We start from the raw sequence: 71,898 nt of genomic DNA, 5'->3' as shown, positions 1-71,898 counted from the left end.
AGAGATAGTGAAATACAGGTGGTATGAATATATATAAGCAGTAGCAACGGCACCAGAAAAGTGCTTTGCCCAGGACAGTAAACAAGCAGTAGTAACGCAACAGTAGTAACGCAGTAAAACAGTAAACAAGCTGCGATAGCAGTATTTAGGAACAAGGCCTAGGGATTACACTTTCACTAGTGGACACTCTCAACATTGATCACATAACAGAATAGATAAATGCATACTCTACACTCTCTTCTTGGATGATGAACACATTGCGTAGGATTACACGAACCCTCAATGCCGGAGTTAACAAGCTCCACAATTCAATGTTCATATTTAAATAACCTTAGAGTGTAAGATAGATCAATAAGACTAAACCAAGTACTAACGTGGCATGCACACTGTCACCTTCATGCTAAGAAAGGAGGCATAGAACACATCGATACCATCATAGCAATAGTTAACTTCATAATCTACAAGAGATCATAATCATAGCCTACGCCAAGTACTAACACGGATGCACACACTGTCACCATTACACCGTGCAGGAGGAATAAAACTACTTTAATAACATCACTAGAGTAGCACATAGATGAATAGTGATACAAAACTCATATGAATCTCAATCATGTAAAGCAGCTCATGAGATTATTGTATTGAGGTACATGGGAGAGAGATGAACCACATAGCTACAGCGGAGCCCTCAGCCTCGGGGGTGGATTACTCCCTCCTCATCATGGAGGCAGCGATGGCGGTGAAGATGGCGGTGAAGACGGCGTTGGAGATGGCTCCGGGGGCAATTCCCCGTCCCGGCAGGGTGCCGGAACAGCGACTTCTGTCCCCCGAATTGGCCTTTCGCGATGGCGGTGGCTCTGGATGGTTTTCTCTGTTTCCGTCGAACTAGTCGATGTTTTTAGGTTAGGGACAAATATATAGGCGGAGAGGCGGCGCAAGGAGGCGGCTGGGGCCCCCACACCATAGGCTGGCGCGGCCAGGGGGCCACCCGCGCCGCCTTATGGTGTGGGCCCCCTGCTGCCGCCTCCGACTCTCCTTCGGTGTTCCGGAAGCTTCCGGGAATTCTAAGACTTTCGGTGTTGATTTCGTCCGATTCCGAAAATATTTCCTTACTAGGATTTCTGAAACCAAAAACAAATGAACAAAGAATCGGCCTTTCGGCATCTCGTCAATAGGTTAGTTCCAGAAAATGCACGAATATGACATAAAGTGTGCATAAAACATGTAGATAACATCAATAATGTGGCATGGAACACAAGAAATTATCGATACGTCGGAGACGTATCACGTGCCACCCTATGGTGTGGCCCCACCAGACCCCCTCTGACGCCGCCTTTCAGCCTACTTAAAGCCTCCGTCGCAAAAACCCTATGACGATCGACGAAACCCGCAAAAACCTTCCAGAGCCGCCGCCATCGCGAAGCCAAGATCTGGGGGACAGGAGTCTCTGTTCCGGCACGCTGCCGGGACGGGGAAGTGCCCCCGGAAGGCTTCTCCATCATCACCACCGCCATCTTCATCAACGCTGCTGTCTCCCATGAGGAGGGAGTAGTTCTCCATCGAGGCTCGGGGCTGTACCGGTAGCTATGTGGTTCATCTCTCTCTCTATGTACTTCAATACAATGATCTCATGAGCTGCCTTACATGATTGAGATCCATATGATGATGATTGTAATCTAGATGTCGTTATGCTAGTCAAGTGGATTTTACTTATGTGATCTCCGGAGACTCCTTGTCCCACGTGTGTAAAGGTGACAGTGTGTGCACCGTGTGGGTCTCTTAGGCTATATTTCACAGAATACTTATTCATTGTTATGAATGGCATAGTGAAGTGCTTATTTATATCCCTTTATGATTGCAATGTGTTTTGTATCACTATTCATCTATGTGCTACTCTAGTGAAGTTATTAAAGTACTCTATTCCTCCTTCATGATGTAATGGTGACAGTGTGTGCATCATGTAGTACTTGGCGTAGTTTATGATTATGATCTCTTGTAGATTATGAAGTTAACTATTACTATGATGGTATTAATGTGATCTATTCCTCCTCTCATAGTATGAAGGTGACAGTGTGCATGCTATGTTAGTACTTGGTATAGTTGTGTTGATCTATCATGCACTCTAAGGTTATTTAAACATGAATATCGAATATTGTGGAGCTTGTTAACTCCGGCATTGAGGTGCTCTTGTAGCCCTACGCAATTGGTGTTCATCATCCAACAATAGAGTGTAGAGTGGTTTTATTATGTGATCAATGTTGAGAGTGTCCACTAGTGAAAGTACGATCCCTAGGCCTTGTTCCCAAATACTGCAATCTCCGCTTGTTTACTGTTTTACTGCATGTTTACTTACTACACACCAGCAAGCACTTTTCTGGCACTGTTACTACTGCTCATATATATTCATACCACCTGTATTTCACTATCTCTTCGCCGAACTAGTGCACCTATTAGGTGTGATGGGGACACAAGAGACTTCTTGCTTTGTGGTTGCAGGGTTGCATGAGAGGAATATCTTTGACCTCTTCCTCCCTGAGTTTGATAAACCTTGGGTGATCCACTTAAGGGAAACTTGCTGCTGTTCTACAAACCTCTGCTCTTGGAGGCCCAACACTGTCTACAAGAATAGAAGCTCCCGTAGACATCAAGCACTTTTTCTCGGGCGCCGTTGCTGGGAGGAAAGGTAAAAGGCACTCATACTCCGGTTCTAGGTAACAGTACTTTTCTGGCGCCATTGTGTTTGTGCTCGAAGCTATTTCCTTTAGATCCTGCAATTGCATCTTTTTGTTTCTTGTTTACACTAGTTTGGCATAATGGACAACAATGAGCTTCTTATTCTATTTCCTGATTTAAAACATGGATGGTTTGATCCGAAAATTAAAAAACCCATGGAACATGTTAGCATGAATACTTTGAACACCATTGTTGCTAATGATATGGAAAATTCTAAGCTTGGGGAAGCTGGTTTTGATGAGCATGATCTTTTTAGTCCCCCAAGCATTGAGGAGAAAATTTACTTTGATGATACTTTGCCTCCTATTTATGATGATTATAATGATAGTGGTCTTTTGGTTCCACCTGTTATGGAGGATAAATTTGATTATGATTACAATATGCCTCCTATATTTGATGATGAGAATAATAATGATAGCTACTTTGTTGAATTTGCTCCCACTACAACTAATAAAATTAAATATGCTTATGTTGGGAGTAGCAATAATTTTATGCATGGGACTCATGATAAGAATGCTTTATGTGATAGTTATATTGTTGAGTTTGCTCATGATGCTACTGGACATTATTATGAGAGAGGAAAATATGGTTGTAGAAATTTTCATGTTACTAAAACACCTCTCTATATGCTGAAATTTTTGAAGTTACACTTGTTTTATCTTCCTATGCTTGTTACTTTGCTCTTCATGAACTTGTTTATTTACAAGATTCCTATGCATATGAAGCATGTTAGACTTAAATGTGCTTTGAATTTGCCCTCTGGATGCTCTCTTTTGCTTCAAATACTATTTCTTGCGAGTGCATCATTAAAACTTGAGCCCATCTTAATGGCTATAAAGAAAGAACTTCTTGGGAGATAACCCATGTGTTTATTTTGCTACAGTACTTTGTTTTATATTTGTGTCTTGGAAGTTGTTTACTACTGTAGCAACCTCTCCTTATCTTAGTTTTGTGTTTTGTTGTGCCAAGTAAAGTCGTTGATGGTAAGGTTCATACTAGATTTGGATTACTGCGCAAAAACAGATTTCTTTGCTGTCACGAATCTGGGCAAAATTCTCTGTAGGTAACTCAGAAAATTATGCCAATTTACGTGAGTGATCCTCAGATATGTACGCAACTTTCATTCAATTTGAGCATTTTCATTTGAGCAAGTCTGGTGCCTCAATAAAATTCATCTTTACGGACTGTTCTGTTTTGACAGATTCTGCCTTTTATTTCGCATTGCTTCTTTTGCTATGTTGGATGGATTTCTTTGTTCCATTAACTTTCAGTAGCTTTGTGCAATGTCCAGAAGTGTTAAGAATGATTGTGTCACCTCTGAACATGTGAGTTTTTGATTATGCACTAACCCTCTAATGAGTTGTTTCGAGTTTGGTGTGAAGGAAGTTTTCAAGGGTCAAGAGAGGAGGATGATATACTATGATCAAGAAGAGTGAAAAGTCTAAGCTTGGGGATGCCCCGGTGGTTCACCCCTGCACATATCAAGAAGACTCAAGCATCTAAGCTTGGGGATGCCCAAGGCATCCCCTTCTTTATCGACAAATTATCAGGTTCCTTCTCTTGAAACTATATTTTTATTCGGTCACATCTTATGTACTTTACTCGGAGCGTCTGTTTGTATGTTTCTTGTTTTTGTTTTTGTTTGAATAAATGCTTGTGTGGGGGAGAGACACGCTCCGCTGGTTCATAGGAACACATGTGTTCTTAGCCTTTAATTTTCATGGCGAAGGTTGAAACTGCTTCGTTAATTGTTATATGGTTGGAAACGGAAAATGCTACATGTAGTAATTGGTATGATGTATTGAATAACTTGATACTTGGCAATTGTTGTGCTCATGTTTAAGCTCTTGCATCATATACTTTGCACCTATTAATGAAGAAATACATAGAGCTTGCTAAAATTTGGTTTGCATAATTGGTCTCTCTAAGGTCTAGATAATTTCTAGTATTGAGTTTGAACAACAAGGAAGACGGTGTAGAGTCTTATAATGTTTACAATATGTCTTTTATGTGAGTTTTGCTGCACCGCTTCATCCTTGTGTTTGTTTCAAATAACCTTGCTAGCCTAAGCCTTGTATCGAGAGGGAATACTTCTCATGCATCCAAAATCCTTGAGCCAACCACTATGCCATTTGTGTCCACCATACCTACCTACTACATGGTATTTCTCCGCCATTCCAAAGTAAATTGCTTGAGTGCTACCTTTAAAATTTCCATTCTTCACCTTTACAATATATAGCTCATGGGACAAATAGCTTAAAAACTATTGTGGTATTGAATATGTACTTATGCACTTTATCTCTTATTAAGTTGCTTGTTGTGCGATAACCATGTTCCTGGGGACGCCATCAACTACTCTTTGTTGAATATCATGTGAGTTGCTATGCATGTTCGTCTTGTCTGAAGTAAGGGCGATTTACCACTCATTTAATGGTTAGAGCATGCATATTGTTAGAGAAGAACATTGGGCCGCTAACTATAGCCATGAATCATGGTGGAAGTTTCAGTTTTGGACATATATCCTCAATCTCATATGAGAAAAATTAATTGTTGCTACATGCTTATGCATAAAAGAGGAGTCCATTATCTGTTGTCTATGTTATCCCGGTATGGATGTCTAAGTTGAGAATAATCAATAGCGAGAAATCCGATGCGAGCTTTCTCCTTAGACCTTTGTACAGGCGGCATAGAGGTACCCCTTTGTGACACTTGGTTAAAACATGTGCATTGCGATGATAATCCAGGTAATCCGAGCTAATTAGGACAAGGTGCGGGCACTATTAGTATACTATGCATGAGGCTTGCAACTTGTAAGATATAATTTACATAACACATATGCTTTATTACTACCGTTGACAAAATTGTTTCTTGTTTTCAAAACCAAAGCTCTAGCACAAATATAGCAATCGATGCTTTCCTCTTTGAAGGACCTTTCTTTTACTTTTATGTTGAGTCAGTTCACCTATTTCTCTCCACCTCAAGAAGCAAACACTTGTGTGAACTGTGCATTGATTCCTACATACTTGCATATTGCACTTGTTATATTACTTTACATTGACAATATCCATGAGATATACATGTTACAAGTTGAAAGCAACCGCTGAAACTTTATCTTCCTTTGTGTTGCTTCAATACCTTTACTTTGAATTATTGCTTTATGAGTTAACTCTTATGCAAGACTTATTGATGCTTGCCTTTAAGTACTATTCATGAAAAGTCTTTGCTTTATGATTCAATTGTTTACTCATGTCATTTACCATTGTTTCAAATCGCTGCATTCATTACATGTGCTTACAATAGTATTGATCAAGATTATGTTGGTAGCATTGTCACTAAGAAATTATCTTTGTTATCGTTTACCTACTCGGGACGAGTAGGAACTAAGCTTGGGGATGCTTGATACGTCTCAAACGTATCTATAATTTCTTATGTTCCATGCTACTTTTATGATGATACTCACATGTTTTATACACATTATATGTCATTATTATGCATTTTCCGGCACTAACCTATTAACGAGATGCCGAAGAGCCAGTTGCTGTTTTCTGCTATTTTTGGTTTCAGAAATCCTAGTAAGGAAATATTCTCGGAATCGGACGAAATCAACGCCTAGAACCCTATTTTTCCCGGAAGCTTCCAGAGCACCGAAGGAGGGTCAGAGGGGGGCCAGGGGGGCCCCACCCCACAAGGCGGCGCGGCCAGGGGGGTGGGCGCGCCACCCTATGGTGTGGCCCCACCAGACCCCCTCTGACGCCGCCTTTCCGCCTACTTAAAGCCTCCGTCGTGAAAACCCTATGACGATCGACGAAACCCGCAAAAACCTTCCAGAGCCGCCGCCATCGCGAAGCCAAGATCTGGGGGACAGGAGTCTCTGTTCCGGCACGCTGCCGGGACGGGGAAGTGCCCCCGGAAGGCTTCTCCATCATCACCACCGCCATCTTCATCAACGTTGCTGTCTCCCATGAGGAGGGAGTAGTTCTCCATCGAGGCTCGGGGCTGTACCGGTAGCTATGTGGTTCATCTCTCTCTCTATGTACTTCAATACAATGATCTCATGAGCTGCCTTACATGATTGAGATCCATATGATGATGATTGTAATCTAGATGTCGTTATGCTAGTCAAGTGGATTTTACTTATGTGATCTCCGGAGACTCCTTGTCCCACGTGTGTAAAGGTGACAGTGTGTGCACCGTGTGGGTCTCTTAGGCTATATTTCACAGAATACTTATTCACTGTTATGAATGGCATAGTGAAGTGCTTATTTATATCCCTTTATGATTGCAATGTGTTTTGTATCACTATTCATCTATGTGCTACTCTAGTGAAGTTATTAAAGTACTCTATTCCTCCTTCATGATGTAATGGTGACAGTGTGTGCATCATGTAGTACTTGGCGTAGTTTATGATTATGATCTCTTGTAGATTATGAAGTTAACTATTACTATGATGGTATTAATGTGATCTATTCCTCCTCTCATAGTATGAAGGTGACAGTGTGCATGCTATGTTAGTACTTGGTATAGTTGTGTTGATCTATCATGCACTCTAAGGTTATTTAAACATGAATATCGAATATTGTGGAGCTTGTTAACTCCGGCATTGAGGTGCTCTTGTAGCCCTACGCAATTGGTGTTCATCATCCAACAATAGAGTGTAGAGTGGTTTTATTATGTGATCAATGTTGAGAGTGTCCACTAGTGAAAGTACGATCCCTAGGCCTTGTTCCCAAATACTGCAATCTCCGCTTGTTTACTGTTTTACTGCATGTTTACTTACTACACGCCAGCAAGCACTTTTTTGGCACTGTTACTACTGCTCATATATATTCATACCACCTGTATTTCACTATCTCTTCGCCGAACTAGTGCACCTATTAGGTGTGTTGGGGACACAAGAGACTTCTTGCTTTGTGGTTGCAGGGTTGCATGAGAGGAATATCTTTGACCTCTTCCTCCCTGAGTTCGATAAACCTTGGGTGATCCACTTAAGGGAAACTTGCTGCTGTTCTACAAACCTCTGCTCTTGGAGGCCCAACACTGTCTACAAGAATAGAAGCTCCCGTAGACATCAAGCACTTTTCTGGCGCCGTTGCCGGGGAGGAAAGGTAAAAGGCACTCATACTCCGGTTCTAGGTAACAGTACTTTTCTGGCGCCATTGTGTTTGTGCTCGAAGCTATTTCCTTTAGATCCTGCAATTGCATCTTTTTGTTTCTTGTTTACACTAGTTTGGCATAATGGACAACAATGAGCTTCTTATTCTATTTCCTGATTTAAAACATGGATGGTTTGATCCGAAAATTAAAAAACCCATGGAACATGTTAGCATGAATACTTTGAACACCATTGTTGCTAATGATATGGAAAATTCTAAGCTTGGGGAAGCTGGTTTTGATGAGCATGATCTTTTTAGTCCCCCAAGCATTGAGGAGAAAATTTACTTTGATGATACTTTGCCTCCTATTTATGATGATTATAATGATAGTGGTCTTTTGGTTCCACCTGTTATGGAGGATAAATTTGATTATGATTACAATATGCCTCCTATATTTGATGATGAGAATAATAATGATAGCTACTTTGTTGAATTTGCTCCCACTACAACTAATAAAATTAAATATGCTTATGTTGGGAGTAGCAATAATTTTATGCATGGGACTCATGATAAGAATGCTTTATGTGATAGTTATATTGTTGAGTTTGCTCATGATGCTACTGGACATTATTATGAGAGAGGAAAATATGGTTGTAGAAATTTTCATGTTACTAAAACACCTCTCTATATGCTGAAATTTTTGAAGTTACACTTGTTTTATCTTCCTATGCTTGTTACTTTGCTCTTCATGAACTTGTTTATTTACAAGATTCCTATGCATATGAAGCATGTTAGACTTAAATGTGCTTTGAATTTGCCCTCTGGATGCTCTCTTTTGCTTCAAATACTATTTCTTGCGAGTGCATCATTAAAACCGCTGAGCCCATCTTAATGGCTATAAAGAAAGAACTTCTTGGGAGATAACCCATGTGTTTATTTTGCTACAGTACTTTGTTTTATATTTGTGTCTTGGAAGTTGTTTACTACTGTAGCAACCTCTCCTTATCTTAGTTTTGTGTTTTGTTGTGCCAAGTAAAGTCGTTGATGGTAAGGTTCATACTAGATTTGGATTACTGCGCAGAAACAGATTTCTTTGCTGTCACGAATCTGGGCAAAATTCTCTGTAGGTAACTCAGAAAATTATGCCAATTTACGTGAGTGATCCTCAGATATGTACGCAACTTTCATTCAATTTGAGCATTTTCATTTGAGCAAGTCTGGTGCCTCAATAAAATTCATCTTTACGGACTGTTCTGTTTTGACAGATTCTGCCTTTTATTTCGCATTGCTTCTTTTGCTATGTTGGATGGATTTCTTTGTTCCATTAACTTTCAGTAGCTTTGTGCAATGTCCAGAAGTGTTAAGAATGATTGTGTCACCTCTGAACATGTGAGTTTTTGATTATGCACTAACCCTCTAATGAGTTGTTTCGAGTTTGGTGTGAAGGAAGTTTTCAAGGGTCAAGAGAGGAGGATGATATACTATGATCAAGAAGAGTGAAAAGTCTAAGCTTGGGGATGCCCCGGTGGTTCACCCCTGCACATATCAAGAAGACTCAAGCATCTAAGCTTGGGGATGCCCAAGGCATCCCCTTCTTTATCGACAAATTATCAGGTTCCTTCTCTTGAAACTATATTTTTATTCGGTCACATCTTATGTACTTTACTCGGAGCGTCTGTTTGTATGTTTCTTGTTTTTGTTTTTGTTTGAATAAATGCTTGTGTGGGGGAGAGACACGCTCCGCTGGTTCATAGGAACACATGTGTTCTTAGCCTTTAATTTTCATGGCGAAGGTTGAAACTGCTTCGTTAATTGTTATATGGTTGGAAACGGAAAATGCTACATGTAGTAATTGGTATGATGTATTGAATAACTTGATACTTGGCAATTTTTGTGCTCATGTTTAAGCTCTTGCATCATATACTTTGCACCTATTAATGAAGAAATACATAGAGCTTGCTAAAATTTGGTTTGCATAATTGGTCTCTCTAAGGTCTAGATAATTTCTAGTATTGAGTTTGAACAACAAGGAAGACGGTGTAGAGTCTTATAATGTTTACAATATGTCTTTTATGTGAGTTTTGCTGCACCGCTTCATCCTTGTGTTTGTTTCAAATAACCTTGCTAGCCTAAGCCTTGTATCGAGAGGGAATACTTCTCATGCATCCAAAATCCTTGAGCCAACCACTATGCCATTTGTGTCCACCATACCTACCTACTACATGGTATTTCTCCGCCATTCCAAAGTAAATTGCTTGAGTGCTACCTTTAAAATTTCCATTCTTCACCTTTACAATATATAGCTCATGGGTCAAATAGCTTAAAAACTATTGTGGTATTGAATATGTACTTATGCACTTTATCTCTTATTAAGTTGCTTGTTGTGCGATAACCATGTTCCTGGGGACGCCATCAACTACTCTTTGTTGAATATCATGTGAGTTGCTATGCATGTTCGTCTTGTCTGAAGTAAGGGCGATTTACCACTCATTTAATGGTTAGAGCATGCATATTGTTAGAGAAGAACATTGGGCCGCTAACTAAAGCCATGAATCATGGTGGAAGTTTCAGTTTTGGACATATATCCTCAATCTCATATGAGAAAAATTAATTGTTGCTACATGCTTATGCATAAAAGAGGAGTCCATTATCTGTTGTCTATGTTATCCCGGTATGGATGTCTAAGTTGAGAATAATCAATAGCGAGAAATCCGATGCGAGCTTTCTCCTTAGACCTTTGTACAAAGTGCATAGAGGTACCCCTTTGTGACACTTGGTTAAAACATGTGCATTGCGATGATAATCCAGGTAATCCGAGCTAATTAGGACAAGGTGCGGGCACTATTAGTATACTATGCATGAGGCTTGCAACTTGTAAGATATAATTTACATAACACATATGCTTTATTACTACCGTTGACAAAATTGTTTCTTGTTTTCAAAACCAAAGCTCTAGCACAAATATAGCAATCGATGCTTTCCTCTTTGAAGGACCTTTCTTTTACTTTTATGTTGAGTCAGTTCACCTATTTCTCTCCACCTCAAGAAGCAAACACTTGTGTGAACTGTGCATTGATTCCTACATACTTGCATATTGCACTTGTTATATTACTTTACATTGACAATATCCATGAGATATACATGTTACAAGTTGAAAGCAACCGCTGAAACTTTATCTTCCTTTGTGTTGCTTCAATACCTTTACTTTGAATTATTGCTTTATGGGTTAACTCTTATGCAAGACTTATTGATGCTTGCCTTTAAGTACTATTCATGAAAAGTCTTTGCTTTATGATTCAATTGTTTACTCATGTCATTTACCATTGTTTCAAATCGCTGCATTCATTACATGTGCTTACAATAGTATTGATCAAGATTATGTTGGTAGCATTGTCACTAAGAAATTATCTTTGTTATCGTTTACCTACTCGGGACGAGTAGGAACTAAGCTTGGGGATGCTTGATACGTCTCAAACGTATCTATAATTTCTTATGTTCCATGCTACTTTTATGATGATACTCACATGTTTTATACACATTATATGTCATTATTATGCATTTTCCGGCACTAACCTATTAACGAGATGCCGAAGAGCCAGTTGCTGTTTTCTGCTGTTTTTGGTTTCAAAAATCCTAGTAAGGAAATATTCTCGGAATCGGACGAAATCAACGCCCAGAACCCTATTTTTCCCGGAAGCTTCCAGAGCACCGAAGGAGGGTCAGAGGGGGGCCAGGGGGGCCCCACCCCACAAGGCGGCGCGGCCAGGGGGGTGGGCGCGCCACCCTATGGTGTGGCCCCACCAGACCCCCTCTGACGCCGCCTTTCCGCCTACTTAAAGCCTCCGTCGCGAAAACCCTATGACGATCGACGAAACCCGCAAAAACCTTCCAGAGCCGCCGCCATCGCGAAGCCAAGATCTTGGGGACAGGAGTCTCTGTTCCGGCACGCTGCCGGGACGGGGAAGTGCCCCCGGAAGGCTTCTCCATCATCACCACCGCCATCTTCATCAACGCTGCTGTCTCCCATGATGAGGGAGTAGTTCTCCATCGAGGCTCGGGGCTGTACCGGTAGCTATGTGGTTCATCTCTCTCTCTATGTACTTCAATACAATGATCTCATGAGCTGCCTTACATGATTGAGATCCATATGATGATGATTGTAATCTAGATGTCGTTATGCTAGTCAAGTGGATTTTACTTATGTGATCTCCGGAGACTCCTTGTCCCACATGTGTAAAGGTGACAGTGTGTGCACCGTGTGGGTCTCTTAGGCTATATTTCACAGAATACTTATTCACTGTTATGAATGGCATAGTGAAGTGCTTATTTATATCCCTTTATGATTGCAATGTGTTTTGTATCACTATTCATCTATGTGCTACTCTAGTGAAGTTATTAAAGTACTCTATTCCTCCTTCATGATGTAATGGTGACAGTGTGTGCATCATATAGTACTTGGTGTAGTTTATGATTATGATCTCTTGTAGATTATGAAGTTAACTATTACTATGATGGTATTAATGTGATCTATTCCTCCTCTCATAGTATGAAGGTGACAGTGTGCATGCTATGTTAGTACTTGGTATAGTTGTGTTGATCTATCATGCACTCTAAGGTTATTTAAACATGAATATCGAATATTGTGGAGCTTGTTAACTCCGGCATTGAGGTGCTCTTGTAGCCCTACGCAATTGGTGTTCATCATCCAACAATAGAGTGTAGAGTGGTTTTATTATGTGATCAATGTTGAGAGTGTCCACTAGTGAAAGTACGATCCCTAGGCCTTGTTCCCAAATACTGCAATCTCCGCTTATTTACTATTTTACTGCATGTTTACTTACTACACGCCAGCAAGCACTTTTCTGGCACTGTTACTACTGCTCATATATATTCATACCACCTGTATTTCACTATCTCTTCGCCGAACTAGTGCACCTATTAGGTGTGTTGGGGACACAAGAGACTTCTTGCTTTGTGGTTGCAGGGTTGCATGAGAGGGATATCTTTGACCTCTTCCTCCCTGAGTTCGATAAACCTTGGGTGATCCACTTAAGGGAAACTTGCTGCTGTTCTACAAACCTCTACTCTTGGAGGCCCAACACTGTCTACAAGAATAGAAGCTCCTGTAGACATCAGTGGGCAACGTTGAGGCGGTCCTGGGGAGCATCAACGCGCGGAAAACCATGCACAGAATCGTGCGGGCGAGGTCATCGTCCTGGCGGACAGTGGCGGCGGACGTCGACCCTAGCGTCGTCTACAGGGCGCCGGCGAGCCAATGCGCTTGTCTCAAAGGTTGCTGAGATCATGGCGGTCCTGTAGGAGAGAGGAGAGGGCAGGGAGTGGGCTGTGTCGACGGGGACGGGCAGTGTACTGGCGTGCCCGTGGCCATGCCGGGTGCACGCGCTGGCGAGGCCGAGGGCGGTGACCACGTCGCGGCTAGGGCTCTGGCGGCGTCTCCTTGGCTAAGGACTGTGTCTGGCGTCATCAGCAGGATGTGAGGGGTCTACTGGACATGGTGTGACAGGGCTGAGGTGAGAGGAGGAGAGGATGGCATGGTGGTGACTAGGGTGATTGGCATGATGCTGTCCTTGAGGTTTTGGTGCATTGTACTTGTATCTGTGGGCATGGCAAGGTCAAGTGGGGTGAGTCCAAGTGTTTTGACAAGGTGAGCATGTTTGGAGAGGTTTAGGGCTTGCATATTTGACTAATGCCAACATGTATGTGTGACATAAGCCAAGATAGAGGCAAGGGTGGTGTCATGGTGATCAAGCAATGATAGGTGAGGTCATGGTACTGGTTAGAGTACAAGTCTACTATAGAGAGGTACACATGAGGAAGAGAAGTGGTGGTACAAAGTTGGTGGGAGTGGGTGTACCCTAATTTTACTCTATGTAATAAAAAGGATCACATGCAAAGGTCTCTCTTGGGTTTGATTTTTGGCCAAATTTCTGCATGGATAGGTTCTAAATGATATTGGGCAACTACTCATGGCATTGGTTTGGATTTTGGAAAAGATTTGTGAAGATTCTAAATTTGGAGGGAATCTAGAATTGGTTTCAAAGTAGCATCTTGGGTTGACTAAATTGAGCAATGGTCAACTATCTGGTCAAGGTGGTCAACATCAAAAGTGTTCATCTTGATGAGGTCTTGGATGAGGTGCAAAGAGTTGGCAGGGTTTGGTTTGAAAATCTCCTAATAAAAGGGCTCAAAGTGGGTAAATGTTAAAATTGTCACATGTGACCATTATCACATGCAACAAGGTTTTTGATTTTTCTTTGTTTTGATTTTGGTTTCTTTGATTCAACAAGGATGCTTTTGAGTTTAAAAGAGTTTCCAAACCATTGGCACAATTTTATATGGCCTAGGTTAAAGATTTTCAAAAATGGCCATAAACCATATGTGAGGGTTTTGTGATTTCTCTAATTTTTATTCTTTTCTTTTTCTTTGCTTCACTTAGGCATGGTGTAGGGTTTATTTAGGGTTAGATTGAGTTTGGTGAAGGGTCCACACTATTTGGGGAAAGTGTGAGTGCATAGGTCAAGATTTGGTAAAAATGGCTAAGTGCCACATATGCCTCTATGCATATGTTTATTTGAATTTTGTTTCTCACTTGGTTTGGTTGGTAGATACTAGGTTAGGTTTGTTGATGTTTTCAAAACATCTAGACAAGGTAGAAAAGCCTAGGTAATTTTTTTACCAAAAACATAGTATAGGCACATAGGCCCTTTTTTTTAATTTGATTTCTTCTTATTGGGTTTTAATTTGAAGGGTAAAGTGCAAGAGTAGGGTTTAGGGTTTTAGATCATCTCAAACTATTTCAACAATCAAACATGGCAACTACACAACCAATAAGCAGATCACTATGCATCAAACTAAATTTAATAAAAGTTTTTGTTGGTTCCAAAATTTGGAAAAAGGGAAATTCAATTTCTTTCTTGTTTTTGAAAAGTTGGGGTGTTACATCTTACTATGCAATGAAAGAAATTTAGGTAGTGCGAATTCGGTATCATTTAACTATTCTTTTCATCTTAGAAGTGTTACATATGATATTTTTTCAAATTTGACTGAAATTTTTGGAAGAAATTATGCTTTCGCGCCCCTCACCGAGATTCGAAAATTTCACAAGATTGGTCCAAAATTTCGACGAATGTTTCCACGGCAATACACAAACCAAGTTGTCAGGGGCATAATATAAAAGATGTGCGAACATAGATTATTTAAAATATTGACATAATTATATATAGATCAAACTAGCTAGCACATGAAGGTGGTGCAGACATCCGGCAAGCCAATGATAATCAACAACCAGCGGCAGCGGAGGTGCGTGGCGTCTGGACCTTCTCCGCTTCGGTCTTCTCGTAGCCGCGACAGTTCGATCTCCTTTCGCGGCCAATCTACCCGCCCCCACGTTCACGCGAGGAGCTACAGGAGACAATCTGGGTGCGGGGAGCTGTCAGGACCCTTGCCTAGTGCCAGGTACCAGTTCACCACTCAGACAAGAAGCAAAAGCAACGGCAGTCCAAACCAGTGAGTTGTCAGTTTTACCCCTTCTTTATGCCTTGCTATCTGAACCATGACAAGGTTAAAATTGTATTTCTGCTTGAGCTCGATCCAGATTATAAGGACGAGTGGGGAGGTCGGGAGGATCAAGCAAAATAAAAACAAATTATTTCCTGTCTTTAATTTTCAGCAATTTTATCTTCCTGTTCAATCTGGAGCCAAGCGGAGCTCCTTCTTCCTTCTTCCTTGTGCAGGATCGCTGGGTCCTGACACCGTGGTATCAGAGCCACCGAGCCTCTGCCTATCCCCTCTCAAACCCTAACCACCACCCCGTCCTCCACCCTTCTGGCCGCCGCCAACCCCACCAATCCGCCCTCCTATGCCACCATCCATCATCCGTACTCGCTCCCAGGAGAAGATCGCCATGGAACAGGAGGCAGCAGCCAAGCTCGCCGCCGAGGAACAACAAAAGCGCGACGAGGACGCGATCCAAGAGCATCTTCCCCGAGAGGTCCTCAACATCAGCCGCCGCCTCGAGGAGCAGAGGTTGGACACGCGCGAAGCGCTCGACAACATCCACAACGAGCTCGCGAAGCTGACACAACTCGTCATGGCGACAGTGAGGGCAACACCAACCGCGCCACCGCCTACGGCCCCGTCCACCACGCCGCCACCAGCGCAAGGTATCCCCACCTCCTTCCCTGTCCAAAGCCACCATTTTTCGACACCACCACCTCTCCCTTCTTCAGCCCTATCTCCAATTTTAGAGCTTTCGACGCCCTTCCCCTCCACCCCACCATCATCCACCCTTCCCCAAACCTTCACCCCACAATATGGCATGCCTCTCCAATTCGGTCAACTTTCCTCACACCAATTACCCCACCCAACCTTCCCATCCAACACCTCCACCATTTTTCCCCCAGTGTACACGGTGACCAACCCGATTACCACCTCTTTTCCATCCACTTCGGGTGAAATAGCCCAATTTTCCCAAAATACAAACCCCATCAACCAACCTCACTATTACACTCAGCCAAATTCATCCCCACTTCCTTACACGAGTTTCATCCCCACACACAGCCCATACTACTCGTACCAACTCGTACCAGCCACTCAATACATCCCAAACACAACCCAAAGTCACACCTTGCCAACAGTCAACACCACACACAACTCATCCTACCAGCCACCAGCCCCACACCGAGAAAGACAACACTCTTACTCAAGCACCGATACGCACTCAGAAATTCATATCCGAACACCCCATATAGAAATTCCAACCTTCTCTGGTGAAAACCCACGAGCGTGGATGCTCGAATGTGATGACTTGTTCAACCTTGCTAACATACCTGCAGACCAAAGAGCGAAATGGGGTATTGCTCATGTACGCGGACAGGCAAAAACTTGGCTCAATAGCTCAACTGTCAACTTGGCAACAATTACTTGGGATAGGCTGTGTGAAATCCTGATAGAGCGTTTTCCGGATACAGTCTCCACTGACCCAATGGACCAAATGCAGCAATTGCAACAGGTCAATTCAGTTAACAACTACATTGACACCTTTGAAAATTGGATGACATCTATGAAACGTGGCCGTCCATACCTGCCGGCAGATTTCTTTGTAGATCGTTTTATCAGTGGTCTGAAGGAAAGTATCAAACACAATGTTATCTGTCAAAAGCCCTCAACTCTGATGTCTGCTTATTGGTACGCCCGTGAATATGAGAAGTCCTTTTTGTCATCTATCAAAAGAACAACAGTCTCGGGGCAATTTCAGCGCCCTAATACAACACCTCAAACTGGCAGACCGTTCCAAGCAAGAGACAATGCTGCAAGACCAGCAAATGACAGACCACGACTTCCTCGCAAATGCTGGTACTGTCCAGAAGTTTATGTTCGTGGTCACAGCTGTACTGGAATGCAAAGAGTGCTGAATGCAATCAGCATGCAGTATGAATCAGATGATGAAATAGAGGATGTGAATGCCATGATAGCAGCGGTGGAAACAGCGGAAGTGGCACAACCATATGCTGAAGCACCAACTGAACCACCAAAACCAGATGGCAAGATCATGCAGATATCTGCAGCAGCATACGCTGGAGTACCTAGTGAATCCACCATATCCTTGCTTCTCACGGTCAGAGGGTCTCAAGCAATTGCATTGGCTGACACCGGAAGCACCAATACATTCATGGATCGCTCGTTTGCAATCAAGAACAACATCTCGATGACAACAATACAACCCAGGACAGTAACAGTGGCTGGAGGTGGACAATTAGCTTGCACAGCTGTGGCTCACCAATGCAAGTTTACATTGCAAGGCATCCAATTCTGCACTGACTTCAGAATATTGGACCTTCAAGGATCAGATGTAATCCTTGGAGTAAATTGGTTTAAGCAATACAACCCAGTCACATTTGATTTTCTGAAAAGATCACTCACTCTCAACATTGAGAACAAGCAGCATACATTCCTGGACCACATTCTCTCTGCCAGTAACCTAATGATTTCAGAAGATGAATGCAACAAACTGCTTGAGCAAGGTGCTACTGGATATGTTCTTATTCGAACAATCGACTCAGACAACAAAGACCAAGTAACAATGGTGCCTGTCACTTCGGCAGATCTGCAAGACCTTCTGGAGCAATTTCCAGATATTTTCAAGGAACCCAGTGGACTACCACCACAACGAGACTGTGACCACAGCATACCCCTCATTCCAGGTGCAAAACCACCGAATATCAGACCATATCGCATGTCTCATTCACAAAAGAACACAGTGGAGCAGTTGATTCAGAAAATGCTCAAAAACTCAGAAATTCGCCTAAGTACTAGCCCTTTCTCCTCTCCTGCTATACTGGTAAAGAAGAAAGATAAGTCATGGCGTTTATGTGTCGACTACAGAGGACTCAATGAGTTGACAATCAAAAACAGGTTTCCAATTCCTGTCATAGAGGATTTGCTTGACGAGTTACACGGGGCCACAATCTTCTCCAAGCTGGATTTAAGATCTGGTTACCATCAGATCAGGATGAAACCTGAAGATATCCATAAAACAGCTTTCTCCACACATCTAGGCCATTACGAATATCTGGTAATGCCATTTGGACTAAGCAACGCCCCAGCAACCTTTCAAGAATTGATGAATTCTATATTTGCCAAATACATCAGAAGCTTCGTGCTTGTCTTCTTCGATGATATCTTGGTATACAGCAGAAATCCTGAAGAACATCGCAGACACCTCTGGCTTGTACTCAAAACCCTTCGTCTGCACAACCTCAAGGCAAAACTATCCAAATGCACTTTCGGACAGCCAACAGTGGAGTATCTGGGTCATGTTATCTCAGCCGAAGGAGTAGCAACAGACCCTGAAAAAATCAGAGACATAGTTAATTGGGAAAAGCCCAAGAACTTGAAGAAACTCTGTGGATTCTTGGGACTAACGGGCTATTACCGCCGCTTCATCAGAGGGTATGCCACTATCTGTCAACCACTCCACCAGGCATTAAAAAAGGATGCCTTTAAATGGGGTCCTGAGCAACAAGAAGCCTTTGATCGTTTGAAGACGGCAATGACCACTCCTCCTGTGCTAGCATTACCTAATTTCCAACAACCATTCACCCTAGAAACGGATGCATGTACAACGGGGGTAGGAGCAGTTATAATGCAAGAAGGAAAACCACTGGCTTTCTTCAGTAAGGGTCTTGGGCCAGTCAACAGTGCACTTTCTATCTATGAAAAAGAAGCCATGGCAATTTTCTTGGCCCTTAAAAAATGGCGCCATTACTTCCTGGGAAATAAGTTGATCATCAAAACCGACCAGAGGAGCCTCAAGTATATAGGCAGCCAAAGATTAATTGAAGGAGTCCAACATAAACTCATGCTCAAGCTCCCGGAGTTTGATTATTCCATTGAATACAAAAAGGGAGCTGAAAACACAGCAGCTGATGCTCTATCTCGACAGTTTCAAGAAACTGAAGACGACTCCTGCTCTCTGATTTCTCAAGCTATACCAGCATGGACTGAAGAAATAGCAAAATCTTATGAGCATGATGAAACCTGTACCCAGCTACTCCAAGAATTAGCCATCACCAATGAAAGCAAACCAAACTACTCTCTGCAGAATGGAGTTCTCCGATACAAAGGCAGGCTATACATTGGAGCAAACACAAACCTCAGGCAACGCTTGTTTGAGGCTTTTCATTCATCTCCTATTGGAGGCCACTCAGGAAACAGAGTCACTCATCACAAACTGAAAAGGTTATTCTATTGGCCACACCTTAAAAAATTCATTGCACAGCAAGTCTCAGAGTGTCCAGTATGCCAAATATCAAAAACTGAGAAGGTACAGTACCCAGGACTTCTAAACCCTCTGAATATTCCAAAGATGAAGTGGTCTGAGATAAGCATTGATTTCGTCGAAGGGTTGCCTAAGTCCAGAGGAAAAAATGTGATTCTTGTCGTGGTCGACCGTCTCACCAAATATGCTCACTTCCTACCTCTCAGTCACCCTTACACTGCCCACAAGGTAGCATCCCTGTTCATTGACAACATCTTTAAACTGCATGGTCCACCTTCAGTAATTGTCAGTGATAGAGATACTGTGTTCACTAGCATAATCTGGAAAGAAATCTTTTCCACTCTGCAAGTATCTCTCAAATTCTCTACTGCACACCATCCAGAGACGGATGGACAGACCGAAAGGGTCAACCAATGCTTGGAACAGTATTTGAGATGCATGGCGTTCAAAGAACCAACCAAGTGGTGTGATTGGCTTCCAACAGCTGAACTTTGGTACAACTGTGCTTACCACACATCAATCAAAATGTCGCCGTTCGAAGCTCTCTATGAATATGCACCCCCTCACATCCAAACACTTTCTATCCCTTGTGATGTGGCACAAGATGTCCAAATCACCATCGCTGAGAAAGATCATATGTTGAAAACTCTGCAGCAAAACCTGATGCAAGCCCAAAACAGGATGAAGAAGTTTGCGGATCAGAATCGAACAGAACGCTCCTTTCAAGTCGGTGATATGGTGTATTTAAAGAATGCAACCTTACAGGGAAACAGCATTGGGACTACGTAATGCTCTGAAGCTCACTTCTAAATGGTATGGTCCTTACCGTGTAATGCAGAAGATCGGGCAAGTGTCATACAAACTGCAACTACCAACCGGTACTCTCCTTCATGATGTATTTCATGTGAGTCAACTGAAGAAGCACCTAGGCAAATCAGCGGTTCCCAACACAACTCTTCCGCTGGTGACTCCTGATGGCAAGGTAAAAACGGCTCCCTTCGCTATCCTTGACCGTCGCCAAGTACCTCGTAGTGCTGGAGATTATGATATTGCTGTTGCACAATGGTTGATTCATTGGGAGAGCTTATCACCGGAGGAAGCTACCTGGGAAGATGCCAAGTTCATCCAGGCAACATTTCCGAATTTCAAGCCATGATGTCTTGACTCCAGGGGGGGGGGGCCCTGTCAGGACCCTTGCCTAGTGCCAGGTACCAGTTCACCACTCAGACAAGAAGCAAAAGCAACGGCAGTCCAAACCAGTGAGTTGTCAGTTTTACCCCTTCTTTATGCCTTGCTATCTGAACCATGACAAGGTTAAAATTGTATTTCCGCTTGAGCTCGATCCAGATTATAAGGACGAGTGGGGAGGTCGGGAGGATCAAGCAAAATAAAAACAAATTATTTCCTGTCTTTAATTTTCAGCAATTTTATCTTCCTGTTCAATCTGGAGCCAAGCGGAGCTCCTTCTTCCTTCTTCCTTGTGCAGGATCGCTGGGTCCTGACAGGAGCTCAGATCTGGTGATGACACGATGGATTCAGGTTGCCCGCGGCGGATTCAACAGACGCGGAGACGGAGAAGCGCGGTGGAGTGAGGGTTTCGGCCCTCATTGGCCCCTCCGGACGAAATAAATACCGACCGAAGCTAGCAATAAATGGGACCCAGTAAAATATTTATGTGCCTCCCCGCGTATACAGGATTTGTTCTGGCCCAAAAAAAAAGTGAAAATCCTAAAACCAGCCTGCAAATGCGATCCATGTTAAGGTTTGAGGTTCTGCTAGAGATGCTCTAACACATAGGTCCTTCAAGATTTTGCTCAAATAGGTTCTTCAAGATTTATCTAAATCACCTGCGTTAACAATAAGGTCCTCGCCTGCCTCGCTAAACAATCCTGCTACCGCGGTCCGTCTCGGCTTTCTACCGTTCGCTCCCCTCCGCTCGCCGCGCCGCCTGCATCCCAGCTACCCGGCCCTGCGCGGAGGCTCCACGGAGAGGCATGCCGCGCGTGGTGTCTCGTTCGCCGCCACCCCGCCGGCGGCGGCGCTCCCCGTCGCCGATGTACGGCAACCGGCGGATCCGACGAGATCGCAGCCGCTCCCCTGGCCCCTCCCGGTACGCGCGCCCCGAACCCCTCTCTCTCTCCGCCCCCCTCCTACCGCAAAGTTGGTTTGGTTTCTGGTAGATTATCAGCATAGCTCAAGGTTGTCCGGCTTACTGCTTCCATATCTTAGCCTGTCCGTGTTGATACCAAACTTTTTTTTTCGAAAAGGGGGAACGAAGCCCCGTGCTCTGCATCGATTTGATGCATACATCCTTTATTACTATGTTGCAACCAAATTAGTTGCGTTGGTTTGGAGGCGTGCTTGTCGAAGTGACAGTTAGCACCAGAGTTATAATAGAGCTTCAAGATTTTGAAATCATGTATCTGTGACTATCCTTACCGTGTTTCATGCTGTCTTCGGTCCGCCATCAGCTACTGTCTGCATTCATTTATCCCGGGTTACATATTGGCTGGGATTGGAATGGATCTATGTGTTGCGTGCAAGACTGATGAGATGTGGAGATTGTTTGTTTTGGGGGATGTTGTTGATGGGGATAATTAATTAGTTAATTAATTTAGCAAAGAATGGACATCAAGTGTGATTGTAAGTAAGTCAACTGAAATAAAAGATTCATTTCAAGAGAATACGATACCTGATTATAATGTCATATCATCTCATATATTCACGGACGTATGTTGCTCTTTTATACACGTAAGATTGAATAAATTTGATTAATCTTTTATACACTGTGGTGAGTTGCAGCTATTGTTTCATATACAACTTTTGCTGTCACCCCTGTTTTAGAATGGAATTATGATGGGGTGTTTTGCACAAGTATGTCTCATGTCCAATGATTTTCTTAAGTGAACTCCATACAAGAAACCTTAGCTCCATTTTCTAGGACTTCTGTCAATCGTGGGTAAGTCAGCCAAAAAAAAACTGATAATGTTGAATTGGTGTATTTGAATGTGCTTGTATTTTTTTGGTATGAATATTGACATGATGACATGTCATCTGTCTTTCTTCCCCGTTCATGTTTAGTATGCTGATGGGCTGAACATCTTTTTTGTTGTATTTTGCTATTCATATTCTTAAGCTTGGTATCCTCCTGCTAGATTGGACAGGAGCCAGTCCCCAATTCATAGGAGGCGTAGGACCTCTCCATCACCGAGGAGACATAGACGACGGAGAAGTCGGAGCAACTCAAGTTCCCTTGTAAATAACTCCTGTAGCCCAAGTCGTGGATCAGAACAGAACAGTTTAATTGAAAAACAAAAGAAGGAAGAAGAAGAGAAGAAAAGGTAAAATTCTTTTCATTCTTGCTAAGTGAACACGTTGCCATTTTTTACATTGCTACGGGTCCCTCTTATTTTTTTCTCACAGAATTTTAAACTAATATAGACATTCTTGTGAAACTGTAGCATTCTTCCAATCTTCTCTATGTTGTTTGCTCTGCATTAAGTCCACTCTGTCTAGTCACGTATTGGAGCTCTCCATCATCAACAAAATGCATCATGTTGAGAAGTGTCCAATTGTCTATATGTTAATCCAAACCATCAACTAAGCACAAATGGCAAATTCTTATTGCTGTTCCTTCTATTTTAAGCTGGCATCTCAACTCTGAATGGTAAGTTTCCTGTTCTTGTAAATACTAATTGTACCATCTCCAAAAAAGCACAACTATTATCCAAGTCCCGTACGTCTATGTATTCGATTATGCCACGTTCTTCCACTATATTACTGTATATTGCTACAGCAGGTGTTTTTTAAAACAACAAAAGGGTTGAATACCAATGTGTAACAATATTTGCTTCTGTTTTCTTGATGGATCATGCTGGTGTTTGTTCTTTACTCCATCCCATTTTGTTCTGAAATTGATGTCCTACAAACTGGCTTATCTCACACTGATCATGACACTTTTGCAAGTTGCCCTTTGGCTTGATGGACAAAGTTACCTCATTTTGAACTTATTAATTTGTAGATTTATTTTAAACTTTCAAACGCGCACTTATTTCGATCAGGAATCCTGCCGTTCATTTGTATTAAACCAACTCCTTCACTTGTTCAACACAGACGCCAAAAGGAAGCTGAACTTAAGTTGTTGGAAGAGGAGCTTGCTAGGAGAGTTGAAGAAGCCGTTAGGAAAAATGTTGAGGAGCGTCTGAACTCTGAGGAGGTAAAAGATGAAATAAAACGCCGAGTTGAGGAAGGTATCAAAAAGTTATTTGATGAGGTTGATGCTCAGCTACAAAAAGAAAAGGAAGCAGCTCTGCGTGAAGCCAGACAGAAAATAGTAAGTATTATGCATGTCATGTGATCCTTATCAGTACATTTTGCTTGGAGCAACATGGCGCTTTTATACTTTGATTTTGAACGATTCAGCTTCCTCATGAGTTCTGATGGTGTTGGTGCTAATATATCTATATTTTTTCATCTATGCATGGCAAACAAAATTCCAAACATGTGTAAATATATATGCAATCATATCACCAGAACTGGAAACGAGCAAATGTTTTCTTAACTTGTTTTCACAATCAGCGAAACCAAACAGATACACATGATTTCTGATTTGTTTGTCTTTGACGAACCTTTTCCATGTTTACTCGCTCAGTTCTAATTCGACATCGACAAAACTTTGCAGGAACAAGAAAGAAGAGAGAGGGAGGAGCTGGATAAGATGATCGAGGAGAATCGAAGGAAAGTAGAAGAATCTCAAAGAAAAGAAGCTATGGAGCAGCATCAGAAAGAGATGGAGCGATATTTGGAGTTGGAAGGGATCCAAAAGCAAAGAGAAGAAGCTTTACGCAGAAAGAAGATGGAAGAGGAGGAAGAACGAGCTAAGCAGATGAAATTACCAGGGAAGAACAGCCATAGGCATTGATTTTGTGTGTGTTGTACTGTGTATTGCTATCTTGCAAGAGCGCGCATATAACTTTTACCGACGCATGTAATGACAGTCATATCTTATACAGGCGTCGGTAATTCTCCGTAGAGCTGAGCTACTTGTGTGCCTCCTGCCTGGTTGTAGTGCTAACTTTTTTCTGAAGTTGGCACAATTAATTGTCGTGCTGATAATACCAAGCGCTAGACGCAATTCAAAGATGAAGTTGGCATGATTGACTGTCGTGCTGATAATACCAAGCGTTCAGCGCAAATCTTTTTTTCTGAAGTTGGCAAAAATTGTTGCCATCTCTTTATTTATCTGAGAAATATTTTACTATTGTAATTTTGAGAAAACCAATATACAGAACATGCTCGAAAATACAAAGAAAATAGCACAACGGCATCTTGCAGTCCTTTATAGTTAGGTATTCCCTGTGACTCCATATTCAAAACATTTAAAATTCTGTGACATAGCAGCAGCGGTCTAGAGAGGACAGTCCCAAAGATTACTTACGGTCTACTTGGTTCGTAGGATTCCAAATCGCAAGAATGGGACAATGTAGGAATGTAATGTTAGGGACATTTCAATCCTACAGTATATTTATCTGTATGATTTTACCGTAAGAGAAAAAGTCTTACCATGAGGTTGGAGTTGTTATTAGATTTCTCATTCAGTGTAGTGAAAATCATTTCTTTAGTAATAAAATCCCATGAAATTCAATCCTACAAACCAATTAACATAGGTAAACTTGACAAGAAATTATATCCTTCAGAATTTGTAGTACATAATTCCTTCGGGTCAAAGAGTCTCTTATGTGCTTTGATGCAAGGTGAACTGGTATAAAAATGGTACTTCATACTGAGGGCGATTTTTTGGCTCTCTGTTTCGCGAGAAGCCGTTTTTTCAAACCAATGATCTGTGCAAGGAGATGGTGCCGGGTAGGGACAGAGATCCGGTGCCCCGACTGAGGCAGGGCACGGATGAACAATACCGTGCCCTGCTGCTTTGGCCGTTGGATCGAAAATGAATAGACCAGATTTCGCACTGCGGCTGTAGCAGATGTCCCTGTAGTAGATCTGTGGACGATGCCTGTAGCGAATATACTGCTGTAGATGTCCCTGTAGCATGCGCCTGTTCACGTTCATCCAGCCATTGGTTCTCGATCCAACGGCCAGAAAAGGCAGCAGGGCACGGTACTATTCATCCGTGCCCTGCCTCAGTCAGGGCACTGGATCTCTGTCCACCGGGTAGTTGCTGAAAAGTAGATTTTCTACCTATCTATATTTTTTTCTGACAATCAATACCACATATATTTATAATAATAAATAGTACATAGTAATGAGACACCAGATGACCTTCAACTATTACAAAATGACACCAGATGACCTTCAACTATTACAAAATAACCAACAAATCTTCAAGATCTTTAAACTCTTTCTTCTTTCATAACATAATCTTGTACCTTTCCGGAGGCAACTGAAGGTAGATACCAAACCACAGACCTGAAAATACCAACGAAAATTCTTCCATAATTTTTTGATCCGCAATGCCAAGACTATATGCACGCGCGTAGCTAATGAAGTAGTCAATCACCATCTGCAAGAGTACCAACACCAAAGTAACCGAACAAATTCGTCGATGTCGCTGGAAACCTGAGAGTACGAATCACTATTATCGAGGACATAGCAGCCGGAACAAATATTGTGAGGACTAACATCCTCATGGCAACCATGAGAAAAGATCCTAGATCGATCTGCCGAAGTAAGATCCGAAGAACCATACCTACAAAAGTTTAATCTTTCAACACCAACATTAACACCAGAGGAATATCTCATCATCAAAAAGTAAGCAGAAGATTAATTATTCTAGGCCCTGACATCATGGTTGATTTAGAAGAAAAAAAAGACGACTACCTATCTATCTATAATCCTCAACAGAAGGTAAAGAAAATCTTAAAAATGGTACATAAAAAATTACAAACAAGTTTTTGGACCACCATAATTATGTAAATAAAATGCTCCCCGGAAAAGATAATGTACGGATGAACCTAGGATGTTACTTTGATACTTCCACGAGAGGCCGCTGATGGAATAAATGAAAGCTTGCATTCACTGACAAATTACTTCACTCGACACGTCCAATATCGGAATGAATGAATGTACACGAGTCATTCATGAAGTGACGTAAGTACGATCATGAGTTTTTTTTTTTTTTTTTTTTTTTTTTTTTGAGATGAAGAGTAGGAGTAGGTGTTTTTAACACCTACTCCTAGAGCTGATAAATGTGCTGGTGAGTGGTCAAATCTTGTACTATCACGACGATCGTCAAGCACAAGCTAGCAGCGAGCAAGCTACAGACAGAGGCGGCTGAGTTTCCTGTGCTCTTAGCATGTCGTGCTAACTCATCTGCTATGCTTCCCTTTCCTGCATTGACCCCCATCACTCAAATTTGGGTAGTTGTTAATCTGACGATTTATCAATCCTTTCAACTAAACTACTCCACTTTGTGCTGCGTCGTTGACCAAAGTTGTGGCATGACATGGATAACATGCTGAGCTGAAGCGCATATTTGACTATCTGACTATCATAATGGTCAATATATAATGCCAGCTTGCCAAAGTTGCCAATTAGGAACAACTAGGAATTTAGATCAGAGGCATAAGCCGAAACAGGCTAGCAGCTTACACCAATAGAAGTCACGGTCTCACGGAACCGCCAGCTCTGACAAGTGGTTTCCCTCACCATACAAAAGGAAAGTAAGTTATTTTTTTCCAACTTTGACCCACGCCTACCGCCCTTGCTTCTGTCGGTAAGCCACCATCAATGGCTGGACTTGCTCCCGCACGGATTGGTCCGATTGTGCCAAGAACATATCGCAATAGGGGTAGCTAGGTGGAGTACGACAACGATTCGTCGGACTAGTTAGGTCTGACGAGCGTTGACTAAAAGTTATCGTCCCCCAAAGCTTTACAATATATTCCCTCGGTTTCTAGATATAAACCATATAGTTTTTTGACACAGAAATTAAAGAACACATATTTAGGGAAAATTACACAATGCTTTGCTGGAATTAACCCTAGGCAATTGACGCGAGCTAACAAAGGAGTTTGCATAAGATAATGAAACCTAATCAAATCTCTAAAAAATATTGTCCATACAAGTAAGGCAACACAATAAATTTATATTCTAATTTTTTTCTCAAAACTTATGTCTGAATTGTTTCACAAAAAACTAGTATATAACTTATTTCTAGGAACAGAAAGAGTACATGATAATCAACCAAAAAACTGTAGATAGAAGAAGGGTTTCTCTTACGGTTCACACCCAAAAAAATGAATGTGTAGTTTTTCCTGCAAATTTTAGGTTTTCTGCAGTTTTGCGGTATCTAGAGATGCTCCCATCCCTCAAATTAGCTGTTAATTTGACAATTTATTGGTCCTTTCAACTACTGTCTCCATCTATATATATTACTCTGCGCTGCGTGGTTGACCGAAGTTGTTGGGCATGACATGGATAACACATGCGGAGGCGTAGCCCATATTTGACTCTCTGACTATCATAATCGCCAACTACATAACGCCAGCTCGCCAAAGTTGCCGATCGGCAATTTAAGACCAGAGGCGTAGTAAGCCGTAGCAGGTGGCACCGGTAGAATTAGTCACAACACAGACCGCTGCTCTAATCAGTGTTTTTACCTCAACAATTCCAAAACAAAATCACAAGTTCAAAAAAATTCCAAGTTTGACCAGAGCCCTGTCCGTCTACGCCACGCGTGGGCCATGGACAAATGGGCCCGGCGACAAACCCGCCCCAAGACGTCATGGTGCGGCCCCACGAACTCCGACACGTCGCCTCTATCCCAGCGCCGACTTTTTTTACCGCCCATTTTTTTTCCTGTCCTCCCTTTGACCCCCGCCCACTGCCAGGTGGGCCCGCGAGCGCGCGTCGGAACTCTCGTGAACGGCTGGGCCCGGGCTCGCTTACCGCGCAGCGATTCGAAAACCGAATCAAAGCGGAATAAATTAATCGGCGGGGGGAAGAAATTGACTGCGAAGAGCACGCACACGAATCCGCTCTTCTCGCTTCTTCTTCCTCTCCCTCCCGGCTGCGACCCTGCCTCCGGTCTCGCTGTCGAACACCTCATCATCGCCGCAGGCAAAGGCCAAGGCGGGCACGGAAGCTTCGCTTGGGCGCGGGGGGAGTAGGCTCCTCGGCCGATCCGCGTCCCCCTGCGGCGGCGCGATCCCCGGAAGCCTCGCCGGATCGCCGGAGACAGTGTGAGTACCGGGCAGCAAGAACCGCTGTACTGCAGCCGAGTTCTTTTTTTTTAAGCATTAGCGTGCGTTTGTGCTGACGAGTGACCTCTCCCGCCCTCTCCGTTTGCAGTTGCTGGAGTCGACCCGGTGCCGGTGGGGAATTTTTGCGAGTTAGTTAGATTAGAAGGCGGGATTGCGATGGAGGAGTTGCTCGGCACGGAGATCGGGAAGCACGACTACGACTGGTAATCATATTGCTCCCGTTTTGTTTTTTTGGCCCGATTCGATTTTATTTGTGATTCCCTTGTTTCTTTCTGTTCCTTTCCTTTCAAACCGGCACCATCGATGCAAGCTTACTGAAATACTATGTTTCCAATTTGGAAATTCCAAACGTTTTGGAGCGGAATCATGGTAGGGTACGACTGTCGGTTGTGGCAGGTGTGGCCTTTTCTGGTTAACGACTGCCGGAAGTGAATAATTGAACCAGTTTGGTTTAGTTGGGATTAGAGAGAAGCAGAGTATCTACTCCCTGGATGGTTGGTCGGTCTGTGGGCTCCTTTCTAACGGAGCAGCGCATGGGGCGTACCGTACTGTGGCCTCTGGGAGTGTCAATTTATCTTGGAAAAGGCAAAATAAAATAAATGTAGCTTCACAATTAGGCTGACCAGTTGAATGTCCAACTTTTAGGATGTCTTGAATCAGACGTTATGACACTGTAATAAGTAGCTTAATTAGTATACTGTAATAATACAAATACCAAGATTCTGTAACACTAGCAGATACATACGGATTCGGCTGTGAAATTCGTTTTTGGAAGACTGAAAGATGGACCAGTGGCAACTGGCTACCTAAAGATACAGTCCACAATTTCATTCTCAGTTTAGCTGAGTTTGTAATTTGTTTGTAATTAATGTTTTCAGTTGCACTTATATATAGTGCTCCCTCCGTCCCATGGAACATGTCTTAAATTTGTCTAGATAAGTTTCGTGGGACGGAAGGAGACAGGGAGTAATGTATAAAACCCTCATCGACCTTAATACCGTGTTGAGATAAGTAGAGCTCCATCTAGGTGTACAATAAAGTTTACTAGGATCTCATCCGCATGAGCAGAGCTTACCATGAAAAAGAATTCAAATGAGATGTTGTGCTGTTACTAGAACCTAGAGGTATATGCATTTGATGTGTTCTCTGATCGTCGTCTTGTATGGATAAAGCATTTCTGATGTTTTATGTGCGCACATTTGTGCATCTGTTATTCCTTTTCTTCTTCTGATTTTATATAACATGTGTATGCATTCCTCAGGCTTCTTACTCCCCCGGGAACTCCCCGTGCTCCTAAACTGGAGGTTGCTGAGAGAGCCCCACCCTCAAATGTGCCTAAACGAATTATCACCAGATCGGCCTCTACGACCAGAGCATCAAGGGTTGGTACCATTAGCTTCAGATATGTGTTGGTTCTGTTTTTATTACCAAATTGTAGTTTCAAAGTAGTTTTTCTTTTTTGCTTTATTGGGTTGTTACATGCTTTTCAGTGACCCTCTGTGCATGTGTTACGGTTAGGAACAAGACTCAAGAGTAACTTGTGCAAAACTAGTCACACACACATCCACCCACACACGTCCATGCGCAGAATTGGTATCGGTTTTGATACTGCATTCGTGAATTCGAGAGCATGTTATGAACAACATATTTGGCTCACCAAAACGTCTTATAATTTAGAACAGAGGTACTATTTAACTAGTTGCAGTAAACCACTTGAGTCAGTTGAGCCCAGCCTACTGATTACACCATATGATCTCATGGTTATATTAACTGTTCAGTGCTTCATATTGTTTCTATGGAATTAGTTTCTCTCTGTAGTTTATCTTCCTCGCTGGGAATAATTCAAGAGGGATTTGCATGAGGGCCAAGTCTACAAACAAAGTGGATTCGCTTAATTTTTTCATTTAGTAAGATATTGTAGACTACAATGCAAAATTATGTTTTGAAGGAGTCTATATGACTTGTATAGTTGTTCAGGGCTGTAACTTCTGATCTGCAATCACAGTAGTAGAAATGCATGGTCTATCTCTGGCCTCTTGATTGACAACTGAATGCTGATCTTACAAATGGGGAAGGTTAAAGAAAAATTGTTTGCATTGAACAGCCCAGGAAATTAATAGGATATTATACATCTTAATTTCATGCTTCATAGGTACAGCTTTCACTTTCTATGGACCATAATATCTTGTTTAAGTTGCAGCAAGCTCTACATAAGTAAAAAAGTTAGAATAATAACTTGCTGTTGGTAGAACCTTTTGTTCTGCTCATTGGGCTATGCTTGGAAAATCAGTAAAATACACAAGGTTCAGGTGTGAGGCGTCTGGTCGACTTTCGGTATTATTGGGTTTCTCTTATGTAATTTTGGAATGTTTTGCAGTGTTAAATATTTTCTTTTTACAGTCTATGATATATGTTTTGTCCAGTGAAAGCAACAGTACTTTTTCTCCAGTTAGGAATAGGACAATGCACATACTTGATATAATGCTATTGCCCTGTCATTCTTCTAATCATGTAGTATACTTATCTGTACAACTTCTCCTTGAAACTTTGTAATACTCGCTTAGTGGATATATGATGATGATCTTAACTAACATAACTGTATGACATGTTTATTTCAGCCTTTCGTTCATGAGGCAGAGAATGGGCATCCCACAATTCCCACTAGACCAGCAAGAAGCTACTCTCGCCCTTCAATTCAATCTGCTCTCATGTCTACCAACAATAGGTCATCAGTGCTCACTGCAAGCAATTCTTCTGTCAGTTCGAGACCTACAACCCCTACCAAGAGGATTAGCATTGTTCCACCATCAAAGCCATCAGCTCAAGCTTCACGTGCGGTGACAGCACGATCATCTACTCCAGCCAAAACTCGTCCGCCTAGTCCAGCCAAAACTCGTCCATCTACTCCAGTCAAAAGCTCTTCTTATGGTTCCCACTCCATGGGCAACTCGACTGGTGTAAAGAGCTTATCTGCACAGAACTCAAGGTCATCAACTCCAACCTCTCGTCCCCGAATGGTTTCCAGCTCATCATCAAGCACCGCTCCTGCAGTGAGTCGTCCCAGCTCATCCTCTGGTAGAATTCCTGCAATTTGCCGTACTAGCTCTTCCTCAAGTACAGCTTCAGTAAGCCGTTCTAGTTCTCGGTCGTCTACACCTACGCGCCAACCTGTCATGCGCCCATCAGCTCCACCCATTGGTCGCTCACCATCAGTTGGGCGGATTTCTAGCACCAGTAACTTAACATCTGGTGGCCGATTGATAGCCAACCGTGGTCGAATGTCAGCACCCTCGTCAGCACCATCGTCAGCACCACCATCCCGTCCAAGTTCCCCAAATTCACGTTCGCGAGCTCCAGTTAGGCCACTAGATATTCCAGATTTCCCAAGTGATACTCCACCTAACTTAAGGACAAAGCTACCAGAAAGGCCATTATCTGCTGGTAGAGCACGGCCAGGAATTGGTTTGGGAGCCAGGTCAACCTTGAATGCTGAACCAATTACCTCAGCTCCTATGAAGAAGATGTCTGTGCCTGCTATTACCCGAACTAAATCTTCTGATGCGCCATCCAGGACACTTTCTCTTACCAATGGACACCACAATCGACAGACTGAGAGATCTGTTATGGACAGTCAGCCCGCTAGACCCTCTCGGTCTGCCACAAGTGAAGACAATGGATTCGGTAGGACAATATCAAGGAAGTCACTTGACATGGCTATCAGGCATATGGTATGTTTGGGGCTCATGCCAATTATAAATTGTCAGCCTTTTCGTTTATTTGGAATTGCTTTCAATCAATTGTTGTATTCACTTCATAATGGTTTCTGAGTAATATTGTAGGCCGAGGACCTAGTACACCATTAATTATAATATTACTGAGAAGAATCTGAGTAACTTTTATTTATGACAGGACATTCGACAGAACTTGGGTGGCATCCGTGGTGCATCTCTGTTTCCTCATAGCATCCGGTCTTCTACTGCAAAGGGTCAGCCAGCTCGAATGTCGGATCCTGGCCATCAGAACTCAAATAGTGAGCATGACACTTATACCGACAATGGCAGCATCAACGGACACTTCTCTAGTGATTCTAATGGAGCTCTTTCACACTATGGTGGGAGCTCAACTGATTCTCCAGATAGAGAAAGCATTGGAACTAAAGACACATCGAGTGAACTGGATATATATGGCAGTTCAAGGTATGAGGAGATGTTACTGAGGGAAGACGCTCAGAACACGGACTGGTTGCACAGTGTCGATGACAAGTCTGACCAGAGCCCTGTGTTCGATCACCGATTCGAGCCACTCCCGGAGCCATTTGGTCCACTATGATGTTTACCATTTGTAAAGGTTTTGTCCATAATTATGTTTGTTCTTTCCAATTGCGAGGCTTTATGCTTTTTTTAGATGAAGCAAGAGCTTTATTGCCTCACGTCCGTTGCGTTGAAAGATACACACACCCACGATGAGTTGTATTATGTTTGCCTGTTTCTGCTTGGTTTTACATTTCCCCCATCTTTTCATATATCTGGTTGAAGATAGCAAGATTGTGGGGTTTTACTATGTACCTCTTTATCCAGAGACTGGAAGCTCCAAGTACCAGAACACTACATGCTTATAACCTTTTTCTTATGACTATTCACATTGGCTTTTCAAGTTTCAATATGATTTGATAACTTTGTTTCTGGTCTCCCACATGTTGGGTTGTAATTTAGAGAGATACGTTGTTGCTGCACTCACATGTTTATGCTTGAAATCCTGGCATATGTTTCTCTATCAACAGCCAGTGGTCCTTCTGGCTAACCAAGATGGGCACGCAAATGTGATTTACGTCCAGTAACAACTATTGGGATACATAGTGTATATAAATAAATAAACCATTCTTTTGTTTTGCAAGGAGGTTCTTCTACAACTCGAGTTTGCCAGTTCCTTTTATCGTTGATGTTGTGTAGAAGAAATCCGATATTCACATGGCAAGCTTACCAAATTTTTTCGACAACAATAACAAAGCCTTTATTCCCAAACAAGTTGGGGTAGATTATAGGTCAAACCCATAAGATCACGTAACCAATTCGAGATATTAATATTATTTTCTTTATAAAAAAAAGCTTACCAATTTTTTTCTATAAAAAAATATATTAATATCATGGATATACCAATTACACACCTAGCTTCTGCAATAACGAAATGTCCTAAACGCATTATAGATGTACACAATCCTAAAACAAAACGAAAAGAAAGATCTTGCTACATTGATCAAATTCTTGTAGCTACACCTATTTCTCTTTGTTCCCGCTACATCAATTTCTCCAGTCTTACAGATCTACTACCTCGGTTCGCATTTAATTGACGTGAGGCTACAAGTGATCATTGCTAGATGTTCTCACAACTGTGCGTCGATTATTTACGACCGGATAGAGTACATACTTTCCTTGCCTTTTCACATTAAAACAAAACGAAAAGAAAGATCCCGCTACATTGATCAAATCCTTGTAGCTACACCAATTTCTCCAGTCTTAAAGATCTGCATACTTTCCTTGCCTTTTCACATTAAAACAAAACGAAAAGAAAGATCCCGCTACATTGATCAAATCCTTGTAGCTACACCAATTTCTCTTAGATCCCGCTACACCAATTTCTCCAGTCTTACATATCTCCATACTTTCCTTGCCTTTTCACATTAAAAGAAAACGAAAAGAAAGATCCCGCTACATTGTTCAAATCCTTGTAGCTACACAAATTTCTCTTAGATCCCGCTAAACACCAATTTCTCCAGTCTTGCAGATTTCCATACTTTCCTTGCCTTTTCACATTGAAATAAGGTGTGTTTTATATCTTCACAATGTATCTCTCACTGCAGGAGGTATTGATGGTGTGCTGAAGTGTGCTTGTGGGACAAGAACCTGCGATGGAGCCTGAAGCAGGCGTAAGTCATTCTGTAGAAACTGTGGAACTGAATGCACCATTGGTCGAAAGGATGCTATGTTAGCCACTGAGTATGCTGGATGAGGGTTCACGTGGGATGGAGGCTGAATCAGACGTGAATCATTCTGCGGAAACGGATACACCATTGGTCGAAAGGATGCTATGTTAGCCACTGAGTATGATGGATGAGGGTTCACGTGGGATGGAGGCTGAATCAGACGTGAGTCATTCTGCGGAAACGGATACACCATTGGTCCAAAGTATGCTGTGTTAACCAATGGGTATGCTGGATGAGGGTTCACGTGGGATGGAGGCTGAATCAGACGTGAGTCATTCCGTGGAAACGGATACACCATTGGTCCAAAGTATGCTGTGTTAACCAATGGGTATGCTGGACGAGGGTTCACTGAGGATGCACAACATTCAGAAAAAGTAACATTTAGTATGTGTCAAAAAATCACATCCACAAAACTGCATGTACTGTTGATAGTCATCACGCTTTAAAATTTCACTTTTAAAATAATGAGCTTGTGACAACTATTAGTTTCCTCCCTAATCACAGACATTCCGAAGCGATGAGCTTTAAATACAACATATAGTAGTATTGTTTTTTACTTTACTACGGAAAGTTAACTACAGTATTTGAAATTACCTGAATGGTTGCTCAGATAATTTGAGAGCACACAGGGGAAGTAGGGGCAGTCGCCGTCCGCTTCAACAGGAGGACGCGGCACCAATGCCTTGAGCGTATTATTACTCATGTCAATAGCAATCATGTGCGTCTCGCCAGTGTGCAACCTCCCGGAGGAACTCATGTGAACAACATGGTCACCATGGATGCTCAGTGTCGGGAAAGCCGGTAACAAGTTCCTCACTGTTGAGACTATTACATCGCGGTCCGCAAGCTTCTCAACCGAGAATAATATGTCATCACCATGACCCTGAAACCCCTTGCGCCAACAGTTTTCAGAAAGCGACCTATTCCATACAGTGGCCTTCCAACCGACAAACTTACACGGCTCCTCCGTTTCCAAATCATCTAGAGGGGTGACAAAGTAGGGTTCATCGTACATCACATCCGGTGTTGGTGCCCCGTTTTGTTGGCAAGCTGCAGGCGGCGGAGGTGTCGAAAGAAGATGTTCGATCTCGATGAACTTGAGCGATCCGTTGGTGCAAGCGACGACGTCCCGAACGAACCATGGGCATATATGATTGTCCATGTTCTGGTTCAAGGGTAGAGGGATGAACCCCACCGCGAGGTGGGGATCCTGGCAGAGCACGTCGCACACCAGGATGCCCTTCCAGAGATCGACCCAGCCCAGCAGGCTCCCTCCGAGCAGGATCACCTTGTCCGCCCCGACCGGCATACGTTCCTCGGACAGCAGTCCCTCCAGCTCGAAGTGAGCATGTTTCGCGGTCCAAGCTTTCGACGCGGATGAGTAGGAGCGGAGCTGATACCCGCCCTCGAAGTACGTCAGCCCAGCCAGGATAAACTCTTCATTGTCGCAGGGGTATATGCCGAAACCATCTAACGAGATTAAATGCCGAAGCTTAGGACCCAGGTCCGGAATTGGGAATAGCTTAGGTTTCCCGCGAATGGCCTGATACATGTAGTATTCATCAACCAGCTCCTCGAACCCGGCGCCCCACAGCGATAGGTGCAGGAGAAGGAACTGCTTCTCCGAGCGGACGACGCGTGGCTCGTTGGAGAAATCGGCCTCCGTGTAGCCAGGGCAGTGGATGCACACGTAGGAGAGAGCCGGCGGGGCGGCGAAGCGGATGGTAACCTGGATTTCGCGTCCTTCGCATGTATCGAGTGTGGCCGTGGTAGAGTTTTTGCGGTCGGCAATGTACACCCTTGCATCCAGGAGGATCGAGGGGGGAAGGGCCCCTGCAGAGGCGTTGAGCTCCGTTATGGCGGGCGGGTTAAAGGAGCCGGCGATCATTGATATGGATCCGCTGCTCATTGTTGTTATCGGCGGAGGTGCAGATCTGATTTGTGTAATTGCCGCCTGCGAGGGTGAGCAGGGACGGGTTGGGGTTGGGGTTGGGGTTGAGGATGGGTGCTGATGGAGCAATTGAGTCGACGAAGCAGGATTAATTCCGTCGCTACGATCGCACGGGTCTGTGGGTTGGCGATAAAAGAGCAGGTCCAGCTTGTTGATTTTCCCCGCCCTCAGCCGAATTCCGCCGCCGCAGGCTGCTAGGAGTCCGGTTCCGACTCTTATAGAGTTTGGCTCCTAAGGATTGTGAATCCGGTTCATTTAATTAGATTCTGAATCAAGTCTAATAGGATCTCAATTTGATTCTAATAATTCTTTTATATTTGGACGTCACATGGAAATGGAAGTGTATTCGTTCTCTGGAATTTCACCGTTCATAAATCAAACCTGGTAGTTCACACAAAATATTTGGTGGCAATGCACTAAAATTTGATAATCATTTTCTAGATAAGAAGGGGCTACTATATATGAGCGCATCATCAGACCAAACCGCACAAGCAGGTCGTGCAAAGCTTTTGTAAAACTTCAGCATTTGAATTTTTAACCTCGCATCAACCGCATAAAATTTTGACAAAATTACTTGAAACCGGAGGGAAACTATTCACATGTGAAAAAAACCTTAAGCTTATTGGTCAGTCAATACATGCAAGTGTGTCCAGCTTACTTTTATGGGTTTTCTTTCGTAGAACTTATTGTACTGTTGTCAACTGTGCCTCACACCGTAAAACTTAATTAAGTACTTGAATTTTTCTTAGAGAAATTGATCTATAGAAGTACAACTTTGTGCAGGAGCAGACCACGGCGTCCTCCGCCGCCACCGGCGTCACCAAAAAGCACTCCAGAAGCAGGGGAAGAGCCAAGAAATCACATGATCCATACGAGTCCATGTATGGCTGCCTCCTTTGGGAGATGTTCCGCCAGGGGCCGTGGATTGAAGCTAGAAATCTTGACGAGGCAACCGTGGACAAGTTTAGAGGACCATTAGAGCCGGCATAAGTGCTAAACATGCACAAGAGGGGCTAATCCGAGGGCGAAGCATTAACATACTTGCCTAATAACATGATGTAGATCAAACTAGGGTTCTACTGCTAGCAAAAGTAGGCCCCTGATATCATTGTTAGAACAAAACATTACCCCTGGTATAGGATACAAATTACAGCATGCATAACAACTAATGAACACCAACAGAGAAGGATGAATGATTATTATGGGGCGATGGACTTTCCATCGTCACCAGCTTGTTGCAAGCGTGAAGCAGCGAGGTTGTGGATGATCTTGGGATCCTCCTGATCCCCTCTGGCCGCCACCAACACTGCCTTGGTACAACACGCGAGGTTCCAACCTTCCCACTACTTGTGCGCTTACTGCGTCCTTTGTTATTCTCAGGAGATTTTGGGGAGCAGCGAGGCTAGGGACTAACTTTATAGATCACACAGCCGCCACGTGCTTCCCGTGCATGCAACGGGGCAGACGGGGGGTGTGTGTGGGTGGGGGGAGGGCTGAACCATTTTTTGGTTGAGGTGCCCCGATCAGGGCGTTTAGGAGATAAGTCACATACATATAAGGTCCTCCTGGACGTTGGTCTTGTAGACCCTCTTTTTCTTTGAACGGTAAATGTTTTGACCTTCTCCTTTTATCTCTGACAGATCAATCCAATCCAAGGAGGATCCTCCAAGCGCCTCCCATCCTTCTTCCTCGTGATGGTCGGAAGCCCCCGCGCTGACAAGGTATTAACTTGTCAATGCCTACGTATTGTAGACTAGGGTTTAGTTGGATGTAGAGGGCAAGTAGATCTCGAAGGTTTCAGCCGAAAAGTACTCGACGAATATGAAACTAGGGTTGTGTTGACGGTAAATTAGATTCCTTCTTTGTCCCTCGACTCCCCCTTATATAGGAGGTGGAGCCGAGGGTTTCGTAATACACAAGTTTACAGAGTCCGGGAGGGTTTCTGACCCGTCCCGCAAGATTACAAGTATCGTTTCCTAATACAACTCTAGCTTTTCTTAATAGCATCTTGGGCTTCCGAATCTTCTTATTCTTCGGGTCGTGGGCCTTAAGTAAACCCCGGGTACCATCTTCGGCAGACCCATAGGGTATGCCTATGTCAGTAGCCCCCGAGGTTTTGCTTGAATCGCAGAGTCAGGGAAACTCTCCAACCTTAATCATTCAATACATCTGCCAAATTCATCACATATTTTTAGATACGCAATTCTATATTGTACAGGGATAATGGTAGTTGGGGCTAGTTCATCTGATGGATCAGGTACTAGTTAACTGCTCTAGTGGCAATCCGCAAAAACCTACTTCAAGATCACGTCCCTGGACATGATCTCGGGATACCGGTGTAAACTTCGACAGGTGCCGCTTAAGGTCTTACCATTCTGTCGAGTCCCAGTCATATTTTATCGGGTACCTAACGCGTCCGTTAGGATTTTTCTTCGTATCTGTTGATACGGAAAAAAGTAGCAAACCGACGTCAGAGACGGCGCTACGCCACGCAGAACGGATCTGGGGTCTTACCTTCGCAATGTTTTGCGGCATTCAGAGGTTATTCGCTACTTTGGCGCTCTGAGAATATATTGTCGAGTGCGTTTTCGGCTGCTGGAATAGCACATTTTATCGAGTCAACATATGACTTATTTTGCCTTCCCGATGGGAGTATATGTCGAGTTATTTGTATAACTCGAAATATGCTCACTTTTTTTTAATTTCATCGGGCACGCGAACAGCGTTCCCGATAGGAGTAGCCCCCGAGGCTACAGCCAAGAACTTGGTTGTAGGCTCAACACTTTATTGCCTCATATCAATGTATTTTTATTTTTCTCGAATTCTTTTTTTTTATATATTTATCGGGTGCGCGACCAGCGCTCCCGATGGGAGTAGCCCCCGAGGCTATGAGCAAATGCTTGCATTTGGTCATAGGCTCTCGACATTTCTATTTTGTCATACTCGAATTTTTCTTTTTCTCAAAGTAGCCCCCGAGCATTTGGGCAAAAACTTGTATTTGTTCAAAAGCTCTCGAAACAATCTTGTGTTGTCGCCATTCTTTCAAACCTTCGTATCCAAGATTTTCTCTTGCCAAGGTGACATCATTGGTGATGATAGCCACGATCACTGTATCGGGAAAACGCGAGAACTTCTCTCCCTCTGTCTTGTGGGCCCAAATTTCGCGCCAGTTTGACACGTCGCGCAAGTGGGGGACACACGTCCTCCGCTTTTCCTGGCGCACGTACTGTAGCTGCTGTGCTTTCTCGTATATAGGAAATTACTTTTTACCCCTTGTCCACGTGTACACCATCTGTCCCGCAATCTTTTGATCCAACGGCGTGACGGTTCGCCGCACCTCTATATAAAGGTATCGTCTTCCTCCTCTAGCCCTTTCGCTCACGCCGCACCTCTGCTTCTCCTCTGCAAGATCCTCCATTACTCTCCTTGCTTCAAGCGCCCAGCCAAACTCACACCCTTCGCGCACCAAGCTCATTGATGCCGCCTCGCATCCGTTTGACCAGGCACAACACTCCGGAGTCGAAGATGTCCGCCGAAGATCTGGAGTGGGAGAGATCCAAAATCTCCAATCAAGATATGAACCTGCTGAAGAAGTTGGGGTTCTTCAAGAAGGAGAACACGCTGCGCTTCCCCTCCGAGGAAAGCTACCCATCACCTCCAATGGAATATCGGGTCAGTTTTGTTGACCATCTGATCCGCGGTCTTTCTCCCCCAATCCACGAATTTCTCCGTGGTCTTCTTTCTGTTTATGGGCTTCAGCTACATCAGCTGACGCCCAATTCCATTCTCCACGTGTCGATTTTTATCACACTGTGTGAGTGCTTCCTCGGAGTCCATCCTAATTGGGCTCTGTGGAAGCGCATTTTCTGCATCCGTCGTAATGGCGTCCACGGCGTCGCCTATAACATCGGCGGCGTCGTTATCTGTGTTCGTCCTGACGTCGAATACTTCGATGTCAAATTCCCCGATTCTGTCCAAGGGTGGCGCAAGAGGTGGCTCTATATTCATGAGGAAAGCTCTGATTCAGTGGAGTACAACATTGCACCCTTTGACGGAAAAACCAAGATTCTTCGCCGCCGATCCTGGGATGCTGAAGCTACCGAAGAAGAGAAATTGGCGACAGAGGCGCTGATGTCTCGCATCCGTGAGCTCCAGAACACCCGCGGCAAGGAATTTTTGGGTATCCAGATCACAACATACTTCCTTAGGATTAGAGTGCAGCCGCTGCAAGCTCGCAAAAATCCCCTTTGGATGTATGCTGGTGATGAAGACGTCGAGAGAATTTCCAAGGACCTTCCTTTGAAGGACTTTGAGAAACTGATCCGAAGGATGTCAAAACTGAGCAAGAAGGACAGCATTCCAACTTCTTGCCGCATTGCGCCATATAGTGGCGCCAATCCCCTTCCCGAGGTAATTTTTCCTTTTGGTTGCTATATTGTCTCCTCGAGTTTTATTATTTATCGACTACTATCTTGCTAGCTTTTTTTGCATAACTTCCCCTTTTTTTTATTGACACTCTTTCTTTTTCTCAGAATCATCCCTCTCTCACTTCTCTTCCTCCTCTTCCTGAGGGTGGAGAAGTCGAAGACCGTACCGTTGTCGATGATGACAACCAAGGCACCTCGCGCCCTGATAGTGAAGTCGCGGATTCTCACAGATCCGCGGCTTCTTCTGAAAAAGATGCTGAGTCTGAAGCCACTGCTTCGACACACTCCCCTCCTCCTGCTTCTCCAAAGAACAAGAGGAAAAGGGATGAAGCCAAAGATTCCGGCACCTCCAAAGCCGAAGAAGCTGATCCTTCAGATGGGAAGGCAGCTTTCAATCCATACACCGATGCCCTCGTCAGCTCGTAAGTTATTCCTTACTCCTTAATTTTTGCTCTTTGACGTTTTTTATACCTTTTGCTTCTTATACTGTCGCCATTTTTATTGTAGTGGTGACGAGGAAGAAGAACAACCTATTGACGCGGCTGCTCGAACGAGTACGTCGCATACTTTGGTTGTGTCCGAAGCTCAGCATGATGGGGATGAAACTTCGCCTCCTCAGCAAAACGTCGAGCATTCGACTCCACCTGCAAGCCCCCGTGCCCCTTCGCCAAAGAGGGCAAGGGTCGAGCCATCCAAGGAACCCATCCTGTTCCCTGGCAACTCTTTGACACCTTCATTAGATGACGTAAGTGTTTCAGTCTTATCTTTTTTGTTCATGTTCCGAGCCTTTCAGTACTTTCATCTCTCCTTTGTTTCTTGCGATATGTTGTTGAATCTAGACTAGCTGTATTGACTTCTTTTTCTTTTGGTCCTCTCTTCAGCCTTTAATGAAGGAATTTATCCGTCTCGGTACCCAATTCGTCGGGTATCGTGACCACACCAAAAAGCTGGAAGGTACCGTCTTCTTCCGCCTCCTTTGCTGCATGCACTCCACTATTTTGTCATAATATTTGATTGTCGCTTATTTTGCCAGGAGAACTTGCGGAAGCCAATAAACGTGCTAACGCTCTTGCTACCAAGTTGGAGCAGAGCGAAAAGGCACGTAAGAAAGCTGAAGCCGATGCTACCGCTGTCGAAGATCTTCGAAAAAGACTTCATGACCCGGAAAACTCTTTGAGCAAGAATATAGAACAACAATCTGCTCGAGAGACACAAATCCTCACTTGCCTGGAGTCGCAGAGTCGACATTTTGTTAGTAAGTGCTTTGATCCCTGCTGTTTTTCTCGGGTTACTTCATATTTTCCGAGCATGTTATTTACGAGCTATCCTTTGTTTTGTCTTCAGGGAGAACTCATCAGGACTATGAAGTGGATGGTCCTGAAGGCGACGAGCTGCTCGACGCGCTGACTCTTCTTGAAATTCATGGGGATGAAGCACGCGAAGGCCTTGCTGACGCTGAGGCAGGTCTGTCGAAGCTTTTCCCCTACTTCTTCCCGAAGAAAGTTGAGCCCAACACCTTCGTCGCTCTTGCCAAAGCCTTCAACGTGCCGGAAGATCTTGGGCTCAAACTTCGCCAAGAGGGCCTGAAGATTGGCGTTGAAGGCACCATCGCGCTGGTTGCTAATAGCCAGCAAAACGTCGACTGGACCAAGGTTGGCGACATAGGGGAGATGGAAACGAAGAAATGGCAATCTCTAATTAGAGCTGCCAAGCCTCCTTCAAAACCAATCCTTTCCTTCCTTGGTGTTAAGCCAACTCCTGCTCCAAGCTCATCCAAGCCGGAGGTCAAGTAGACCACCCTGTCCTCTCTTTTAGTTTTTTCTGTCTTTTGACGGTGTCGCCCTAGTTAGTTTTAGCGACAGCTGCTTCAATAGTCCATTAGGGACCCTTCTTTTGTAATAGCAATGTACATACTTTGAGAATCAATGAAAATCTATCTTTGCTTGATAATTGATGTCGAGCCATTTCTTTGATTTTTGACAACTATTCTGCAACTCCTCGTCCTTCTGATGTGTTACCTGCGTCGTCCCGTTTGAAGAAGGCACCTGTTGCTGTCGAACGTATTGAAGATTCATCGAATAAAAATTCGGCAGAAGACTTGGAAGAACTTCGCCAACAGATCCAGTCTCTGAAGAAACAATCACTTATGATAATGGAGCAGTCTCGCAAATCATCCGAGAGAGAGAAAATTGCACTTCAACAGGCTCAAGATGCCATAGCTGCCAAGGAAGCCGCTCTTTCTGAAGCTGAAAAGCGACCACTCGAGAAAATTTTATGCTTGATTTGATGAATGAAGCCAGTGCGGATATGTCAGGTATGCTTTTGCAAACCAAGACTCCTTCTGTTTCCCCGCTATTTCTTTTTTGAAACTCTTGTGCTGTCGCCAAATAGGTTCCTTTCTCGACGTTGCTGCTGAAGATGAAAGGGTAAACACAAGGACAAATCTCCTTGTTAACCTTTCTCTTGACCATGTTTCTCTTTTCTGGGCCACTCCAGAGCGTACCCGACAGATTGTCAGGTTTCAAGACCGCGCCTGTCAGGTTCGCGACTTCCTTGATTTCTGCACCAGGACCTTGTCCTTGGTTTACAAGACAATGTTTCCTCGGAACGAGGCACCCGACACTCTTCTTGGGTTGATGGAAAAATTTCGGGATGCTCCTCGTATCCATAACTTTGTGCGAGCTCAATTGTCCGCGGGAGCAAGATTCGCCATGATTATGATACAGATCTGCTACCGAAAATTAGACCTGATGACGATTGTCTCCAAGTGCCTGGCCAAGCAATCGAAACGAAAAAGGAACATCAACAAAATCAATGATATTGTGACTCCTGTAACCGAAGAAATGATGGATGAACTTCTTCGGATAGACTCCGAATTTTTTATCAAAGGTAGCTATGCTGAACATACGACAACTGCTGCAAATAACAAAGGACTATCCATAGATAGTATATTAGGCATGAATTGATATTTTTTCTTGTAGCTTGTCGAATCTTCTCCAGAATTGTATCTTGTATGTTGTAGACATATTCTATATTGTAAAGCAAACAAATGTATTTATTTTTCTTCATCAAGCCCCCGAGTGTTTCGATGGCGGATCTCTTTATTGTGTATGCGAGGTTTTAGACCAAGGCAACCGAATTCTTACTGAATATACTATATTTGCGGGTACTAGCCCCCGAGTGTTTTTGTTCTGTTTTGATTGCTATTTTGTATCTTATTTTTATCTAGTGAGGTATTTGGTACCAAGGCGAAATATCTTTGTCAATTAGATTCATCTATATTGTATATATATTGTAACTTCAAGGAGTAAGCCCCCGAGCATGTCAAAGGAAACGATATATATCTCCACTATCTTTATTATATTGTAGCACCGCGAGCCCGCCTCATTAAAAACCTTCTCTGGCCCCACTCGGTGCCCCGAAAAAGGAAAAGAGTGCGTCTGAAAACTCGCGGGCGTTTCAGTACATTGTAGCTTTACAAAGGAGGGCTATATTTCGGCACTAAGCGTAGAAAGGCCTTAGCTGCGCTACGTTCCAGGGGTTTTTCTCGGGAGTCCCTGTCTTTTTATCCTTGATCATGTATGCTCCTCCTTCGATTACTTCTGTGACGACGTAAGGGCCAAGCCATGGCGACTCGAGTTTTTCAGTACGATCTTGATTGAGTCGCAGAACTAAGTCTCCAACCTGAAAGGATCTTGGTCGCAAACGTCGACTGTGGTAGTTTTTCAGATCTTGCTGATATTTAGTGACCCTTGACAATACTTCATCTCGAGCTTCATCGAGTGCGTCGATGTCGTCTTCCAATGCTCTCCTGGAAACTTCTTCATTGTATTCCGTGACTCTCGGAGAGTCGTGCTCTATTTCTATCAGCAGTACTGCCTCTGCTCCATGGACCAGGAAAAACGGAGTCTCCTGTGTCGCTGTATTTGGTGTTGTTCGGATGCTCCATAACACACTTGGCAGCTCCTCTGGCCAAGTATGTCGAGCTTTTTCCAGTGGCCCTAACAACCGCTTCTTGATGCCATTGCAGATGATACCATTGGCTTTCTCGACTTGGCCATTGGTTTGAGGATGCGCGACTGACGCGAAGTGCAATTTGATGCCTACCTCTGCACAGTATGCCTTGAATTCCTTGGATGTGAAGTTACTGCCATTGTCCGTGACGATGCTATGAGGTACTCCAAACCGAAAGACAATGCTCTTCACGAATTTTATTGCTGATGCTGCATCTGGTGAATTTATCGGCTTTGCTTCTATCCATTTGGTGAATTTGTCGACAGCCACGAGCATATACTCGTATCCTCCTGGCGAGGCTTTATGTAACTTTCCCACCATATCGAGACCCCACTGAGCAAAAGGCCAAGATAAGGGTATTGGCATCAATTCTGCTGCCGGAGAATGAGGTTTTGCGGCAAATCTCTGGCACGCGTCACAAGTTCGCACTATCTCCTTCGCGTCCTCAATTGCTGTCAACCAGTAAAATCCAGCTCGAAAAACCTTGGCTGCGATAGCTCGGCTACTTGCGTGATGACCGCATACTCCTTCGTGTACTTCCTTCAGAATTACCCTTCCTTCTTCGGGTGTAACGCATCTTTGTAACACACCCGAGATATTTCGTTTGTATAACTCTCCTTTGATCACAGTGAAAGCTTTGGAACGCCTAATAACTCGCCTTGCTTCAACTGGATCGTCGGGTATTGTTTTCCTTAGGATGTATGATATGTACGCCTGCATCCATGGGATTTGTACCATCAGTACTAGATCCTGTTCCTCTTCTTCTTCCAATGTTTCTTGCGCAGCCCCCTAGGATTTTTCATCCTTCTCTTTCTTTTTTGATTTCTTCGGCTTTGTGGATCTCTCTGTTATCTCTTCCCAGAAGACACCTGGCGGAATCGCGAGACACTGCGACCCGATGTTTGCAAAAACATCGGCTTCGTCATTGCTTAACCTGCTGATGTGGTTTACCTCGCAGCCATCAAACAGTTTCTCCAACTCATTATACATTTCCTTGTACGCCACCATGCTGTCATTGACTGCATCACATTGATTCATGACTTGTTGGGCCACCAACTGTGAGTCGCCAAAGATTTTTAGTCGAGTTGCACCACAAGCCTTCGCCATCTTCATCCCATGTATAAGAGCTTCGTATTCTGCCTCATTATTAGACGCGTTTGGGAACGTCATCCGTAAGACATATTTTAATTTGTCGCCTTCCGGTGATATGAGTATCACGCCTGCTCTAGCTCCCTCTAACCTCTTGGACCCGTCGAAGTTCATAGTCCAGGTTCTCGATAGATCCGGGGGTCCTGTGTTTTGTAACTCCATCCACTCTGCGATGAAATCTGGCAGAATTTGCGACTTTATTGCTTTTGTTTTTTCATACGTGATGTCCCGAGGGGAAAGTTCTATTCCCCAAAGGGAGACACGACCTGTAGCTTATGGATTGTTTAGTATATTGGATAGAGGCGCCTCGTTAACCACTATTATCGGATGCGCCGAAAAATAGTGCCGCAATTTTATTGCGGTTGTAAACACTCCGTATGCTAGCTTCTGGTACTGCGGGTACCGCTATTTTGACGGCGATAAAACTTCACTGATGAAGTATACCAGTCTCTGCACTCCATGGAGTTTTCCTTCTTCTTCTATTTCGACAACTAGCGCCGTACTGACCACTTGGGGTGTAGCCGCAATGTACAACAGGAGTGGTTCCTTCTCTTTTGGCGCCACCAAAATTGGTGGTGTCAAAATTGTCCGTTTGAGATCCTCGAAGGCTCTATCGGCCTCTTCGTTCCACTGGAACTTCTCTCCTTGTTTGATTAAGGCATAGAACGGTAGCACCTTTTCTCCTAGCCTGGCGACAAATCTGCTTAAAGCTGCGACTCGCCCAGTTAATTGCTGTATTTCCTTCAACTTTGTTGGTTTCCTCATTGTTTCGATAGCTTGGATTTTTTCGGGATTTGCTTCAATCCCTCTTGCTGAGACTAGGAACCCAAGAAGTTCTCCCGCAGGAACGCCGAAAGAACACTTCGTCGGATTTAGTTTGAGACAAAATTTGTCGAGGTTGTCGAAGGTTTCCTTCAAATCCTCGATTAACGTTGCCCCCTTTTTTGATGTTATGATGACATCGTCAATGTATACTTGTACATTTTTCCCAATCTGTGTTGCTAAGCACTTCTGCATCATCCGCTGATATGTTGCTCCCGCATTTTTCAGACCGAAAGGCATTGTTCTGTAACAAAACACGCCATACGGTGTGATGAACGCTGTCTTGGCTTCGTCATCTTCTTTTAATCTGATCTGGTTGTAACCAGAATATGCGTCCAAGAAGGAAAGACGTTCGCATCCTGCCGTGGAGTCGATAATTTGATCGATCCTTGGGAGGGGAAAGTGATCCTTTGGACAATGTTTATTGAGGCACGTAAAGTCGACACACATGCGAAGGACTTTCGTGTTTTTCTTCGGCAACATCACTGGGTTAGCTACCCAAGTGGCCTCTGTAGATATCTCTTTAATGAAACCGGCTTCTCTGAGTCGATCAATTTCTGACAGCATGGCTTTGCGGTTTGGTTCCGAAAAACGCCGCAAAGGTTGTTTGATTGGTCTCGCTATTGGATCCAAGTTTAGGTGGTGCTCGGCAAGTTCCCTGGGTACTCCTGGCATGTCAGCTGGACACCATGCGAAGATTTTCCAGTGCTCACGGAGGAACTCGACGAGCGCGCTTTCCTATGCGAGGTCCATGTTTGTCGCGATGGACGTCGTTTTCTTTGGATCTGTCGGGTGGATCTGCACTTCCTTAGAATCTTTTGCGGTGTTGAAGGTTGATTCCTTGTTGGGCCTCCCTACATCTGGCAGCACATCATAATCAGTCATGAGCCTTGACGCTGCGTACTCTGCTTGCATCCCAAAAGTTTCTGATAGTCGATGAAAATCTTTGTCACATTTATCGGCTAGCGCGAAGCTTCCTTTGACTGTGATTGGTCCCTTGGGCCCAGGCAACCTCCAAAGCAGGTATGTGTAATGTGGTACCTCCATAAACCTGGCATATGCTGGTCGTCCCAACAAAGCGTGATACTGCGACGGGAAATCCACAACTTCGAATTCCAACCTTTCTATCCTGTAGTTTTCTCGGGTCCCAAACTGAACGTCGAGATTGATCCTCCCCAATGGGTAGCTTGCCTTTCTGGTGTGATGCCATGAAAACGTGTGTCGGTTGGTTTCAAATTTGCTAGGGAGATATTCATCTTCCTTAGCGTATCTGCGTACATAAGGTTTAAGCTACTGCCGCCATCTATAAACACTCGAGATACATCGAATCCTGCGATTACTGCCGGTAGGATAAGTGCTGACTGCCCTGGTCGAGGAACTTGCTGCGGGTGATCCGCTATTGTGAAGCCAATGTCTTGCCCTGACCAATTTAGGTACTCAACCGTTGGTGGAGGCATCTTCTCTGCCATAAACACTTGCCGCGAGATTACCTTTTGAGCCCTGTTAGAAGGCCTAGCTTTCTGAATCATCGAGACTGCGCCATTATTGTTAGGATCGACATATGGAGGTGGTTGTGGTGCTGCCGCTATTCTGAGCTGATGTCGATTTTCGTCCGTGATCGCGGGAGGAGGTGGTAGGTGGATCTCACTCCTAGGCCCTTGAAGGTTTCTATTTGCTGCTTGAGCATTGGCTATCCCTGCTACTCGCAGCATTGCTTGAAAATTACGGCAGTCCTTCTGCAGATGTCCTGACTGCCTTCTGCCATTGTTGTCGAGATAAAAATGCATCTGGCATGGCCCGTTCATCATATCTTCGGGAGTTACGAAAGGTCTTTGAAACCTTGACCCGCTATTTTGCCTGTTATTTCGAGAATCATCTCTGTTGTCGCCTCGCTGCTCATTACTTCTTTGATATTCGTCTCTATTTCTTCCTCCGTTGTTTCCCTGAAAACCAGCCGATATTTGGCCAGGGGCATCGTAACTCGAGAACTGCCGAGAAAATCGCCTTCTATTTTGAAAGTTTCGGCTACGGTCCTCCTCTGGTGACCTGTGTCGTTTATTGTGAACAACATCTTCTCCGTCTGCCCATCTGTTTACTATCTCCATCAATGCTGACACTGTCCTTGGGTTAGTTCTGCCCAAGTCCTCGACGAAATATCCTCGCCGAATTCCTGCCACAAACGCATCTATTGCTCTCTCGTCAGATATGTTCTCTGCCGGGTTTTTGATGATATTCCACCTTTGGATATACTTTCTCATTGATTCATCATGTTTTTGTCGACACGGCCTCAGCTCTTCAAGTGATGCTGGTTTTTTGCAAGTTGATCGGAAGTTCTTGACGAACACATCCTCAAAACTGTCCCAGCTGTCGATGGATCCTGTAGGGAGTTTCTTTATCCAGGATCTTGCGGCTCCACTCAGGTGTATCTGAATACTCTGCATTGCTGTTGCCCTAGTGCCACCTATCAATTTCACCGTCTCTAGATAGTCGACTAGCCAATCCTCAGGATCTTGCAGGCCATCGAATTTCTTGAAACTATCGGGTAACTTGAATCCTGACGGGACTCGAGTTTTTCGAACTCGTCTCGTAAAACACGGGAGTCCACACATATCTTCCTCAGCAACTTCTGGTGAGTGCCGATGGTCCCTTCTTTCTTGTCGCGCTCTATCCAATCTGGCCTGAGTCGTTGTGTCTCTACCTCCACTTGCTCTCGGTGGACCTTGCACTGCTGCAGTAGGTCTTGGACTATTTTGCCTTGCAGTTCCTTCGGGAGGTGTAGCTGCGAACGCTGCTCCCATGGCCCCACATCCTGCCATGGCCATGTTATACAACGCTTCTCTTGGATCTCCGGGAGGTGGCCTTGACGCTAGGATGAAAGCTTGCGTTGCCATGTATCCTGCTTTCGGTGTTTTTGGAATAATATTCCCCCTCGTGTCGATTGACATGAAAGACATATCGAGGTTTTGGATCAAAGTCTCTCTTTCTGCTTCGGGTATATTTTGCAGCCGAGATCTTGCTCTCCTTCGAGTTTCTCTGTGGCTATCTCCCGAAGTTCTTGAGTGTTGGCTTAGTTCAGCTCTTCGCCTGCTTGACGCGGAAGCTGCTTCCTGCCTCCTGTCCAACTCGATTTTCTGCTTCTCGAGCTCTCTTCTGGTACGTGCGAGCTTATATTGATATGCTTGTAACTCCTCAGGTGTCGCCGTAATGGTCATTGGTTCTGTACCATCGATAGCTCTGGCGACTCGATCCCACACTTCCTGCGGAAATCGTACCATCTCTCGTGTTCCTGGTCCGATATATTTTGTTCCCAAACCTCGCTTGAGATCTGCGGGATCGACATACGGATTTCGCGCATCGTCGAAAGCCTCTGACGTCGCTGGTTCTGACCGGCTTGGTTCTCCAATTGCGTAGATCTGATAATATTTTGGATTCTGAACTTTGTTGGGTTTGGTGACACCATCATATAGATTAGTGAAGACCTTGCCCACAGATGTGGATCTGTCGATGAAGTTGAAACTATCGATATCGCTCGAGTCATTGCTTATATCGGAGTCCGCAGATGACCCGAAGGATATGTTGCTGAAGATCTTGGCGAGCTTTTCACTTGCCCGGGTGCTGATGAAGCGTGGCGACGAAATTTCTCCATCGCTTGACTCTGTTGACGATGCCGAGTCTGAAATATCGGGATCGACCGCCGATAATCCCGACGAGATCGGAATTTCGAGACAATATGATCCTTCCTTCTCGACGCAGAAGTGGAACTCTCCAAACGTCATCTCCATGGGCTCCTCCAGATACGCATATGCATCCAAACGGGAGGGCGGGTGAGGAACAAAATCAACAAGACCAGTTTCGATCTGTTTACCTCTGTCCATGATGTTGCTTGCTATCGACGAAGTTGACGATCTTGAATGTGCCATCGAGATCAGCTCCTTGTCGCCTCTAAATCCCACAGACGGTGCCAATTGACAAGGTATTAACTTGTCAATGCCAACGGATTGTAGACTAGGGTTTAGTTGGATGTAGAGGGCAAGTAGATCTCGAAGGTTTCAGCCGAAAAGTACTCGACGAATATGAAACTGGGGTTGTGTTGACAGTAAATTCGATTCCTTCTTTGTCCCTCGACTCCCCCTTATATAGGAGGTGGTGTTATCACCAGATTTTGGCCAAATCAGGAGGTGGGCTGTAAGGGAGATGGGCTTGGAAGATTACACGTGGAAGATCTCTGAAGCGGCCTTGCACGAAGAGTTTGGGCTAGATTGCCCGTGTATCTTTAATTATGGTAGATTGTATCTTAGATTAAAAGTTAGAGTCTGTATCGTGCACGGTGGGGATTATTCCCACGTTAGAAAGTCCCCTGGACTATAAATATGTACCTAGGGTTTATGGAATAAACAACAACCAACGTTCAACCAACCAAATCAATCTCGGCGCATCGCCAACTCCTTCATCTCGAGGGTTTCTACCGGTAAGCAACATGCTGCCTAGATCGCATCTTGCGATCTAGGCAGCACAAGCTCCACGTTGTTCATGTGTTGCTCGTACTGAAGCCTTGTTGATGGCGAGCAACGTAGTTATCATAGATGTGTTAGGGTTAGCATAGTTCTTCGCGTAACATGCTATCGTAGTGCAACCCTTGCATATCTAGCCGCCCTCACACCTATCCAGGTGTGGGGGCGGCACCCCGCTTGATCTTTATTTAGTAGATCCGATCCGTTACGATCGCTCCTCATTCATCGAGGATTAGTTTAATATCTGCAATAGTTAGGCCTTACAAAGGGTTGGAGGATCCAGCGGCACGTAGGGTGTCGTTTGCTAGTCCTAGACAGGATGTTCCGGGGATCAACCTCGTGTTGGTTTTTAGGCCCTATCTAGGATCGGCTTACGATCACCGTGCGTGGCCGCGAGGCCCAATCGTGAGTAGGATGATCCGATTATGCGGTGAAAACCCCAGATCGTCGTAGATCTCATTAGCTTTATCTTGATCAAGCAGGACCACCATATATTCGTGCACCTCGTACGAATCATGGGTGGATCGGCTCCTTGAGCCGATTCACAGGATAACCTGAGAGCCGATCGAGGCTCGTATTTAATGTTTACGTGTATGCCATGCAGGAAACTAAGCGAGGCATCTCCATCACCTTCCTGACCAGGTATAGGTCAGGTGGCACGCCCTTGCATCAGCATCGGACGTGTGTACCAGAAGGCTTTGCGGGCCGTCGCTCGGAGGGACCTCGGCTAGCCGCAGCCCTAGGTTGTTCCCGGCTCTACTGCGTTGCCCGTCGCTGCCCGCCGGTGGGTTTCGGACGTCAACACATTCTGGCACGCCCGGTGGGACAAGCTTCTGCATCAACCACATCGCCATCTACATCTGAGATGGCGGACGGCACGCCAGTCACGTACGAGGATCTGACCGATGAGCTCAAGAAGAAGTATGACGAGATCAAGGTCATCCTCGAGGCCGACCTCATCGGCTCTTTCCACAGAACCCGTTCACATGGCATCAGGTGGAAGGGGTTCTCGCCTAATGGTGCACTAGATGGGATAGACCTCTCTGCCCCGTCGGAAGAACGCACCAGGTCCCTGCGGCAGGAGATCAACTACTTGGTGGCTCACTCGCTACACCGCCACTCTGAGAACCTGGTCAACACGTTGGAGCGTGTCGCTCTTCGCGTGATCCAGGAGATCATGAGGCACCAGTACTCGCCGTCAGGACCAGCTCTCGGGACGCATCAAGGAGAGTTGCCACTCCAGTCCCGTCCACCGCTGCCATATGCGTTGGCAGCACCAGAAGTGCCGGCTTCACCGGCATTCGTCGTCTACAAGATCGGTGGTGACCCTAGCGACTACCAGTTCTTGCCTGAGGCGCCTAAGGAGATCCCTCACGGGTACACGTGCACGTATATGCCAGATTGCGGTAACTGGGCACTCACAAACCAGGCCACAACATCAGGGACTTCTGGGAAAACAGGAGGGACGTCAGCGACAGAGCTTGAGAAGCAGACGTGGCTAACTAAGTACGCCACCCCGACGAACCTCCAGAGCTCAGCTCCTGCAGTTGGCTCAGAGCTGGAAAAGCAAACATGGCTGGCTAAATACGCCACCCCAGTGAATATTCAGAGTTCAACTCCTGCAGCCAGCACAGCGGATCAGATCAGTACCATACTGAGAGACCAGTTCGGCATGGTGCCGAAAAGGAGGGCAATCGGCTATTCCAAGCCGTACCCCGACGACTACGAGATGATCCCGCTACCACCTAAATATCGGCTCCCTGATTTCTCCAAATTCAGTGGATCAGATGGTTCCAGCTCCATCGAGCACGTGGGCCGATATTTGGCACAACTAGGACCGGCTTCAGTGTCGGATCAACTACGCGTGAGGCTCTTCTCACAGTCCCTCACGGGATCGGCTTTCGGGTGGTACACCTCGTTGCCACCAGACTCCATCCGGACTTGGAAGCAGTTGGAAGAGCAGTTCCATATGCAGTACCATTCAGAGGCTTCCGAGTCCGGCATTGCCGATCTAGCACAACTACGTCAGAAGCGTGGAGAAACTGTGACAGAGTACATCCATCGCTTCAGGAATCTTAGGAACCGATGTTATTCGGTTCGTATAACTGAAAAGGAAGCAGTCGAGTTGGCAGTAGCGGGCCTCGCAACACCGCTCAAGGACATGGCCTCCCAAGCAGACTATCCCTCACTGGCGCACATGGTTCAGAAACTGTCGGCATATGAACAGCGCCACCCGGACCTGTACCAGGACAAATTCAAGCGTGCAGTAGTCCTGGTCGATGCAGAGGAAGACGAAGTTTCTGCGGGAGATCAAGAGGTAGCAGTGGCTGAATGGACTCGGGGAGGAACCCCCGTGTCCTGCAAATGGGTAAAGCCACCAGGCCCGCCCCGGGGGTTTGATTTTGACGTGACCAAAACTGAGCAAATCTTCGACCTCCTGCTCAAGGAGAAGCAGTTGACGATTCCCGAAGGTCTCAAATTCCCCACGGTGCAAGAGCTGAACGGAAAGCCATACTGCAAATGGCACAATTCGCTCTCCCATGCCACCAACGACTGCAGGGTGTGGCGTCAACACATCCAAGCGGCGATAGAAAAAGGGCGTCTGATTTTCAATCAGTACGCCATGAAGGTCGACACCCAACCCTTCCCCGCCGTTAACATGGTAGAATGCACTTACCCTGAAGGTTGCCAGCCAGGATCCTCGTTCAGCATCAACATGGTAGGACCTGGGCACCACTCTGGCAAGGATGGAGACGAGGGCAGCTGCTCTCGTAGCAAGGACACAGAGGGGGCCGCTCCACGCGATCGGCTCCGTCATGATGGCAAGCGCTACGTCACAGAGGGAGAAGTGAAGAACATAAGATATCAGCGACCCCTCTCTGATCACCTCCTCAACAAATATGTGAGTCAGTATGACCAACGCCGACGATCCAGCGATGAGGATGAAAGAGATCGTCTGGCTAGAGAAGCCAGAAGACATCGTCGGCATGATCGCGATGAGGAGGAGCACGAGCGCCGTGCCACAGAAAAATCAAGGGAGCAAGACAACAACGACAGGCACTGGGACTGCCCCTTGTTCAGACACTGCTGGGATTCAGGAATGAGCCGATTGCCAACAATCGGCAATTGCCCAGAATGCAACCAGAAGAAGAAGGAGGCAGCCAACGTGTCTGTGTTCAAGCGCTTAGGGCCTCTCCCGCCACAAAGCAAACGCGCTGAGTCCCCTCGGTGGGCAGATCTCAAGGATTCAGAAGACGAGGGACAAGAAGAAGAAGACAGGTACCACCGGCCAAGGTGGTGCCCTGATGGACTCAGTCGTTCACAAAAGCGCAGGGTTCAGCGATTGCGCGGCCTGGAGGAAGCCGAAAGGTTATACTTGCATACGTTAAGGAAGGCACGACCTGATCTGGCTGCGAAAGTTCAGCGAACCCTGGACGAAGAGGGTCGTCCACGGAAAATGGAGTGGCGCCCCAAGCAAAGGAAAGCCGATGATGAAACATCGGCTGGTACAAACATGGTGCTTGTCCTTCCGACGGAGCTTAGTGCTCCACGATTACACGATGCACTCAAGGTGGACGACGGCAAGCGCATCAAGTCAGAGGTTGGGCTGGTTTTATCCACCAGCCTGACCGAGTAGCTGAAGCAAAGCGATGAGCAAACGTGGCGAGGCTGATCCTTGTGATCGGCCCCAAAAAATTATGAAGGAGCATTACAAAACCTTCAGTCAGCGCTTCAATCGATATGGAGGCCGATTCCAGCAATCGGCCAAAATTATCTTCACCACATGTTCTGCTTGTGTTCAGCATCAAGCTACTGGGCAGCGGCCACGTCGGCGGATGAAAGTCAGCACGAATCCTCGGAGCCGACGTGCAAGTGCAGTGCCCTGGCTAACCACAAAAGCCGATATCTGCAGTCATCTGGCAGATTCGGCTCGGGGGGCATATAGTCAGATGAACATGTGCAGATAAACATGTGTAAACATGTGTGCAGTGAAACACTGGGAGCCGATTGGGAAAAATCGGCCCAGTAAATTTTTTTTACAGCCGATGCGCAGCCATCGACTCTAGTACAGTTACACAAGACCAAGACCTACTGGCTATGTGCTCAAAGTTCACATCAACATCGACGTTCAGTGGAATAAAGCTGATCAACGATCTGTGCATCCTCGCCGGCATTCTCGCCTTGATTAAGGCTCGGGGGGCAGCTAACCTGGTAGATGTTCTGGTTTGGGAGCCGATTGGAGTCGCATCGACTGACCCTGCATCGTGATCTTCTCTGAAAGCAGTTCAGGTGTTGCAAAGGAAAACTGCTAAAGCTACGGAGAGGAACCGGAAAAGGAGGCCGTCGGCTTTACAGGTTTTGGACCGTCCTGTCGCTGCAAGAAAAGGAAAGGGACTGGATTCTCAAAATAGCCGATGAGTAGTCATCGGCTAAGGGATTGCGAAAAATTATGGTCAGATATCAAATCGCAGCCTGAATTTGAGAAGTGCTTGACTGACGGGCTAATCGACATGTGAGTCCGGCTTCATGGGCGTCCAAAAGAAAAGGAATCCGATACGTTGCTATCGGTCTTGGCATGACAGGCGGAAGGAATGAAATTGGATTAATTGAAAGAACAATTTTTATTAATTCAAAGGAGCGGCTTTACAAGAAAGAGCCGATGGCTCTCAAAGGAAGGATCTAGCGCCTAGTGCACTGCTACTACTAGTCCTACTCTACTAGTCGTCGCTGTCCTCATCATCGCCATCGTCGATGTCGTCGGCGCTGCTCCCAGGAAGCTCCTCGTCGCTGCTACCCCAGCCTTTGGCCGGAGCTTCGTCTTCCTCGTCATCATCATCATCCTCGCTGTCCGCCCAGGAGCGGAAGCGCTTGGTCGGCGGATACCCGATGGAGGAGGAGGATTCATCCTCCTCCTTTTCCTCCTCGTCATCATCATCGTCCTCACTGTCCGCCCAAGCGCTGAATCGCTTGGCCGGCAGAAGCTTAGCGGGGGAAGGAGGGCCGCCCTCCTCTTTTCCTTCCTCTTCCTCTACTTCTTCCCCCTTCCCGTCGGGGGAGGTGGGTTTCGCCCAAGGATGGAGGTCGTCTTCACTTTCGCTTATCAGCTCCCCATCGATGAGGAACTTGAGGTCCTCTTCCCCATCGGTCAGAGGCAGGTCGTCCACTGGCGCGTGGTTGGAGTTCCACTCCGGCTCGCTCGAAGAGAAGGACTGGAGGGAGAGGCCGGAGGAGACAGAGGAAGAGGAAGGCATTGCTACAGAGGAAGAGGGTTTTTTGGTGCCGATGGCTGGAACAGAGGAAGGGGATGAAGTGGGCTAATCAATCGGCACGGTTAAATAATGAGAAGCCTGGTGGAAATTTAATGCCATTGCAGTTTCCGAGGAAGTGATGCCAAAGCTATCGAATTTTGCAGAGAAGCTGAAAAGACAGGGCATCATGATGAAGAATACTGCGGCAGGTCTGCTCTGCCACGACATGACCCTTCGGAGGAAAAACAGAGTGGTTTTGAAATTATCATTGCCAAAACCAGGGGGGCATGTGTTATCACCAGATTTTGGCCAAATCAGGAGGTGGGCCGTAAGGGAGATGGGCTTGGAAGATTACACGTGGAAGATCTCTGAAGCGGCCTTGCACGAAGAGTTTGGGCTAGATTGCCCGTGTATCTTTAATTATGGTAGATTGTATCTTAGATTAAAAGTTAGAGTCTGTATCGTGCACGGTGGGGATTATTCCCACGTTAGAAAGTCCCCTGGACTATAAATATGTACCTAGGATTTATGGAATAAACAACAACCAACGTTCAACCAACCAAATCAATCTCGGCGCATCGCCAACTCCTTCATCTCGAGGGTTTCTACCGGTAAGCAACATGCTGCCTAGATCGCATCTTGCGATCTAGGCAGCACAAGCTCCACGTTGTTCATGCGTTGCTCGTACTGAAGCCTTGTTGATGGCGAGCAACGTAGTTATCATAGATGTGTTAGGGTTAGCATAGTTCTTCGCGTAACATGCTATCGTAGTGCAACCCTTGCATATCTAGCCGCCCTCACACCTATCTCAGGTGTGGGGGCGGCACCCCGCTTGATCTTTATTTAGTAGATCCGATCCGTTACGATCGCTCCTCGTTCATCGAGGATTAGTTTAATATCTGCAATAGTTAGGCCTTACAAAGGGTTGGAGGATCCAGCGGCACGTAGGGTGTCGTTTGCTAGTCCTAGACAGGATGTTCCGGGGATCAACCTCGTGTTGGTTTTTAGGCCCTATCTAGGATCGGCTTACGATCACCGTGCGTGGCCGCGAGGCCCAATCGTGAGTAGGATGATCCGATTATGCGGTGAAAACCCCAGATCGTCGTAGATCTCATTAGCTTTATCTTGATCAAGCAGGACCACCATATATTCGTGCACCTCGTACGAATCATGGGTGGATCGGCTCCTTGAGCCGATTCACAGGATAACCTGAGAGCCGATCGAGGCTCGTATTTAATGTTTACGTGTATGCCATGCAGGAAACTAAGCGAGGCATCTCCATCACCTTCCTGACCAGGTATAGGTCAGGTGGCACGCCCTTGCATCAGCATCGGACGTGTGTACCAGAAGGCTTTGCGGGCCGTCGCTCGGAGGGACCTCGGCCAGCCGCAGCCCTAGGTTGTTCCCGGCTCTACTGTGTTGCCCGTCGCTGCCCGCCGGTGGGTTTCGGACGTCAACAGGTGGAGCCGAGGGTTTCGTAATACACAAGTTTACAGAGTCCGGGAGGGTTTCTGACCCGTCCCGCAAGATTACAAGTATCGTTTCCTAATACAACTCTAGCTTTCCTTAATAGCATCTTGGGCTTCCGAATCTTCTTATTCTTCGGGTCGTGGGCCTTAAGTAAACCCCGGGTACCATCTTCGGCAGGCCCATAGGGTATGCCTATGTCACGCGCACCCCACCTACTTCTCTAGCCCGCCGTCACCCTATCACCCTACCAAGGTGTGTTGCGGAAAATAGGCGCACGCCGTTGGAAGGACCACTAAGCTCTGGACGCTTCTCGGAGCCGAAGTGTGGTCGCGGCTGACCTCTCGTACTTGGCGAAGAACTGGTAGAGAAGCCTAAGCTATCGTCCATGTCCATAGCTGAGGCTCGTCCTGGTGATGTCGGAGGATGACCTGACAACCGCCATAGTTGTTGGACTCTAAAAGTTGGGTAGGATGGGCGTGTTGATCGAATGCCATCAACGCCATCAATACTTCTCCATTTCCGCCATGGTAATGCCTCAACCAAGGGTGCTCGAGCTTGGGGGGAGGAACACAAAGCAGAGGGTCAAGCCGGGTTGGCGAGGAGGGCGTCGAACCCTGGGGAGGATCTGGGAGACGGTGATTAGGAGGAGGGGTTACTCTTTCTCCGGGAATCGCGTGGAGCTCGTGGATTTCTCTAGATGGTGAGGACATGGACCGCTTTGACCGTCGTAGGATGGAAAGTGGAGAGAAACAGGAGCATCGGGAACAAAAAGGATGCAACGGTAAAAAACGGTGTAGATAGGTACGAGAGTACCGGTCATTGTGGATTTTGCACGAAAGAAAAATAGCGTCGAATTTGATCTAAAATTACTGATTGTTCGTCTACCGTAGAAAAATAGTACGTGTCAATTTTTCTATGTATAAAAGGTGATCAATAGTGCTCCAATCCCTATGGTGATGGTAAATCCCTGTAAACTTGATATAGGTAATAATAATACTGAACTATTGAAGGTCACTAGTCTAAACTGCTTTCAGTATCTGCATCCTATTGTTCCTGTTTCGAACCTTAATAACAGGCGTGTATACCAAACACATCTCCCTCGCATTTTGACCTTCTCTTTGTCCAGCGGGTCAACACATCCAGTAATTTCATGATTCCGAACGAGACTTATGATTCTGAAACAGATTAAGACCATTGAGGCTATATCCCAGCAAGCCGCCATTAATTATCTTAAAATGACGATGAAAGTATGAAACAAAGGTTTGGCCGGAACTAATCACTAAATCACTGAATCAATCGAAACTGTAATAAAGCGATCGCTCCTGCTCAGGATCTACCACAGTGCTAGGCAGCTGGTACACCTGAAATCCGGTGGCCGTGTCCGGCAGCTGCAGATTCCTCTTGCAGAACGCATCGGCTCGCCATCTCGCGAGCTTGTGGAACAGGCGGTCCGGCCAGAACCGGATCCCATCATCGACGTGCATCTCCTCGAGCACCATGGCGTTCTCCACGAGGAACTTGGCCAGCTGTACCTGGAAGCAGTTGGCCTCCTTGGCCTTGAACTGCAGTGTTACCTTGCGCAGGCTCCTCTGCAGGCAGCTGAAGGCGCCGTTGTTGGTGAACGCGTCCGGGAGCTCCGAGACGCCGCCGATCTGCACGGCGTCGCGGTGCGCCGAGGACATGGAGCCGAGGCTCTCGAAGCGATCCATGGCCTCGCCGAAGGAGCCTCCGACGTGATTCTCGTACTTGCGTTCGTGATCGTAGTCCCACCTCATGTTCAGCCTTAGCCGGAGCTCGGACATCGCCGGGCAGGAGCGGAGCAGCGTCGCCATTGCCACCGCCGTGTTGCCGTTCATGTACTGGTATTTTGCGTCTAGTTCCAGGAGCTTGAGGTTGGGGAACGCGGTCAGCGGGACCTCGTCGGCCGCGATGAGGTCCTCGATGTAGCCGAGGCGCAGCTTCAGCGCCCGCGTGCTGGAGAAGTTTGCGAGGATGCGCGACGGCGGCTCGTACTTCAAGTCCCATCTGACCCGCTGACGGCTCGCGGTGACGTTGAGATCGACTCGCGCGAGCCCTGGCGTCGGCGATGTCAGGGCGAGCTTGATTCGGAACCCGTAGTAGCGGAAGAACCGGAGGCTCGGCATGTCGAGTTCGATGCGGCCGCCATTGCTGCTGGACGCCTCGAGCTCCTTCTCGTCTTCGACATAAGTTTGGGTCACCGCCAAGGAAGTGACCGTCGGGGAGCGGACGCGGAAGGGCAGCATGTAGAAGTCCTTCTTGGTGGAACCAGCCGGCTCCGGCGCCCTTTGGTGGACGTTCGCCAGCGCCAGGTTGGCGAGCGCCGGCGCGGCGTCGATGGTGGCCTGGAGACACCCCTCCAAGAAGTAGCAGTTCCGCAGCGTGAGATCCGTGAGATGCGGGAACGACATGGCTCCTCCTCCCGGGTGTGACGGCTGCTCTAGGTTGCAGCGAGTGAGCTCCAGCACCCGGAGCGTGGCGGCGCACGGCAGGGAGTGCAGCGGCGGGGCGTAGCGCCTGTGGTAGCTGTTCTCGCAGCTGACGATGAGCTCCTCCAGCCGTGCCACGGCTGGGTCGTCGAGGAGATCGTGGACCCTGCTGTCCTTCTCCGGTTCGGGGTCCTTGTTGTACCAGGAGGACCTGCTGAGGTGATAGGTGCCTTCCTCCAGGGCGAGCGTGAGCCTCTTGAGTCCCGAGCCGCCGCGTGGACGGCGGAAGGCGGCGAGGGCCGCGTGGGCGTCGCGGAAGAAGGTGTCAAAAGCCGGAGAGTAGTAGCCGATTTCGCGCTGTGCATGTTTGTATGGCTTGCTGTCGAGGATGATGGCGCCCGTCCGGCGCCACACTGAGCGCCAGCGGCGCGAGAGGATGGCGGTGGCAGCGGCCTCCCTCGCCGGCGCGAAGGAGAGGACGTGCTGGAGCACGTCGTTGGGCAGGGCGGAGATACGGTCTCCGGCGGCCATCGTGGACGCGAACGTCGCGATTGGACGGACGGATGTGCGCGAGAGCACTCCCGTATTTATGGATCTAGCTAGGGCGTGGCTGATCGAGTCGGTTTGCAACCGATTCTGCGCCGACTTACATGCCGTGCAGAATCCAGGATTGGAGGTGGAGTCGGTTTGTTGTGGTTACAGGAGACCGCGCTGAGGATCCTCCGGAGGCACAGAACGACCGAGCCTCCGGATCCGTAACCGTTGATGCATTTAATTAGGACCGTCCGATCTGGAGCTCCCCCTCCCTCTCTCCCGCTTATGCTTCATTGAAGCAACCTTCTGTTTGCTCGCAGCAAGCTCACCACCCTGGACAGATCTCGGCGGAAGACGGCGATCGCGGCGCGGCGCGGCGGCGCGCCAGGTAGCAATCGCCGGAGGACGCTGCAGCAATCGACGGCGGGAGGATGGCCCACCTACTCCGATCAATCCTCTTCCCCTCCGAAGGTGATCCAAATCACCTGGCCGCGCCACCATCGAAGGTGGCATCCTTCTCTGCTTCAAACCATGGTCGTCCCCGACGATGTGAGGGTGCTCAGGCAAGCGCCAGAGAGGGTGATCTGCTGCAAGGTTTTCGTCCTCGCTACAACAACCCTGAAGTAATTTTTACTCAGGATCCTGAGATTGAAGAACCTGCTGCTTCGGTGAGTGATCCTGTCTGCAATTAGTTGTTGCTAATGCTGCTAGGGTTTCGGATGGTTTCCTGTCCTCATGATGATTGACATGTTGTCCTAGTGCTTCAATGTAGCAGATGCTTTGTGTGGATGATTTTGTACACTATTGCAACTAAAGTGACATTGCTTCATGTTTGTTTGCACAGTAGCTGTTTGGGTAGCATTTTCTTATACTAGGTAGCAGATGTGAATTTATTCAGAAAAATAGTGTTTCAATGATCAAAAGGTTAGCTGTGGTGTCATATTATTTTCTCATATTGTTTCATTGAAGCACTGTAGTTAATGCAAAACGATGTTCAACTAATTTTTGTTGTGCTGCCATACAACATAACTAAAAATTGTATCAACTAACCATAACTAAAAATGTTTGCAGAGGTTTGTTCTTGTGACATTCTAGGAGGGTTTGATCTCAACCAGCAGTATGAAGATAATTGTGGTGTTGATGCTACGGTGAATGAAAATGCTGAGTTTGTACCGGAACCAGGAAGTTCTTCTTTTGTGCCGGGGCCAGAAAGTGCTACGTTTGTTCCGGGGCCAGAAAGTGCTGCCAGTGGGAATGCTGCTGAAGAAGCAGCTGATGAGATATCTTCACAGCCAGCAGTTCCTTATGTTGGCATGGAATTCGATGATCTAGAAGAAGCATATTGTAGGATAACGTTGCATAGAAAACAAAAAATTTCCTACCGCGAACACGAAATCCAAGCCAAGATGCAATCTAGAAGACGGTAGCAACGAGGGGAGTGTCGAGTCTCACCCTTGAAGAGATTCCAAAGCCTACAAGATGAGGCTCTTGTTGCTGCGGTAGACGTTCACTTGCCGCTTGCAAAAGCGCGTAGAAGATCTTGATCACGATCGGTTCCGGCGCCACGAACGGGCAGCACCTCCGTACTCGGTCACACGTTCGGTTGTTGATGAAGACGACGTCCACCTCCCCGTTCCAGCGGGCAGCGGAAGTAGTAGCTCCTCTTGAATCCGACAGCACGACGGCGTGGTGTCGGTGGTGGTGGAGAAATCCGGCGGAGCTTTGCTAAGCGTGCAGGATGTGGTGGAGGAGAGAGGCCGCTAGGGTTTGGGGAGAGGGGGCGCCGGCCACTAAGGGGTGCGGCCACCTTGGTGGTTCTTGGGTGGCCGGCCCCCTCCCCTTGGCCCCCTCTATATATAGGTGGAACCCAAGTGTTGGTCTCCAAGTCTTCGAATAAGACCCGAACCAAAAAACCTTCCATATGGTGGGGAAACCTACCCAAGTTAGGACTCCCACTAGAGGTGGGGTTTCCACCTCCCATATGGGGGGTGGCCGGCCCCCTAAGGGGGAGTCCACTTGGGACTCCTCCCCCACTAGGGTTGGCCGGCCATGGAGGTGGAGTCCCATGTGGACTCCACCTTCCTTGGTGGTTTCTTCCAGACTTTTCTAGAACCTTCTAGAACCTTCCATAGAACCTTCCGCGACATTTTAATTCACATAAAATGACATCCTATATATGAATCTTATTCTCTGGACCATTCCGGAACTCCTCGTGATGTCCGGGATCTCATCCGGGACTCCGAACAAATATTCGAACTCCATTCCATATTCAAGTTCTACCATTTCAACATCCAACTTTAAGTGTGTCACCCTACGGTTCGTGAACTATGTGGACATGGTTGAGTACTCACTCCGACCAATAACCAATAGCGGGATCTGGAGATCCATAATGGCTCCCACATATTCAACGATGACTTTAGTGATCGAATGAACCATTCACATATAATACCAATTCCCTTTGTCTCGCGATATTTTACTTGTCCGAGGTTTGATCTTCGGTATCACTCTATACCTTGTTCAACCTCGTCTTCTGACAAGTACTCTTTACTCGTACCGTGGTATGTGGTCTCTTATGAACTCATTCATATGCTTGCAAGACATTAGACGACATTCCACCGAGAGGGCCCAGAGTATATCTATCAGTCATCGGGATGGACAAATCCCACTGTTGATCCATATGCCTCAACTCATACTTTCCGGATACTTAATCCCACCTTTATAGCCACCCATTTACGCAGTGGTGTTTGGTGTAATCAAAGTACCTTTCCGGTATAAGTGATTTACATGATCTCATGGTCATAAGGATTAGATAACTATGTATCGAAAGCTTATAGCAAATAACTTAATGACGAGATCTTATGCTACGCTTAATTGGGTGTGTCCATTACATCATTCATATAATGATATAACCTTGTTATTAATAACATCCAATGTTTATGATTATGAAACTAATCATCCATTAATCAACAAGCTAGTTTAAGAGGCATACTAGGGACTTCATTGTTGTCTACATATCACACATGTACTAATGTTTCGGTTAATACAATTATAGCATGATATATAAACATTTATCATAAACATAAAGATATAAATAATAACCATTTTATTATTGCCTCTAGGGCATATCTCCTTCAGTCTCCCACTTGCACTAGAGTCAATAATCTAGATTACATTGTAATATACCTAACACCCATGGCATTCTGGTGTTGGTCATGCTTTGCCCTAGGGAGAGCTTTAGTCAACGGATCTGCTACATTCAGATCAGTGTGTACTTTGCAAATTTTTACTTCTCCATCTTCGATGTACTCGCGAATCGAGTGGTAACGCAGCTTGATATGCTTCAGCCTCTTGTGTGACCTTGGTTCTTGTGCATTGGCGATGGCACCCATGTTGTCACAATAGATGACTAGTGGGTCCAATGCACTAGGAACCACACCGAGCTCTACAATGAACCTCTTCATCCATACCGCTTCTGATGAAGCCTCTGAAGCCGCTATGTACTCTGATTCTGTTGAGGATTTCGCCACCGTGCACTGCTTCGAGCTTGCCCAGCTTACTGCAGCACCATTCAATATAAACACTGTCGTCGTGGTGAACAGACAGATGCCATAGGATGGCTTAGATTGGGGCCGAATGGACGCTAGAGGATTCGGGGGAGGGTTTGTGATCAGGTGAGATGAACTTCCGGATGGTTTCCTCAAGAACTTGGCCAAGGCCAGAGGTTGAAGAAGAAAGACACAAGGAAGAACTCGCTCTAGATCACTATTTTCATTGATTCTCACAAGTTACAGGTTTGTGCTTCGCGCCTTGCTACTTCTGTTCGTCGCCCGTAAGGAGGGCTGCCCCCTCTCCTTATATAGGGGAGAGGGTGGCTTACAGTGCAAGAAACCCTAACGGCATCTTTGACTATACAAACTACTTTACAAAGCTACTTTACAAAGCTACTTTAATCATAGATGACACCGGGGTCCTCTTTAATCAGGGAGGCTGACGTCCTCCGGCTTCTTTCTTCGTCATCCTCTTCTTTAACGTCAGCCCTTCGTTTAAAGCTACTTTGCTTAGCTCATCTTTGTCCTCTAGCTCTGAAGAGGATCTTTGACCAGTCTTGCCGACATGCTCTTCTTTCCGGTGGCCCGGTACCTTTTCTATCCGGTTCCGGTATCCCTCCTCTAAGGATACCGGCTTAGTCCTGTTCAGCCAAACGCCTATCTTAGACTCCGGTATGAACATTTAACCGGTATCCTGATGGCTCAAACCATCCGGTTTGGCATGCCTTTGGCATACCGGGGGTTATCCCCCCAACATTAGTCCCCGAAGCTGGTATAGCCTGGTGGATTCTATCCAACAGACCATGCCAGGTTCTCATGTCTTTGGATACCGGTTTAATCCATCCGGCATTGGGCTTGGATCCGGCATCTTTGCCCGGATTTTCATTATCTTTCCTTTTCAAGTCATTCTCCGGTATCTTATCCTCCGGTATCTTAGCCATTAAACACCTCCTCGGTGAAGTCGAGAATATCTTGGGCCCTGCGCCTGACAGAGACATGCGCACTGTAACTGTCGCGCCAGTGTCAGGGGTCACTTCCCTTCGGCTTCTGTGCGCTCATTAAATGCGCCACGGCGGATCCCACTGGCCACTTGGTATCCTGTGTGTGCCCCCGTGTGGCTTCCCATTTCCTCGCGTGTACTTCCTCGCCACATGGCGGCCCATGGTGCAAACCGTCACGGGCCGCGAGGCGAACCGCCGCGGCCCAGCGGTTTTCAGCCCACCTCCTTTCTTCTTTATAAGCACAACCGCCGCTCCTTCTTCCTCTTCTCGCATTCCCCAACTTTCGCGCACAGTGCTCCTCGCCTCTGCGCCTTCGCCGCTCTCCGTCCGCCATCGTTTGCTCGAGCTCCGTCGCCCGGCGAACTCACGCCGCGCTTCCGCCGGACCTCGTCGCGCGGGAGACTTCTGCAGCACCTTCGTTGCGTCCGCTGCATTCGTGCTTCCTCAAGCTCTTCCTCACCTCGCCGTTGACGGATTTCTTCGCCGGCCGCAGGCTCACCGTTTCTCCGGCGAACCTCTTCCTCTGCGACTCCGCCGCCTCAGGTTAGGCTCGACACGCCTCTACCTCTTTTCTTCTTGTTTTCCAGATCTTGGGGCGGTAGAGTATTTATCCTCTCTTTATTTTGCTTTTCCTCTTACTCGTAGATCTTCGCGTGAGGGTCTCTTTGGGGAAAACTATTTTTCGGTAGATTCCGGCATCACCTAGATCTATATGTCTAGCGAAGGGTCTCTCCCCGCTGCCACTTCTAGTAACCAAGGCAGTAGCACCTCCGACGGGCTAACTGAAGATCTGGCCCGGATGGATTTGGCGTCTAGCCGAGATCAAGAGGCCGGCACATCTAGCCGGGCCTCCGGAAAGGATCTTTCCGGTAAGACACGCGGAGCCTGGAGGGGTTCCGACGTGACCCAGTATGAGATCGACTGGCTCTACCGGTCCAGGAGGATTCCGGAAGGAGTCATCTGCCGGCTTCCAGGTGACGAGATCGAACCGGTGCTCGAACCCGGTGAGGTCGTTGTTTTCCTTGCTCATTTTGAGCGCGGCTTCGGCCTTCCTGCCTCTGATTTCTTCCGCCAATTCCTTGACTTTTATCGACTCCAACCTCACCACCTTCCCGGCAATGCCGTTTTCTATCTTTCTTGTTTTGTGGCCTTCATGGAGGGCTACATTGGCATCCGTCCCGCTCGCGAGACGTTTGCCCGCTTCTTCTCTCTCCGGATCAATTCGGTCCAGGGCAAGGACATTCCCAAGCCCAAACCCCCCGTTCAATGCGGGTCTTGCATCATCGGCTCCCGCCAAGGGAGCCCCTTTTTTAAGTTCAATGGCCTCGAGTCTTGCCGGTTGTGGCAGACGATGTTCTTCTACGTGAAGAACGAGGGCGCCGCCGATCTCATCAACTTGCCGGCGTTCAACCCGGCGCCGCCCGCCAAGGTCAACTGGAACTACAACCCTGGTACGGATCACAACGAGACGAACCGGGTGGTACGCTTCATGTTGAAGTTGATGAAGGACACCAACATTTGCTTCGACGATATCATCCGCGCCTTCATCTGCCGCCGGGTGCTTCCCCTTAAGCAGCGCGCTCACAAGATTAGTGAGATGTATGGCCCCGGTGACCCTACCAAAATCACCGGCCTGCCCTTGAGCAAGGCAGATGTGGTCCTGAAGGCTAACCACATATGCCAAACGGACATGCCGGATGACTGGGAGTGGGGCCTTTGCCCTCTCAGCTCCAGAAATCCTCCGTCCCAAGAAGTAAGAAATTATGCGGCTCGGGTCGTAATACCGGTAACTTTCATACTTGCGACTAATCCCCCCTTTTTTCCTTTGTTTTCAGGCTAGGGCCCGCTTCCCCCGGATTGACTCAGACCGACGAGGCCCTTGCCGGAAGAGGCCTTTGGACAAGTACGATCCGGATCCCGTCATTCACTGGCTGGATCTGAGGATGGGCCGGACTCCAGCTTCACGCCTCGGCAAGTCTCCGCCGGAACCAGCTGGTTCGTCTGATGACTTGATCTTGCTCGAGGTAGCTTTCTCTGTTTGATCTCTCATACTCTTTTGTTATTTCTGTTCTGTAGACATTCCCTCAGCCAACATCAACCCACAGGTTCATGAGCATGTGGTTCCCCTGCAGGCCGAGGTTGGGGATGAGTTCCTGGACAAGCTTATGGCCGAAGGCCAGAAGAATGATCCTCCAGCTGCAGGCGCCGGCCCTAGCCATGCTCTTCCTGCCAAACGCCCTCGGACAGAAGTCATTGGAGGGAAGCAGGTGAGCACAAAGCGCTACAAGCAAAAGCGGATGCCGGTTTCTTCCGGGTAAGTTCTTCGTTTCTTTTTATGCTCTCTTTATTTCCACCAAGTTCTTTTCCGGTTGCTTTTTCCAATTCGCTCTCTTTTTTCTCTCTTTCAGCCCTGCGCTTGAGCTTGGCTCGAAGCCAGAGGGCTCTGCCGGCTCCGCAAGGACCTCAACTCCTCCTCCTCACTCAAGTCCGGCACCATCTGGTGCCGGCAACACCTCTGCCTCCCCTCCGGGAGGCACTACAAGTTCGGGGTGCGCGGCCCCTACACCTCTTGATCACCGCGCGGAGGAGGATTTCACCTCCCCTCCAGAAGCCCAAGACACCGGCACCAGCAACATCGGCGCTGACAAGACAGATGCCGGGCAGGTGGAACCTCTGGTTCCTCCTCCCCCGAAGAAAAAGAAGAAGCAGCCAAGCTCTTCCCCCACCGCACCGGATACTTCCGCGCTGGTATCTTCTCCTCCTACCGGGACCACGCCGACACCGCCGCCAAGCCAAGGACCTTCCGTGGCCAAGCGAATGGCGCCGCCCGAGACCCCCAAGATCACCAAGTTCCTCAAGCCCGGGGCTTCTCGGGGCAAGGCCGTGGAGGGCGACGCCTCAGGCGGCTCGCGGTCCGTGGTGCTGCACGTCGGCCCTGCTGCTGCTGCTGTCGAGGAAAAACCTTCCGGCGTCCTAGGCCAGATCGTTGCGCTGAACCGCGCGGGTAAGGACCTGGGGCACCTTCTTCCCTACGCCCAAAAGTGGAATGATGCGGATATCTCTGCATCTACCCGCGGCCTGGGGAAGGACCGCCTTCCAGTGCCAGACCCTGCTGGGCCTCGGTGCACTAAAGAACACTTCACGCGGCTTAAACGTGCCGTGAAGGAGTTTGACAGTGCATGGTACGATGCCACCAGCAACGTGGTGGTAAGTTTCGCTAAACCTCTTGTAATTTTTGTTGATGCCGGTTTCTTTTCCTTCCGGATCTTGTCTATCTTCCCAGTCCCCGAGTTTCGTGTTGAGAGCGTAGCTTTTAGCGCGAAACTTTAACTAGAAACGCGCGAAACTGGCATAGCCAGTCCCCGAGTTTCGGGTTAAGATCTTTGTTTCTTTCTTTCTCACAACCATCTTCCTTTGAACAGAGCACCGCGGACGCCCGGAAGCAACTCTTTGAGGAGCTTCTATGGGAGCATCGGGACCTTGCCGAGGCCCACAGCCACTGCCAAGGTTTGTTTCTTTTCCTCCGGCATCTTTTCACCGGAATGTTTTCTTCTTTGATATTTACGCATCTTTTTGTTTAACAGTTGTTCCGGAGGCTACCATCGAGGCCCTTAAGGCCCAGGTTGCCAAGCTTCAAGGTATCACCCTTTCTTTTCCAGCTAACCCGTTCTTTTTTCACTTCGCTTATTGCCACTTGCTAACACCTTTCTTTCCGGTATCTAGGCGAAAAAGAGCAGCTCATCAAGGAGCACCACGAGGCACTGGACGCCCAGAAGACCGCCTCGAGGGAGCTGAAGGAACAGGCTATGCAAGCCGCGCTCCAGCATGAGCAAGCCCTCAAGGATGCCCGGGTCGCAGCCGAGGCCAGGCTGGCGGAGGTCGTGGAGGACTCCACGAACTCCAACACCGTACTGACGGCAGAGCTGGAGGAGGAGAGGAAGGCGCGGAAGGCAGCGGAGCGCCTCATTGATACCATGACCACTGATCATAAGGAATATGATCGGTTGGTTATGCAAATTGACGCGCTGGCTTTCCGTAAGTCCCTGCCTTGTCCCTTATTTCGCTTATAAGCTTTCTCCTTTAGAAGATGTGCCCGTGTTTCTTTTTCTTCCGGCATGTTATTTTCCGGTATCTTGTGTTTATGCCTTTCCCTTCCTCCTGTAGAGCATTTCCCGGACTCCCAGGCCCACGCCGTGAAGAAGGTGATGGAAGATCGGGTGGCGCGGGAATTTCCCAACATGAACGCGCACTGGGACGGGTACGACTATCTGGTCGCCCTCTCCGCGCGAGTCCAACACATGCGCTCCGTCGACCGGCTTCTTGGCGACCTACCGGACGCTGCCATCCAGCTCTTCAAGGTGCTGTGGCCCGAGGAGGAGATGCCGGCAAACATCACGTCTACCGCCCACCAGCTCAAGGATGCCGGGCACCGGATTCGCGAGTGGCAATGCTCCGCGGCTCGTGCCGGAGCGGACACGGCGCTACGCTCCGCATGCTCCTGGTACCCGGATCTGGATCTGGACGCACTTCAAGGCGTACGCCAAGATGCTCCCACAGACACGGATCCGGCGCTTACCGCGAAGCGGCAGGATCGGGCGTACCGGCTTGCTGAGTACGCCGAGGTCCGCACCTTCATCCCTCCTCCTCCTGGTGTCAAAGACTACCTCAGCGATGAGGAAGAAGAAGAAGGAGATGAGGATGATGCCGCTGAGGATGTGCCGCCGGAAGCTCCCGAGGCTAGCGCTGCTCCCCCTGAAGACGCCGAGACCGGTGCTGCTCCACCCGATGCCCCCGTCGCCTGAACGATTTATTCGCTCCTGTTTGTCTTACAACAAAACTTGTTAAATTTGACCCCGGTATGCCGGGGTGTATGATGTAAAACTTTAAGCTCGCTTTTGGTTGCCACACAACATTTTATGCCGGTAAGTTATACCGGTAGTTAAGTATCTTTAAGTTTGCCTTAGCATACTTGCTTCTGGTTTTGCTTTTATCTTGCACCGCAAAGATTTCTAAATTGTTTCCGCATCCAATTCGATGCACACTTGGTTCTTTTGCCTTGGCTCTGCCTGCCTTCTCTGGGCGTTCTTTGGCGTATGAGCGCAAGGTTCTTTCACCAAACAAGCATTTTCTTGAACTTAGAAATAACTTTGAAATTTGCAAAAAACCGGTTTAACCGGGGTTAGTCAAATTTTCCGGATTGTTCTTTCCTGCTCTCCCTCTCCGCAGTTCATGTGCTTATCCCCTACCGGTTTATCTTGCTTGCCATGAAGTCGGGTTGCGGACAGCAGCAGAGTCGAAGACTCCGGTAGGATTTAGCACACTACTAAACCGGAAAGAAAAAACGTTCAATAAGCAACCGGTAAACAGAAAAAATAAACAAGTTACATGCAACCTTATTGGGGTAGTCCCCGAGATTCATTCAAGGTTCCAGCATCTTTTATTCATAGCATATAAGGTACAAAAAGGAACTTCTTACACCACAACTTCAAGAGTAGAAAGGACGCAACAGAGCTACGTTCCATGGACGCTTGCTCTCCTCTCCGGACCTGTCCGCCTTTCCTTTTTTCCATTCCTGTGCATCGATCAAGTAATATGCATCATTGTGAAGCACCTTGCTTACAATGAAGGGACCTTCCCATGGTGGCAAAAGCTTATGCCGGCCTTCAGTGCGCTGCACTAAGCGAAGCACGAGATCTCCTTCCCGGAAAACTCTCGGGTTAACTTTCCGGCTATGATAGCGTCTGAGGTTTTGTTGGTAAATGGCTGTTCTTGCCAAAGCTAGCTCTCTTGCTTCTTCTAGCAAGTCCACATCATTTTCTCTGGCCTCTTTGACCTCTTGCTCAGTATAGAGCTGTACCCTTGGTGAATCATGAATGATGTCAGTCGGTATGACCGCTTCTGCTCCATAAACCATGAAAAAAGGAGTGTATCCGGTAGAATGGTTTGGA

At 46.5% G+C, this 71,898-nt stretch overlaps 3 protein-coding genes across 4 annotated transcripts; 2 read left to right on the top strand and 1 right to left on the bottom strand.

Moving 5' to 3' along the window:
* Positions 1-21,479: 21,479 nt before the first annotated feature.
* LOC127344806 (uncharacterized) lies at positions 21,480-24,782 on the top strand. 2 transcript variants are annotated; one of them, XM_051371140.2, is made up of 4 exons: positions 21,480-21,736; positions 22,791-22,967; positions 23,740-23,959; positions 24,308-24,782. In XM_051371140.2, exons 1-4 carry the CDS (start codon positions 21,621-21,623, stop codon positions 24,545-24,547), a joined length of 753 nt encoding a protein of 250 aa, XP_051227100.1. In that variant the 5' UTR covers positions 21,480-21,620; the 3' UTR covers positions 24,548-24,782. The 2 variants fall into 2 exon arrangements, with proteins under 2 accessions (XP_051227100.1, XP_051227099.1); XM_051371139.2 differs by having other exon boundaries at positions 21,481-21,736; positions 22,782-22,967.
* A 3,798-nt stretch (positions 24,783-28,580) lies between these two features.
* Positions 28,581-33,529, top strand: LOC127344805 (uncharacterized). Its single transcript, XM_051371138.2, has 5 exons — positions 28,581-28,826; positions 28,936-29,050; positions 30,109-30,229; positions 31,466-32,575; positions 32,757-33,529. The coding sequence occupies exons 2-5, from the start codon at positions 29,004-29,006 to the stop codon at positions 33,174-33,176; spliced, it is 1,698 nt and encodes a 565-aa protein (XP_051227098.1). The 5' UTR covers positions 28,581-28,826; positions 28,936-29,003; the 3' UTR covers positions 33,177-33,529.
* A 26,183-nt stretch (positions 33,530-59,712) lies between these two features.
* Positions 59,713-61,398, bottom strand: LOC139838146 (F-box/FBD/LRR-repeat protein At5g22700-like). Its single transcript, XM_071827508.1, has one exon. It carries the CDS (start codon positions 61,396-61,398, stop codon positions 59,713-59,715), a length of 1,686 nt encoding a protein of 561 aa, XP_071683609.1.
* Positions 61,399-71,898: the final 10,500 nt, after the last annotated feature.

This window comes from Lolium perenne, chromosome 3 (genome assembly GCF_019359855.2).
Source record: "Lolium perenne isolate Kyuss_39 chromosome 3, Kyuss_2.0, whole genome shotgun sequence".
Classification (NCBI taxonomy): Eukaryota; Viridiplantae; Streptophyta; class Magnoliopsida; order Poales; family Poaceae; genus Lolium; species Lolium perenne.
Note: the sequence above shows the minus strand (reverse complement) of the source record. Positions and strands in the feature narration are given on the sequence as shown.

Coding starts and splice junctions, on each gene's coding strand:
- LOC127344806 (XM_051371139.2), top strand. CDS start 21,621: ATGCCGCGCGTGGTGTCTCGTTCGCCGCCACCCCGCCGGCGGCGGCGC. Junction 22,968..23,739: donor GAAGAAGAAGAGAAGAAAAG/GTAAAATTCTTT, acceptor TGTTCAACACAG/ACGCCAAAAGGAAGCTGAAC. Junction 23,960..24,307: donor GTGAAGCCAGACAGAAAATA/GTAAGTATTATG, acceptor AAAACTTTGCAG/GAACAAGAAAGAAGAGAGAG.
- LOC139838146 (XM_071827508.1), bottom strand. CDS start 61,398: ATGGCCGCCGGAGACCGTATCTCCGCCCTGCCCAACGACGTGCTCCAG.
- LOC127344805 (XM_051371138.2), top strand. CDS start 29,004: ATGGAGGAGTTGCTCGGCACGGAGATCGGGAAGCACGACTACGACTG. Junction 29,051..30,108: donor GGGAAGCACGACTACGACTG/GTAATCATATTG, acceptor TGCATTCCTCAG/GCTTCTTACTCCCCCGGGAA. Junction 32,576..32,756: donor ACATGGCTATCAGGCATATG/GTATGTTTGGGG, acceptor TATTTATGACAG/GACATTCGACAGAACTTGGG.